The sequence below is a fragment of the Nycticebus coucang genome, chromosome 12, assembly GCF_027406575.1.
Source record: "Nycticebus coucang isolate mNycCou1 chromosome 12, mNycCou1.pri, whole genome shotgun sequence".
Taxonomy (NCBI): Eukaryota; Metazoa; Chordata; class Mammalia; order Primates; family Lorisidae; genus Nycticebus; species Nycticebus coucang.
This window is the reverse complement of record NC_069791.1, coordinates 105,260,785-105,332,873: the sequence shown is the minus strand read 5'-3', so window position 1 is coordinate 105,332,873 and position 72,089 is coordinate 105,260,785. Positions and strand designations below refer to the sequence as shown.

Sequence of the window (72,089 nt, the reverse complement as noted above, 5' to 3'; positions counted from 1 at the left end):
ACTCTCCCTACCCCATCCCCTCCCATTACCCTCCTCTCTCCTGTTTCTTTCTGAACTATCTTTCAGTTTTATCATTTGTATGAATGTGTAAGTATTGATATATTTGTTTCATAATAGTAGTGAGTACATTGGATACCTTTACCCCATTCTTGAGATACTTTACTAAGAAGAATATGTTCCAGCTCCATCCAGGTAAACATAAAAGATGTAAAATCTCCCTCTTTTTTATGGCTGCATAGTATTTCATGTTATACATATACCACAATTTGTTTATCCATTCATGGTTTGATGGACATTTAGGCTGCTTCCACAACTTGGCTATTTTTAACAAATGGAAAAACATACCATGCTCATGGATGGGAATAATCAACATTGTTAAAATGTCTGTATTACCCAAAACAATCCACAAATTTAATGCAATCCCTATCAAAGTACCAATGTCATACTTTAAAGATCTGGAAAAAAATAGTACTTTGTTTTAGATGGAATCAGAAAAAACCTCAAATAGCCAATACATTACTTAGAAATAAAAACAAATCAGGAGGCATCATGTTACCAGACTTCAGATTATACTATAAATCTATAGTGATCAAAAATGCATGGTACTGGCATAAAAATAGAGATGTATATATATGGAACAGAATAGAGAACCTAGAGATGAACCCAAGCAAATGTCATTTGGGCTTTGATAAGCCTAACAAAAACATACATGGGGGAAAAGATTATTTATTTAACAAATGGTGCTGGGATAACTGGCTAGCAACCTGTAGAAGACTGAAACTGGACCCTCACCTTTAACCACAAACAAAAATTCATTCTTACTGGCTAAAAGATTTAAACTTAAGACATGAAACTATAAAAATACTAGAAGAGAGTTCAAGGAAAACACTTGAGGATATTGACCTGAGAAAATATTTTATGAGGAGGACCCCACTGGCAATTGAAGCAACACCAAAAATATATTACTGGGATCTTAGCAAGCTAAAAAGCTTCTGCACAGCTAAGGGCACTGTAAATAAAGCAAACATACAACCTTCAGAATGGGAGAAGATTTTTTCAGGTTATGTTTCTGACAAAGTTCTGATAACTAGAATGCACAGAGAACTCAGACTCATCAATAAGAAAAGAACAAACAACCCCATTTTTTTGTGGGCAAGAGACTTGAACAGAAACTTCTCTGAAGATGACAGGCACGTGGCCTGCAAAAACATGAAAAAATGCTCATCATATTTAATTATCAGAGAAATGCAAATCAAAACCACTTTGAGATATACCTAACTCCAGTAAGATTAGCCCACATCAGAAAATCCCAAAACTACAGATGTTGGCATGGACGTGGAGAGAAACTTCTTCTCCTTCTGCACTGCTGGTGAGACTGCAAACTAATACAGCCTTTTGCAAAGAAGTATGGAGAATTCTCAAGGAACTGAAAGTAGGCCTACCATTTGATCCTGCAATACCATTATTAGGTATCTAAACAGATGAACAAAAATTATTTAACAACAAAAACATTTGCACCAGAATGTTTATTGCAGCCCAATTCACAATAGCCAAGTAGTAGAAATATACCTTTTAAAAAATAAATTTTTTTTTAGTATAAAACTCTAACTGAATTTTTCTTTTACTATTTAAAGATGTCACTCCATTGTCTTTTTTCTTGCATTGTTTCTGAAGAGAAATCTGTCATCACCCTTAACTTTGTTTCTCTATGTAACATTCCATTTTGTTCTGTCCATTTTCAGATTTTTCTCCTTGTCACTGATTTTGAGCAATTTGATTATAATATATTTCATACTTTTTTTTTTTTTTTTAGTACTTAGGGATTGTTGAAATGCTTGGATCTGTAAGTTTATAATTTTCATTAGATCTGTAAACTTTTTGGTCTTTATATTTTTAAATACGTTTGTTCCTTTCTTTTCTGTTGTCCTTCAATTGTACATATATTAGGCTGCTTGAAATTGTTCCATAGTTAAAATACTCTTCCATTTTTAACATCTTTTGTCTCTGTGTTTCATTTAAGAGTTTCTCCTGCTCTTTGAGTTCGCTACCTTTCTTTGGGAATTTCTCACCTTTTGTTAATCTTAGCTGGTGTGTATTTCATTACAGATACTGTAGTTCTCCTCTCTAGAAGTTCTGTTTGGGTCTTAAAAATATATTCCATGTTTATACTTAACTTTTTGAATATATAGACAATAATAAATGCTTCCCCAGTTGTAATAAATGCACACTAACTTATAAGTGTGCCTGTTGTAAGGTAGCTTGAATTGATTGATTTTTCTCCTCATGGGCCACCTTGTCATATTTTTCTTCTTTTTCTTCTTCTCCTTCTCCTCCTCCTCCTGCTCCTCCTCCTCTTTTTTTTTAAAAACAAGCCTGGGTATCATCAACAACTCTCCTGGGAACTTAGGGCTTCAACTCAGGAGACGTCCATTGAGCACCTCCTGGATTCTTCCTTCTGGTATTGTGATTTGAACCATCCCTTAAGGCTAATGTTGGGAAGTCCTAGGCTTACCTTATTTGCTTCCAATCTCTCAGGAATCACTTCCCTTTGTTGCCTGATGTCCAGCATCCTGAAAATCATTATTTAATATATGTTCTTGCTTTTGGTTGCTTCAGGTGAGTGAGAAAATCAAGTCTCTGTTACTCCATCTTGGCTGGAAGCAGAAATCCTCTAGATCCAAAATAGTTTTCTAAGGTCACACAGGTAATTCGTGTTGGAGCTTGTAATAAAATTTCAGTTTGCTATCACATATTTCAATATTTGTTCTACTATTATTCAAGATTGCTAATATGAATACTATGTGGTATTTTAAAATCAATTTTTAGAGAATATGACCTACTTTCCCTACAAGAATGTTTTGTCAAGAGGATGTATTCTATTCTCTTTTATAAATATGAAACACTGCAAATAGTAAAGGCTGAGCAAGGTATCATGTAGTACTTTTATCAATCTCTGGGATTTGAGAGCTCTCTAAAACACTTTAGAAAATAAGGCTGCATTGTTAGCAGCCATTTCATGTTCCACATTGCGTCATTCTTTTCATAATTGGGTTCTTAAAATATACGCTTGATGAATAATTAGCTTCATATCCCACTTTCAATTATATTTACTGTATAGCGTTTCCCAAGGGAACTATTAAAAACACACATACTCATTAGCTCCATCAAGTATTTTTACAAAATAAAATTGATATCTCTTTCCCCCAGGATTTTTTACTTATGGATGTGAGTCCTACCAGGTAGCATGGCAGAGGCAATAAAAGAGTTTGTGGAACAATCTCAAAGTCATAACATTTTTCCCTGGGTTAATGAATTTTCTTCTTAAACAGATACTGATTTTGTTGAGTTTGAGTTAAGATTTTTAAATTATCTTCTGCTGAAGGGTTAATTGCTCACTTTTAAATGCATCATCTCAGGATATTTCTGCAGGAGAGAATATATAGCTTTAATGATTATTTAAATTATTTTTTCCTAATAAGAGCCTTAGACTGCTAACTTGTAAAGTGATCCTCATCTAATGGTTCTTAAGTCTGGCTTCATATTAGAAGCACCTGAGAGTATTTTTAAAAAGCCTTCAATGCCAAGAGCCCCCACTCAGACCAATTAAATCAGTATCTCTGGGCATAGAGCCTGGGTATCTGCATATTTTAAAACTCCTCTGGCGATTTTAGTTTGCAGCCAGGATTGAAAACCACTGATGTAGTGAAAAAGCCCTCATTTTACAGATGAGAAGGTAGAAACTCAGAAGGGGTAAGTAATTGCCTAATGTTGTATGGAGAAAGAGCATCCCACACAACAAGTCACGGTCCTTGCCCTGCATACAAGGTGATATAATAGGTGCTTCAAAGATGTTTTCTTATTCAGACCTTATTACCTAATGATATGTATGTATATATTTTTTACTCCATGTTACAGTCAAGAGGCCTGGGGTTTACAAATGTTGAATAACTTACCCAAGGTCATATTGCCAGAAACTTGACATGAACCTGTTTTCTGACTCTTAGCATAGTGCATTTCTCATCAAACCTTTCTGTGTGTATTGTCACTGGAATTTGTTTACAAACCTTTTCACAGAGAGGCATCTTGGGATTCTACCTACTGTGCTTAGCTAGTATCACATCAATGTCTGCAACATCTCACAGAGCCTGATTGTAGCAGGTGCTTGATACTTTTGCTAAATTGACAAACAAGTACAGGTTACGTACATCAAAATTGTTGACTTTATTTATTCATTTGTTTAAATTTCAGATTAATATTAGGGTACAAACAATTAGGTTACAATGTTTGCCTTTGTTAGGTACAGTCCCTGTTATGGTTGTATCCTACACCCAGGAGGTATGCCATATACCCCGAAGTTGTGCTCAGTAGGTGGGAGCACACCCATCCCCCTCCCTCCTTCTCTTCCCTTTTCTCTCCCCCAAATTGTTGATTTTAAATAAAAGAAAACCTAAGTCCATCCAGCTTTAACAAACAACCAAAAAAGGAGCACACTAGCTTACATCATTTTAAACTCTGAGTATCCTAAATCTAAGTGTTCAAAAGCTATTACACCCTCCCCATAATTCCTTGTTTTGTTTTTCTTGTGTGTTTGCTATGGGTTTTGATTGATACTCATGGGCTGTGTTTGAGTCATGTGTCTTCTCCTAAACCAATTGTTGTGGGGAAGAGAATGAGGTAGTCTCATAGGCCAGGTTTGGATCACCTGACTGACTGCCTGTGGTGGGGTCAGGTCCCCAAGACCACATGGACCCAAGAGGGCCTGGGGAGGCTCCTTTCCAAGAAAGTAGGGTGGGACACTGTTAGCAGAAGCAAATAGATTCTGGAGAGGAAAAATAATGAGTGCCCAAGACACGGGACTAGAAGGGGTCTGAATAAGCATTGTCTATTGAGAGGACTGAATTTTCAGCCCAGGCAGCAGTAAGTTCTTATGTTCTCCTGGACTTACCTACTCAGGACTTTGGAAATCCACCTTTCCACCTTCAGAAATCCAGGGCCCACAGAAGAACTGTATGAGGCTAAGAATTCCACCTTCAGTAATCCCCATGCCAATTGCCCCCTCCTTTTTATGCTGAGACAGAGATAAGAAACTGAAAGGAGATTGTTTTCTCATGGGGTTTCAAACATTACAAGATCAAGGTTTGCTTAAGGTGAGCGTGGGTGTGTGCACATGTGTATGTGTGTGTTTGTGTAGGTCTCTGCATCCTTACAAAAGCAGAATTGCTTACGGCACCATTAAGTAAATGGAAATCAGTGAATCTTTTCTGTTTCCTACATGACTGGCTAGGAACATTGTTGTTGATTCATATGGATCTTAGGAAAAGGGGTGGAGGGGAGAGAGAAGGGGGTAGAGAGAGAGACAGATTGGGGTTGACTTCTGAGAACTCAGTAGGAACTTGGGAGTACTGACTGACACAATTACTCTGCCCATTTGATGAATAACAGCAACATCATCATTTATTGCTCCAGTGATGAATGTGCACAGCTGTTAGATGTTTTTTGAGGCACTGTATTAAGAGAAATGAGCAGTGTGGTGACAATGCTGTTTTGAGCTGAAGCACTTAGGTCAGCTGGCTGGAGCTGGAAGCATTTTCAGCTCAGGAAACAGAACACAGTAATTTAGGGAGACAGTGATGGAAAACAGGTGGGTAAGCATGCTCATGGAGTGTTCCAGAAGGTAAAAAAGAGGGCAAGGTGCTTAGATAATCAGAAGATTAGGCATATAAAAATGGTAGTGGGGTAGATGAGATTTATGTACAGAATGCTCAGCACAGTTAGTGACAATAGTATGAAAAATAGGATGAGAAATAACTCAGTATTTCTCAACTATACAACAACAGAATCAATTATGATTCATTCATTATATGTGCTGTTATGTATCCATCATTAATGATACTGGAGAATTGGCAATAAAGTGGGGGATGCTCTTGATCCAGGAAAAGCGAACAGGATACAAAACTAGTACATGATCTGAATGATATGCTTGGTTCCACTTTATAATCCCATCATTTTCTTCTTCCTTTTTCATGTATGTAATAAAAAATATTTTGTCAGTACACCTATATGGTGGAAATTTTGAAAAGCACAGAAAAGTATATATATATATGTATATGTATAAAAAGAAAAGACCTCCTGCCCCCAATTCCATTACCTTGTTGACAACTCCTGCCAATGTTAGGTGCATTTCCTTTTAGTTGTAATTTTCTTCCTTCCTTCCTTCCTTCCTTCCTTCCTTCCCTTCCTTCCTTCCCTTCCTTCCCTTCCTTCCTTTCCTTCCTTCCTTCCCTTCCTTCCTTCCCTTCCTTCCTTCCTTCCTTCCTTCCTTCCTTCCTTCCTTCCTTCCTTCCTTCCTTCCTTCCTTCCCTTCCTTCCTTCCCTTCCTTCCTTCCTTCCTTCCTTCCTTCCTTCCTTCCTTCCTTCCTTCCTTCCTTCCCTTCCTTCCTTCCCTTCCTTCCTTCCTTCCTTCCTTCCTTCCTTCCTTCCTTCCTTCCTTCCTTCCTTCCCTTCCTTCCTTCCCTTCCTTCCCATCCTTCCTTCCCTTCCTTCCTTCCTTCCTTCCCTTCCTTCCTTCCCTTCCTTCCTTCCCTTCCTTCCTTCCCTTCCTTCCCTTCCCTTCCCTCCCTTCCCTTCCCTTTCCTTCCTTCCTTCCTTCCTTCCCTTCCTTCCTTCCCTTCCCTTCCTTCCTTCCCTTCCTTCCTTCCTTCCTTCCTTCCTTCCTTCCTTCCTTCCTTCCTTCCCTTCCTTCCTTCCCTTCCTTCCTTCCCTTCCTTCCCATCCTTCCTTCCCTTCCTTCCTTCCTTCCTTCCCTTCCTTCCTTCCCTTCCTTCCTTCCCATCCTTCCTTCCCTTCCTTCCTTCCTTCCTTCCCTTCCTTCCTTCCTTCCTTCCTTCCTTCCTTCCTTCCTTCCTTCCTTCCCTTCCTTCCTTCCCTTCCCTTCCTTCCTTCCCTTCCTTCCTTCCTTCCCTTCCTTCCTTCCCTTCCCTTCCCTTCCCTTCCCTTCCTTCCTTCCCTTCCCTTCCTTCCTTCCCTTCCTTCTTCCTTCCTTCCTTCCCTTCCTTCTTCCTTCTGTTCTTTCTTTTTGAGACAGAGTCTGTCACCCTGCGGAGAGTGCTATGGCATCATCATAGTTCACAGCAACCTCAGTCTCTTGGGCTCAAGCAATCCTCCTGCCTCAGCCTTCCGAGTGGCTGGGACTACATACAGGTGCCCGCTTCAACGTCTGGCTAGTTTTTGTATTTTTAGTGCAGATGGGGGTCTCACTTTCACTTAGGCTTGTCTTGAACTCCTGAGTTCAGGTGCTCCATCCATCTTGGCCTTCCAGAGTATGAGGATCAGAGGCACAAGCCACCATGCCTGGCCTGTAATTTTTTCTTTCTGCATGTGTTACCCTTGATTTCCCATCCTCGAAATTTTTGGAAACACTCTCGCCTTTGCAGTTAACATAGCTTGAACCTCTGTTTCGTAGTCTGCAGGTGGTTAAGTGCCCTACAAAGGTATCTGTGGAGTTAGTAGATTTACCCTATCTACTCTCCATTCTTCCTCCTGAGATCTATCATCCTAATAGGCTCAGTGGCACCTTTCCCTTTTGTTCCCCGAAAAGGACATGGTCTGAAAAAGGTGTAAGATAAACTGCTGTTAGTGGCAAAAAGCGTTCAACATCACTCTTGGAATTCATCAACTGTTCCCCACCACTGGCAATTTCTGACTGTCATGCTTTTCTGTAAGTTCTAGCCTTTCATCATCCCAACTGCTGTCTTAATCAATTAACATACAATTTTGTGACTTCTGTTAGTATATTAAACAATTTAATTCTCTCTATTTTATCCCATCTTATGTATTAATTCTGTTTTATTCCATCTTATGTATTTAATTCTCTCTGTTTTATCCCAAGACTTACATAAAAACCCTTGAACTTCAAATTCACAAATTACTATATAGTTGCTCTCCTAAACCAAAGAGAAATTATTTCTCTAGCATATATTCTTAGGTTCTTTAGAACAACTAAGTTTTACTTTTTTGGAAATTGCATATGATTTTTTTTTTGTGTGTGTACCTGTATACACACACATATACACACGTCCACACAAAGTATATATCTACAAAGCACATACAGATAAGATATGTGACATAAGATGTAAGAGGTATGTGTGAACATACATGAATTTTAATGAAACAGTACTGTATATATTACTTTACAACTGATTTTTTTTTTTTTTTGAGACAGAGTCTCACTATGTTGCCCTCAGTAGAGTGGGCGTCACAGCTCACAGCAACCTCAAACTCTTGGGCTTAAGCGATTCTCTTGTCTCAGCCTCCCAAGTAATGGGGATTATAGGCGCCCACCACAAGGCGTGGCTTTTTTTTATTGCAGTTGTCACTGTTGTTTAGCTGACCCAGGTCAGGTTCGAACCCACCAGCCTGGGTGTGCGTGGCTGGCGCCTTACACACAGAGCTATGGGTGCTGCCCTGATTTTTACCTATTGTATTATATATACTCTAAGATGTCAGTAAATAAAAATACCACTTTTTAATATATCATTAATAAAGAAAAAAATCTTGCCTCCCCAAAAAATCTGTAGCATAAGCTGACTTCAGTGATATTATAATGTGAAAATGGGTGCATCCTGGAACAGAATATGCATCAATGAGTGATTGCAATAACAAAATAGAGATAAAAACAGATAAGCCCAGGGCAGCGCCTGTGGCTCAAAGGAGTAGGGCGCCAGACCCATATACTGGAGGTGGCGGGTTCAAACCCAGTCCCAGCCAAAAAACAAACAAACAGACCAAAAAAAAAAAAAAAAAACCCAACACCGCAAAACAAACAAACAACCCCCCCCACCCCACAAGGCTAAGTGGCTACAATATTAGGAAATGATTGCTCATGCATCCACAGTTTTTCTGGAAGGAGGGTTCTGATCCACGTGTGACATTTGGGGCCCAGTCCAAAGAGGCAATGGGCACTGTGGTGTGATCCTCCCATGGGGGATTTTAGGAGTCTGGCAGAGCAAGCCTAACAGGGCAAGTGTGACTTCACCCTCTGCTTGCATCATGTACTGCTACTGTCCCATTAGCCAAAAGCTAATCCTAGAGTCGAGATGTGGGCGAGGGCTGCGTCTTCCACACATTCCACTAGGTAGGGGATATATAACATGTGCCAGTAAGTATTAGAACACTGAGACCAATAATGCAATTGATAAAGTATTTCAAACTTCTCATGCTTTACATTTTATGGCTTTTGTAACCCATCTCATACACTTTTTGGGACAAAGTAGATCATAACACACCTAAAAGAGCAAGGGGAAAAAAAAGAAAGCAAGCACTCCAGAGTGTTAACAAGGTTGTCTCAGAGAGGTGGGATGACAGGTGGCTTTTATTTTCTTCTCTGCCCTTTTATTTTCTCTTCGTTTTCTAGGATGAGTAGGTATTATTTTATAAAGTCAGACAATAAACCTACACCCACATAATCCATTATTTCCTTAGAAAAAGTCTATAAGGGAAAGTAATTCAGGAGAGAAACGAACAGTTATTTCAGAGGAAGACATTAGTCTCGGGGGCAAGTGGGCTCAACATGTGTTATTCGGTTTATCAATGTTAGAGGGATGGGGGTAGATGCTTCAGAAAATGTTCTAATCCTGAGGAATAAGGCAATAGCACAGTTATTGCATCTGGTGGGCCAGTTTGGAGCAGGATTTGTGAAGCCAGATCTGCTCCTTAGGGCTAATGTCAAAGGATCAGAACAAGTGTGGCAAGAATTTGAACTCTATGGTCAGCCCGGGTACTGAGCGGGGATCCCTGACATCCTTCCTACCTCAGGTGAGAAATTGGTGCAGAAATGAAGGTGGACTGGACTCAGAAATAGAGCAAAGGGACTTTAGTTATCAAGTATCTGTTGGCAAGCAGGGTGCAGCCCAGCCCTGGAGCACCACCAGGACAGTGGTTCTTGAACTTCTTTGTGTGTCAGAATTACCTGGAGAAGTGTAAAAAGTATACAGGTGGCTGGGCCCTACCTGCAGAAATTCTGTTTTAATAGGTCTGAGATGGGACCTGAGAATTTCAAATGAGTGCCCAGGTGATGTTGACGCTGCTGGACTAGGGACCACATTTTGAGAACTACTTGCAGGGAGGCAGCCATTTTTGACTTGCTTTGCTATTTGTATAGCCTGGAGAGCTTTTAAATATCCTGATGCCTTGGCCATACCCCAGGCCAATTAAAGCAGAGTCTAGGGGTGGGACTCAGTCATCAGTATTTTTTTTTTTTTTAAATTTCCCTAGATAAATACAATGTGCAGCCAAGGTTGAAAACTGCTGTTCTAAAGAGGATTAATTTAATCTATTTAACTACTGAGTACATTGGCAGCAGGTACTAAATTAGCTCATCACCAACCACCATCGCTTTCTCTGTGGACCACAGCGTTGAAATCATGCCTGTGGAAATCTCCTGGAAGAGTGAAGTTTAAAACTTGGAACTCAACCACCTTCCTGGATCCCAAGGAAATTGGGATGCCTTTGTTGAAAAGTAAAATGCAATCAGTGTAACCTGGCTTATTGTACCCTCAATGAATCCCCAACAATAAAAAAAAAAAATAAATAAAAAAAGAAAAAAAGAAAGAAAAGTAAAGTTGTCAAAGATGCTGCTGTCTTGAACACAATGTGGTAGGTGCTTTGGGGGAGAAAGGACACTGGCAGCCTTCTAAGTCATCTCTGAGGTCTTTGAAGTTGCCATGGAAAGAGTCAGAGCTATAACATACGAGATACTTCTGGAGCTACAGAGTTTTTTCTTTTTTTTGAGACAGAGTCTCACTATGTCACCCTTGGTAGAGTGCTGTGGCATCATAGCTCATAGCAACCTCATACTCTTGGGCTTAAGCGATTCTCTTGCCTTAGCCTCTCAAATAGCTGGGACTACAGGCACCCGCCACAACACCCGGCTATTTTTTTGTTGCAGTTGTCGTTGTTGTTTAGCAGGCCTGGGCCGGGTTCGAACCCACCAGAATTGGTGTATGGGGCTGGCACTCTAACCATTGAGTTACATAGTTTAAAAGAGGTGAAATTTGCCTCAGAATGTGTCTCCCTTTCTCTCTCTCCCCCTTCCCCTTTCTATAAGATTTTCTTGCTTCTTTCCCAGAAATCCATCAAGTCCCATTTTCTAGAGTGTTTCTATTTTATTTATTTATTTAGAGACAGAGTATCACTCTGTTGCCCTGGGTAGAGTGCCCCGTGGTGTCCTAGCTCATAGCAACCTCAAACTCTTGGGTTCAAGTGATCCTCTTGTCTCAGTCTCCCGAGTAGGTAGGACTATACACCCCTGCCACAATGCATGGCTAATTTTTCTATCTTTTGTAGAGACGGGGTCTCACTCTTGCTTGGACTTGTCTTGAACTCCTGAACTCATGCAATCCACCTGGCTTGGCCTCCCAGAGTGCTAAGATTATAGGCATGAGCCAACACACCCAGCCTTCTAGAGCAGTGGTTCTCAACCTGTGAGTTGCAACCCACAGGAACTGTATTAAAGGGTCGCGGCATTACGAAGGTTGAGAACCACTGCTCTAGAGTGTTTTTTATCTGCAATGGGAGCCAGCTCTTTTCCAATATCAGTTTTTTAAAGCCTACCTCCTCTCATGGGAGAAGCTGTAATACACCCCTACACCTTGATAAAGTACACTTTGGAAATCAAAAGAACTTACAGCACAAGAAATGGTTCTGTAATGGTGATATTACAGGCTTGGAGGTAGAAGAACTGTCTTCAAAGGCTTTATTGTGAGCTGAATTGTATCCCTCCCCCACAAAGTCTTATGTTGAAGTCCTAACACCCTCAGAGTATGACTGTGTTTGGAGACAGACTCTTTAAAGAGGTAATTAAGGTAAAATAAGGTCACATGAGTGGTCCCTGATCCAATCAGACTGGTGTGTGTCCTTATTAGAAGAGATTAGGACAAAGGCCCACAGCAGGAAGACCTTGTAGAGACGGGGGTTGGGGGGAAATATCTACAAGCTAAGGAGCAAGGCCTCAGAAGAAACCAGCCCTGCCAACACCTTGACCTTGGACTTCTGGCCTCCGGAACTGTGAGAAAATAAATTTCTGTTGTTCAAGCCCTTCAGTCCACGGTACCTTGTATCACATCCCCGGAAAACTGATACAGATTTCAATAAATGACTTGTTGAGAAGAGATTCAAGTTATCCTTCAGAGGACAGAACCAGATGAGTAGACATTACAGGAAGGTGAATTAAGCTCAAAATAAATATAATTGAACATTCTTAACTGGCTGTTGCTAACATAGATAATATCCTCCCTATTTATTTGTTGCTTGTCCCCATTTTTGAGTAGAAGAGTTCGGCTTTGCAACTGGGAGGGTAAATATACAGGGTGGCCATAAAGTTCGTGCACAATTTAAATAGTTGCAACTATTAAAATTGCACATGACTTTTATGGCCACTCTACATATATTGTTTTTTCTGGTGGTGTTGGCCAAAGTAGTGGGAAAGGAGATTGGAGGGTGACAGAATGATGTTTGTTCTTTGTTCTGGGCTTGCTTTGAATCCCTCTGGAAAGAAGAGGTTAGACGCATTAGTTGAAAAACAATTAAGACTTCATATAATGTATTGTAAGTACTTTCTTGGCACACAGCCTTGTGCAAATAAACAATTCAGAATGTTAGATATCCGCTTGTTCTCTGTTCCCTTCTTTTTCTTCTTTCTGTGGGTCTTACCTATTGACAAAAGTTGCTCTTCCTCTGGAAACTTCCCAGCCCCATTCAAAAAGTCTTAAGGGCAAATCCCAATAAGGTCTGGTGTGGTTCGCACCCTCTGGCCACCACTTTTCGGATGGAGATGTGTACCTGACCCAAGTTGGGCCAAACACCATCTCTTCCCAGGGAATTTAGAATTGGACCTAAAAGATTTCAGTTTCCATCAAGCTGGTCTTGAGAACTTTAAGAGCTGAGGCATGTCTGTTTTTCCTTTTGTATGCTGCAGGTTTGCAGGGAGAGAATGACTAAATATTCCACAGAAGTATAGGTGCAAGGTGGAAAGATATTGGTTCCTGATGTATTTTTATCTGCCAGCTTCTTTCTATCCTTCCCTTGGATCTATGGCAGACCCCTGAGTCCTCAGAATACAATAAATTCCCATTTGACTTAAGTCCTTCTGTGATGACTATTTACTTGACAGAAAATTTTGCCATGATAGGTATAATGACTATCACTTATTCATCTTTTTTCCTGCACAAATGACATAGACCAGATTACCATTACTTGCAACCGAAAAGTACCGACTTAGAACTCTTCTGTACCTTTTTGACCAGGAGGACTGAGATGTTTTCCACTCATTTCCAGAAGTTCTGGCTTTTCTGTTTCACCCATTAAAGACTGAGTACAGCTTTGCAAAATAGCTACATAATCTCAGATGCCCTTAGTGTTGGAACTGGGGCATCTGGGGGTCTCTTTTTACACTGGGGATTCTGAGTGCCCTTAGGGCCATAGACTCAGTTTCCAATCCCAATTTAAACAGGACATCCCTCAATTTGGCCTAAGAGGCTAGTTAGGCTTTGATTCATCATTTATTCCAAGCTGTAAAGTTTAATACCCAACCTAAATCTGCTCCTAAACTTTGGTTCATCCTGGTGAATATCCTCATTAAAGCAACTTTTGAGCAACACGATGAATCAAAATATTCTGGTTTATTCTGGTGCTGGTTCTAACCTCTAAAATGTGGCTGTGTTGTCTTGGAATGAGAATGAGATGATGTGCACACAGAATTAGCGTGGTTCCTGGCAGATGGTAAGAGCTCGCTACATGTTATGAGGTGTTATTATCATTATCTTAACTCCTGTTGAGTAAGGCCAGAAGGCAGATATCCCAGGTTAGCAGGTTAGCCCCCATGGGTTATTTCTCCCCACTCTCCTGATGACAGGATGAAGCATGGAGAATTGATGGAGGTACCAAGTTGATGGATTTTGTCTGCCCCTTTCGAAAGCTGAGAATTAACTGGACCCACAAGTTGGAACCTGACATAGGCTTTAGATCTTCTTGCTGTGGGTAGTGGTCATATATTTAAACCTTCTGGCCAAGGAATCTTTCAAGGCCAATTGTACAGCTGCTCCCTGTTTAGCTGAATCAGCTAACATTCCCCAAGCAGTACAGACTGGCCAGGTTGTTAGGTATGTAAGAAAAGTGTGCTTGTATCTGTGCATGCCTCGATTTATTTATCTCTGTACGTATGTGTGTGTGTATCTTTACCTTTTTCTCTTTTCCTTTCTCATTTCAATTTGTTGGGATGGTGAATATTATCTGAGAGTGTCTGTGTCCACACATATACGCCTGTTTGTGTGAGACCCCTGTATATCCATGGCAATCACATCAAGTTTGTGAAAATAAAACCTTTATCCAACAAGGAAAAATATCCCCCTTTCTACTCCTCCTTTAAGCAACTCATTTGTATTGTACCCTCTGCTCGCTTTTTAAAGACCGAGGTAGTTACTTTGCTGGTAGGGAGATTTTGATAGTGACCTGCGTACTTTCCCTGAAGTTCTTTTAGAAGAATGTACCGAGTCTGCCCCTTCTAGGGTTTCCCTTACAGTCAGAGATAAAACACCTTGATCAAGCTTCCATAAAACACACATCACATCAATTAACAGATATCGCCAGGGGCAGGCTCCTTGTTCAACATCTGCTCGTTTATTGCTAGCAGCACCGGTAGAATACATTACAGGGCATGTGTTCGCGCGGGTTTCTGTTGGCTTCCACGAGTGTGCAGAGATTTCTGCTAGGCCAGCTCACTTTCTAATGAGCCACATTAACACCCTGGCCAGAATGGTGGGGTGGCACATTTCCCTCCCACGTTCTGGCAAAACCATAAAGGCTAGAGCTGTTACACGGGGAAAGTGGTCACTGACTTGTTTTCACAAAAGGCATCAAGAGCAAGAAACAATGATAATAAGCAACGGGAGCTCTATTTTTTGAGCATTTAATGTATGTACTTCACATGCCTCATCCCATTTAACACTAACCCAGTCCCATAGGGAGGCATCATTATTACTATTGGAGTCTTAAAGCTAAAGAAGTTGCAGTGTAGTGTAAGTATGTTGGTTGAAGTCACATACGTAGCAAACAGCCATAGTGAGTGGTGATAGTTCTTTGTTCCCACCTCAGCTTATTTTGGGAATGATTCTGACCAGATTCTGGTCTAAGGTCTGGGCACATGAAGCTGCCCAAATGAACTGCTAGACTCATCTTCTGGGCAATCATAATTGACTCTGAATGGACAGTGACCAACCATGTCCAACTAGAATCCATCTCTTACCCTGAGATTCAGATGCAAGGAGGAAGAAACAGGTTTTTTTTTCCTTCTGGGATTGCTAACCTGTGAGGCTAGTGGCTATTTTGCTCACCCAGGGGAGAAGTTTCTCTTTCTGCCTTAAGCATAAAATGAGACCAATAAACAAAGAGAATCTCAAACAACAAAAGTGAGAAACAGATAGAGAGAGAGCTCAGGTAGAGTTCAGTGCCTAGTTCCTCTTTCCAAGGACTTGGTTTATGCAGCTCTTCCCTCCACGAAAGAAACCACATTATCTTTCCCTGTCCTGAAGCCAATACATTTTCTTTGTGGCTTAAGTATGGATATTCTTCCATTCAAGAAGCAGAATCTAATTCTCCTTTCTTGGGTGTGAACTGGACTTAATGACTGACTCTGACAAGTTGAATACATTGAAAGCAAATGGTATTCAACTTTGGAGACTGGGTTATAAAGGCACTATTGTTTTCTATTGGCTCTTTCTCTGTCTTGGATTTCTCACTTTGGGAAAAGCCAGATGCCATGTAAGGACGCTCAGGAAGCTGGTGTGGAGGGGGCCTTATGCTATGTAACGGAGGCCCCCTGCCCACAGCCACACGAGAAGTCATCTTGTAAGTGGATCCTCTACCTTTCAGATGAATGCAGCCCCACGCTGACATCCTCATTGCTACCTGATGAGAGTCCCTGATCACGACCTACAGGAACTGTGAAATAATAAATGCTTGTTGCTCTATATTACCATATTTTGGGGGGTAATTTGGTATGCAGTTTTAGCTAACCAATACATTGGGTTTCCATTACTTAGAATCAACAAAACCCTGATGAGGTGAGAGGTGGGGACACCACTCACACTAAATGGATGCTCACTGATCATCTGGTCGACCATTTCCTTTTCTTCTGCCCCCAGCATCACAACCTGCTGTGGATAACTCAGCATTCTGTGTATTTCAGTTGTGAACCTTGGTTGGGACCAACTCCTGCATCAGAGGTGGGCTGTGATTGTTTTAAACAGGTTGATTCCCTCTCCTGGCTACAGTGATTGGTTTTAGGATGGACATTTTATTCCAAAAAAGTCCCTGAGATGCAAAGGGATGATAATTGTTTTTTTTATATTCTCTTAGGAGTTTTTTATAAACTGGTTTCAGACTATGTACAGCCTTGCAGGAAACAGGCAGGGAGGTGAGGAGGACCAAGGTGAGTCTAGGACCTTGGTGGGAGCATGCCTGGGGGAGGGGGCCCTCACATCCCTGGATGGGGCATGCCCATTGGAGTCCCTTGTCCAGAGGGGATCCCCACTGAGGGACCCATGGGAGGCCTCAGACCAGGAGGTGGGCCCATCATGCCTGGAGGGGGTGCCCTTTGGCCCACAGGTGGGGGAGGACTCCCATGGCCAGGTGGGTACTGGGTTGGGGCCCTTGCAATACTAGCTGTGGCAGCAGCCACAACAGCTGCCACAGTACCTCTTCCTTGTGGGGTTATCACCTGTTGGAATGGTCCACCAACCCCACACACTGGCCCAGCAAGTCCTACAGGAGCCTGGGGCATGGGAACCCAAGATGGGATTCCTCGGCCAGAGGCCCTGCCAATCCCTGTACCTCCAGCAGCTCCAGCAAGTGTCACTTGGGCAATACCAGTGTCTTTAGGAGGAGGTCCCTCTACTGTCATTGAGACCAGGTTTTCTCCTCCTAGCAGCACCTGGCCAAGGACTTGCTTCTCTTCCCTCCCTGCTTGTTTGGAGTTCCTAGGCTTGATTTTTCTGAACTCATCACAGTCACAAAGGATCATATTCATATGCTTTTCGAAAGTCTTCAAGGTGCTGATGAAGATCCAGCCATCTTGCAGGATGCACCTCATCCTGTAGTCAGGATGCTGAGCATCTCACTGCCATGGTCCACAGTCGTGGTGGTGGCTCTGATGGCTCTGATTTCCAACAGATTCTCTCTGAAGAGGTCTAGCCACCCACTAGCAGCAAGAGTCCCACTGCTGCTACCAAAGTGCCAAAGGAATGATTTTTAAACCACCTAGAGAAATTCTCCTCTCTTTTGACAGAGTACTTCAGGAAATTCTTGCTGTCTTTTCTAGGAAAGACAGGACAGTGAGGGCACTCACTCATTGGTTAGCCTGGGCCTCAGGGCACAAGCAAAATCTATGGGTTCCATAGGCCAGAGGCAGCAGGCTTGGGTCCTCCCACGTGGCCCTGTGGAGGGCCGAGCGGTGTCCTGATGCCATGCCCAGCAGTGTGCCAGGCCTCATGTGGACTGAGGTGTATTGAGCAGGAACAGGTTGTGATTGGTGGGTGTGGAGAAGTAGAGCTGCTCACTGGGCACATGGTTGTGGCATGAGCTGCTGGGCCCCAGCGTCCACTCAATGTCCAGCAGCTGCCCCATGAAGGTGAAGTTGGGCAAGATGTTGGACTTTTTCCTCTTGACGAAGTCATAGGTGTCATTGAGTGACAGGTTCATCTTCTGCATCAGCTAGGCCACAGTGACTGTCACTGAGGGGCTGATGCCTGCCAGGCAGTGCACCAGGACACCACACGTCCTGGAATGGGCCTCGTCAATGAAGCTGATGGCCTCAGGGAAGAACTGGGAGAGGCTCTGGCTCCAGAGGTCAGAGATGGGGATGTGCCTGTAGGTGAACTTGCCACCCTGCTCCAAGGCATTGGGTAAGTTGGGTGTGACATGGAGGAAGTACTTAATGCTGTACTTGCCAAGCACGTCCAGGTTGGTGGGGTCCTTGACACAGCTGAGGTAGAGGTAGGGCAGGATCTGGTCTGGGAAGTCTGGTTGGCTAGAGGGCACAGGGCTGCCATCCGATTCAGTGGCACTGCTAGGCAGCTCTGGGTCTGAGTCGGGGTCCCAGCAGTCAGAGCTGATGCCTAGGCACCCCAGGCCCAGCACAGAGGTGGGTGGTGAGCTCCTGGGTGAGGACGAGCTGTCCACGTTGATCTCCCAGGGCTCTGAGGACTCTGGAGCTTGTTGAAGGCACCTGGGAGGTGGTAGGCCTGGCAGCTGTCGCCATGCAGCTTCTGTAGCAGCAGACCGAGCACCAAGGCTGGAGCGCCGGTTCGGGCTGCCACTGGGCCGTGGACTCATCCTCCAGCAGCACAGTGGCCGCCTTGCAGCGCCTGGCTGAATGCTCCTTGTGGGCGTGGTTGGGGAGGATGGAGCGGATGTGCAGGTTGCCCTAGTGTGGACTGCGCAGCCTGAGGCCCCGGATGGCTAGATTCACGGTCGTTTTGTTGTGTGGTGACTCGATGAGCCCGTGAGGTTGGCAATGGAGCAGGGTGGATTCTTCCTGGCCTTGCCACTTCCTGGCTTTGTCTCCCAGCTGGAGCCGTGGCCTTGCCAGTTGATGAGATCTGTCCCTTGCGGCTTGGCAGGAAATGCCAGATGGTGCTGATGGTGTTCGTGGGAAGGGCCTGACTGGAAACAGCGGTGGATGCCGGCTGTGGTGGTCCACCAGTAGGCTAGGGAGGCAGCTGGTCTGAGGACCCGCCCCCTCCACAGCCCCCTCCCAGCCCCGGGCTCCTGCCCTTCTGCAATTGCCTTGGGCCCCTGTTCTGATGGCCCTCCAACAGAATTGCCCCAGAGTCAGAGGCCAGGCAACCCCACCCACCAGCCAGGGAACCCTCCCCACCTGCATCCTGCCCATTTCCCATCACTAGCCTGAGGTCCACCTGCCAAGGAGTAAGACTACCTCAGAGGGGGAAGCACAAGTTGATGGGGAAGGTGACGTGGCCTAGGGACAGGCCTCCTTTCTCAGCAGCAACAGAGGCCATAGAAACCCATGATGTTGGGTCCCAGGGAAAACGACCCGTTTTGCTGAGGGGTGTCTTTCACTTCCACCAAGAACAAGGCACGCTGCAGAGCAAAGTCCTTGCCTGTGCTTCCAGTGCATGGCCAGTCCATCGCAGGCGATGAGGGTGGCCCTGCATCCTGTTCTTCTTGGATTTGCTGCACACTGGGGCTACCGCCACCAACGCAGCCTGTGAAGTGGGCAGGATGGCAGTGGGGAGGGTTGCCTGTCTGGTGGCTATGGGGCAATTCTGTTCGAACGCCACCAGAAAAGGGGCCAAAGGCAATTGCAGGTGGGCAGGGGCTCAGGGCTGGGAGGGCGCTGTGGAGAGGGGTTACCAGGCAGGAACAGGGGGCTGGGAGGGGGCTGTGCAAGGGGGTTACCAGGCAGGAACAGTGGGCTGGGAGGGGGCTGTGCAGGGGGGTTACCAGGCAGGAACAGGGGGCTGGGAGGGGGCTGTGCAGGGGGGTTACCAGGCAGGAACAGGGGGCTGGGAGGAGACTGTGGAGGGGGGTTGCCAGGCAGGAACAGGGGGCTGGGAGGGAGCTGTGGAGGGGGGCTACCAGGCAGAACAGGCGGCTGGGAGGGGGCTGTGGAGGGGGGTTACCAGGCAGAACAGGCGGCTGGGAGGGGGCTGTGGAGGGGGGCTACCAGGCAGAACAGGCGGCTGGGAGGGGGCTGTGGAGGGGGGTTACCAGGCAGTAACAGGGGGCTGGGAGGGGGATGTGGAGAGGGGTTACCAGGCAGGAACAGGGGGCTGGGAGGGGGCTGTGGAGGGGGGTTACCAGGCAGGAACAGGGGGCTGGGAGGGGGATGTGGAGGGGGTTACCAGGCAGGAACAGGGGGATGGGACAGGGATGTGGAGGGGGGTTACCAGGCAGGAACAAGGGGCTGGGAGGGGGCTGTGGAGGGGGTTACCAGGCAGGAACAGGGGGATGGGACAGGGATGTGGAGGGGGGTTACCAGGCAGGAACAGGGGGCTGGGAGTGTGCTGTGGAGGGGGGTTACCAGGCAGGTACAGGGGGCTGGGAGGGGGCTGCGGAGGGGGGTTACTAGGCAGGAACAGGGGGCTGGGAGGGAGCTGTGCAGGGGGGTTACCAGGCAGGAACAGGGGGCTGGGAGGGGGATGTGGAGAGGGGCTACCAGGCAGGAACAAGGGGCTGGAGGGGGCTTTGGAGGGGGGTTACCAGGCTGGAACAGGGGGCTGGGAGGGAGCTGTGCAGGGGGGTTACCAGGCAGGAACAGGGGACTGGGAGGGGGCTGTGCAGGGGGGTTACCAGGCAGGAACAGGGGGCTGGGAGGGGGCTGTGGAAGGGGGCTCCAGGCAGGAACAGGGGGCTGGGAGGGGGATGTGGAGAGGGGTTACCAGGCAGGAACAGGGGGCTGGGAGGGGGATGTGGAGAGGGGCTACCAGGCAGGAACAGGGGGCTGGGAGGGGGATGTGGAGAGGGGCTACCAGGCAGGAACAAGGGGCTGGGAGGGGGATGTGGAGAGGGGTTACCAGGCAGGAACAGGGGGCTGGGAGGGGGCTGCGGAGGGGGATTACCAGGCAGGAACAGGGGGCTGGGAGGCGGATGTGGATAGGGGCTACCAGGCAGAACAGCGGGCTGGGAAGGGGCTGTGGAGGGGGGTTACCAGGCAGGAACAGGGGGCTGGGTGGGGGCTGCGGAGGGGGATTACCAGGCAGGAACAGGGGGCTGGGAGGTGGATGTGGATAGGCGCTACCAGGCAGAACAGCGGGCTGGGAAGGGGCTGTGGAGGGGGGTTACCAGGCAGGAACAGGGGGCTGGGAGGGGGATGTGGAGACGGGCTATGAGGCAGGAACAGGGGGCTGGGAGGGGGCTGTGGAGGGGGTTTACAATGCAGGAACAGGGGGCTGGGAGGGAGTTGTGGAGGGGGGTTACCAGGCACGAGCAGGGGGCTGGGAGGGGGATGTGGAGAGGGGTTACCAGGCAGGATCAGGGGGCTGGGAGGGGAATGTGGAGAGTTACCAGGCAGGAACAGGGGGCTGGGAAGGGGCTCTGGAGGGGGATTACCAGGCAGGAACAGGGGGCTGGGAGGGGGATGTGGAGGGGGGTTACCAGGCAGGAAGAGGGGGCTGGGAGGGGGATGTGGAGGGGGTTACCAGGCAGGAACAGGGGGCTGGGAGTGGGCTGTGGAGGGGGTTACCAGGCAGGTACAGGGGTTGGGAGGGGGCTGCGGAGGGGGGTTACCAGGCAGGAACAGGGGGCAGAGAGGGGGCTGTAGGTTTAGGCCACCAGGGAGGAACAGGGGGCTGTGAGGGGGCTGTGGAGGGGGGTTACCAGGCAAAACAGGGGCTTGGAGGGGGCTGTGGAGTGGTGCCATCAGGCAGGTACTGGGGGCTGGGGGGGCCTGTGGATTTAGGCCACCAGGCAGGTATAGGGGGCTGGGACGGGGCTGTGCAGGGGGGTTACCAGGCAGGAACAGGGGCTGGGAGGGGGCTGTGGAGGGGGGTTACCAGGCAGGAATAGGGGGACGGGACAGGGATGTGGAGGGGAGTTACCAGGCAGGAACAGGGGGCTGGGAGGGGGCTGTGGAGGGGGGTTACCAGGCAGGAACAGGAGGATGGGACAGGGATGTGGAGGGGAGTTACCAGGCAGGAACAGGGGTTGGGAGGGTGATGGGAGGGGGGTTACTAGGCAGGAACAGGGGGCTGGGAGGGGGCTGTGGAGGGGGGTTACCAGGCAGGAACAGGGGGATGGGACAGGGATGTGGATGGAGGTTACCAGGCAGGAACAGGGGCTTGGAGGGGGCTGTGGAGTGGCACCATCAGGCAGGTACAGGGGCTGGGAGGGGGCTGTGGGCTTAGGCCACCAGGCTGGGACAGGGGGCTGGGAGGGGGCTGTGCAGGGGGGTTACCATGCAGGAACAGGGGGCTGGGAGTGGGCTGTGGAGGGGGGTTCCCAGGCAGGTACAGGGGGCTTGGAGTGGGCTGTGGAGGGGGCTTACCAGGCAGGAACAGGAGGCTGGTAGGGGGCCGTGGATTTGACTACCAGACAGGAACAGGGGGCTGGGAGGGGGCTCTGCAGGGGGCTTACCAGGCAGGAACAGGGGGCTGGGAGGGGGCTGTGGATTTAGGCCACCAGGCAGGAACTGGGGGTTTGGAGGGGGCTGTTGAGTGGCGCCACCAGGCAGGAACAGGGGGCTCGGAGCGGGCTGTGGAGGGGGGTTACCAGGCAGGAACAGGGGGCTGGTAGGGGGCCGTGGATTTGGCCAGCAGACAGGAACAGGGGGCTGTGGAGGGGGGTTACCAGGCAGGAACAGGGGGCTGGGAGGGGGCTGTGGAGCGGGGTTACCAGGCAGGTACAGGGGGCTTGGAGGGGGCTGTGGAGGTGGGTTCACAGGCTGGAAAAGGGGGCTGGGAGGGTGCTTTGGAGGGGCGTTACCAGGGAGGAACAGGGGGCTTGGGCACGGTTGTGCAACTGTGAGTGTGGGCAGGGACTGGGGGCGAGGAAGGGGATATCAGTTGGCAGGGGCAGCAGAGACTGTGGACGAGAAGTGGTCGATGACCTAAATAGGTCGAGGGGACACCAGAGGCGAGGAGGTGGCAGGAATGGGGTCAGGGGAACAGGCTGGGAGTAGAGAGGGATGGGGGGGACAGCTGGGACGACTGAAGGGCAACAGGGGCAGGAGAAACATTGGTTTGCTGAAACAAAGGAGAGAAAACACCAGATGAAATGTTACATCTACACAAGCTATCGCAGAGAGATCAAGGCACGTTCACTATACATGGACGAGTGAAATGATAGTCGACGACAGCTCCGTTAGATGTCATTTCCACTACATGACATTCTGGAAAATGGAAAACTACAAAAATGGTGAAAATCTCCATAGTTGCCAGGTCTGTGGACCAACAACAGAGACAAAGCTGTAAGATAAGGGGACTTGGAGGGCAGGGGAGTGCACCACCTGAGGACCCAATGGGCAACAGGGCTGTGAGCGTGTCACACTCAACAGAAATGCCCAATGGAAAGAGTGAACCTGAATGGAAATGATTTTCTTTAGAGAATCAGGTGTCAAGTTCTGGATTAATTGTAACAAATGTATCCCAGTAAGTGAAGACATTATTGATAGTTGCAAATAGGACATGGGGGAGAGAGGAAAGATTGATAAGGGAACTCGGATCCAGTTTGATGTCAATCCCAAACTCTTCTAGACGAGATGATGCTTTTATTACAAACCATCATTTAACACCATGGCTCAGGCAGATATTTTCAGGGATGGGATGAGGACAGGGTCTCACTCTCCCTCCCTGGCTAGAAAGCTAGAGTGTGGGTGGTGTCATCAAAGCTCACTGCAGCCTCAAAGTCTTGGGCCCCGGTGATCCTCCTGCCTCAGCCTCCCAAAGGGCAAGGATGACATGTCTCACCCACCAAGCATGGCCCTGTGAGATATTTTGATGCCAGTGGTTAATAATCAGGTAGTATCTAGACACAAAGTTGAATTATTGGCTGCCGTCGAATGTGAAGCAATCTTGACTTGCAAATGTATATTGAATTATGTGGGGCAACAGGAAAATGAAAATATTGCTCCATGAAAAACACAGCTTACACTCTTCTTAGGTTTGTGTTATGTATGGGACACCAAGTAATCCCCAATCACTATTCTCAATAACCTTCATGGCCACAGTAAGTTTTTCAGGTGACCAACCTCATACATTACAAAGCTCTGCTCTGAGGAGGTTGCTGGGGGCATCACTGTCACCAAAGAACACGGTTAGTGCCTTCACAATAGGGACAACTGCAGGAATCTTCCTGACAGAAGTCTGGAGCGAACTAGCAAAATTTAATTGTGAGTTTGAACATCTGATCCCATTGTTTTCTACTTCCAAGCAGAGCCCTCTGATGAAAGCTGGGTTTCAGGGAGATTGTGGGGTTCAGGGAGCCTGTGTGGGCCATGCCTTCATGGAGATGAGACCACACAGAAAGGCAGCAGAGCAGACAGACAGAGAGCAGGGCGCTGGTGGTGCAGAGTGAGGGATGGGGTCCAAGCCCATTGACAGGCACCTACACCTGAGAAGGTCTGAGATCCCTCTGTCCTCATTTCTCTGCACTCTCATAGGACAATGGTAATAGGCCTATTTGTTGTTATGACGTGAGGAGGCTAAAATGACTCAATCCAGGTGAATCATGAGGAAGAGGATTGGTCCCTTAGTCGTCCTCCGTGTTTGCTAAATGGCACGGGGAACAAACTGGACACCAGGTAGGGTGCTCGCATCACGCCAGGGCAGTGGGGAATGGAGGGTGATTTCTCATCCCTTCTGTGGGTCTGATGCTCTGCAGCTGTCAGGGAACATCTGGCATTATGACCTGTGATCCCCACATCAGCCCGTGTGTGGGCAGAGGAGGTGCTGTACCTCCTGTTTTCTACTGAGTGGTTGTGACATTTAGGGAAGCTAAGTGGCTTTTAGCATCACATCATGAATGAGTAAGGGATCTGGCATGGGAAGTGTACATGGTCCATGGGAGGCACAGACCTCTGACAGCTGGGACCTCTCCGTCATATCCTGGACTCGTGATGCAAGTGCTCCTCTGACTCTCTTTCTCCAATATTCCTATCCATTGTTCAAGGGGAATCCAAGTCAATGCCCCGGAGGACATGGCTGGATAAGGAGTTTTCCCTGATCACGACACATCCTCTCTCCACTACTTTACACATCTGCCATCCCTAATGTCGCCCTAATCCCTCTAAAGGAAAACCTCTGAGGGTCCTGGCATCACATCTGGCCCAATACTGTCACACTGCGAGCTCAGGGGACCACACTGAATGACCAGTTTTTGCTGGTCCCCCAAGTGTACTCAGACTGTAGGACATGGCAAAAAGCTGCCTGGTGATGTTTTCACAAACAATAACCTTTCCTACCACTCATTAAACCTGAGTAAGGGGCTAGAGAGAATTCACTGGAAGCACGGCCATCTGGGCTGGTGCTTTGGTAGTTTATAGAAGGAAACCGGTAACCCCCTCCGCCTCCTTGACTACTTCTCTGACCAGCCTCAACAGAATTGAAGTCAGTGTGTGTTTTTTGTTTATCTAGTGACACCAGGGAGCACACACGGAGATTATTTGGTTCCTTAAATTTATGTATGAACAGAAATGACATACCATTAGTTTACTGAGCTCAGCACACATTTCAAGAAAAAGAAGAGAGACATGTATAAAACAGACTATAACTTGAAAACGCACAAAGTCATCTCCTGCCTTCTGAATTTCCTCCAAATTTTTAAAATGAATGGTTTTGGCAACTACTTTGTTAAGTTAAGATGACATTGACATAGATATTCCTGTATTTTCCAATTTAAGGACATCTGAATGAGCAATGTTTGAGAATCACAGGATATAAGAATAAAGAATCTATTCCTAAAAGGATAGGGCAACGTGTTTGACAGGAGAATCCAATATATACATTGGGGCATCAAACAAAAGCACAAACTCACTGTAACCACCCATGGGAAAATGCAGAGGATAATTTTCTAAGTCAAATATTGGAAGACGTACTGTAACTGGTCATTGTGAAGGAGCATAGTGTCGCATAGGTCAGTATGAACATACCTTTCAGACGGCTTTTGAGGTTTCCCATAGTGATATGGCAAGTGGCAGCAGGACGGGCTGAGATATATACTCTCTCGTCACCATGGGGATGGACATCACAGAGCTTCCCAGTGAAGGCACAATCCACCCTGTGAGGTCCAACTGCTGCTGTGTAGACATGTGGGCTTTTCACGTGTGCAAAGCTGTCATTGAAGTTGAAGTAGTTTATCCAAAAAACTCAACCCCTACCCCCCACACTGTATTCCCTTTTTTAAAAGAAGTCATAGGGAGGCAGAGCAAGATGGCAGCCGAGTAACAGCTTCCTTGCATCTGGGCACTGTGAGTCTGGGGATATAGGACTCCAGGCATCTCTGGCTGGTGGGATCTGCCTATCATCACCCCTGAGAGGATACGGGAGTCAGCTAGAGACTTCTGGACCCCAAGAGGAGGACTAAAACAGTGGAAAACCGGCAAGTGGTCGCGTGTGTTCAATCCGTCTAAACCTGCCTGCAACTGTAAGTTCAGTAGCAGCGAGACTGTAAACCAGAAAGACTTTATCTGTGAACTGTTTTGGTGTCTTTGGACTTGGCACTCAGCTGAACTGCCTTGGGGAGAGCCTGAGCGGGAGTGCAGAGAACTTTGGCCTTTGTCTAGGGCCCCAGTCTGAGCCGCTGAGCCAGACGGAGCTAATAGTGTTTGGCTCTGGGTCACAGGCAGACATTGTGAGCGATCTGCCCCGGCAAGCTCCGCCCTCAGGGTCGCAGAGCTGGAATTGGGTGGGAGCTGGTAACCCAGCGACCAAGTAGCCTAAGGGCGGGGTCTGAGCCGCCTTGCAGCCCTAACTAACCCTCAGGGGCAGAGGGAGACCAGTTTTGACACACAGGGTAAGTGGATAGCCACTTCAGCAGTGATTCCAGCGACAAGCACTTCCCTGAGAAAGCTTCTGCTCAGTAAGTGAACAAGTTCAAAGTGCTTTTTAAGTGGGCTGAAGAGAGATTTAGGGTGTCTACCTGCTGGGGTTTGAGAAACTAGCAGCCTCCAGTCATATCAGAACTGTGATTAACATCTCATACCCGAGAAGACCACGTGTTGCCCAGACATATTCAATAACATATACATACTGCTTTGTTTTTGGTTGTGTTTTTTTTTTTTTTTTTGGTTTGGTTGTTTTTTTTGTTTATTTTGATGTTGTGGATTGTTGTTTTGTTTTTTAAGTTCAACTTTTCCATACAGATCCTTTTTCTTTCTCAATTTTTCTAGTTTAATTATAATTTCCCATTGCTGCCTATTTCAATAATTAGAACTTCATTTTTGTTAGTGTTTCTACCGCTATTATTTGGTTTTTCCAGCCAATTTTATCCCGTAAAGTTTTCTGTTTGCTTGTTTTGGTTTGATTTATAGCATTTTTGTCTTTCCTCTCTACTTGGTGGAGGTGGGGTACTGTGTCTGATCAGGTTAGCAAAGAGCTGCTGACCTCAAGGGAACCACCCAACTGGGCACCCCCCGAAGGTGGTTTTTTTTTAAGGTTGTATCAAAGTACCCTACTGTACACCTATATTGCTCTGTTTCCCTCTTTCTGTGCCTCTCTTCTTTTTGTCAATATTCCTTTTACCCACCCCCTCTCCTTTCTCTATTTTTCTGTTTTTTTCCTTATCACTTGGTCCTCCTTTCTTTCATCCGTTTTTTGCTCTTAAACCTTCTCACCCTTCTGATCCTGTAACCCTTAGTCCACAGGCATGAGAACTTAAAGAGCAAGAGGAAGTGAAAGGAAAATTAGGGCAAGGAAACAGATAAAGAAATCACCCATGAGGAAGAATCAGCAGAAAACTCCAGGCAACATGAAGAACCAGTCCAGAACAACCCCGCCAAGGGACCATGAGGTAGCTACTGCAGAGGATTCCACCTATACAGAAATGTTAGGAATGACAGAAAGGGAATTTAGAATACACATGTTGAAAACAATGAAAGAAATGATGGAAACAATGAAGGAAATTGCTAATAAAGTGGAAAATAACCAAAAGGAAATCCAAAAACAGAATCAAATCAGAGATGAACGATATGAAGAATATAAAAAGGATATAGCAGAGCTGAAGGAAATGAAGCAGTCAATCAGGGAACTTAAAGATGCAATAGAAAGTATCAGCAACAGGTTAGACCATGGAGAAGAAAGAATTTCAGAGGTAGAAGACAAAGTTTTTGAGATAACTCAGATAGTAAAAGAGGCAGAAAAGAAGAGAGAGAAAGCAGAATTTTCACTGTCAGAATTATGGGGCTTTATGAAGCGTTCCAACATACGAGTTATAGGAATTCCAGAAGGGGAAGAAGAATACCTGAGAGGAATGGAAGCCATACTAGAGAATATTATAAAAGAAAATTTCCCAAATATCACCAAAGATTCTGACACCCTGCTTTCAGAGGGCTATCGGTCCCCAGGTCACCTCAACTCTAACCGAGCTTCTCCAAGACACATTGTGATGAACCTGTCCAAAGTCAAGACAAAAGAAAAGATTCTGCAAGCTGCCAGGAGTAAGCGCCAATTGACCTACAGGGGTAAATCCATCAGAGTGACCGCAGACTTCTCTAATGAAACTTTCCAAACTTTCCAAGGTCATCTACCTTTAATCTACTTAAACAGAACAATTTCCAGCCCAGAATTCTGTACCCTGCTAAGCTAAGCTTCAAAATTGACGGAGAAATCAAATCATTTCTGGATATACAAACATTGAGGAAATTCGCCACAACAAGACCAACTCTACTGGAAATACTTCAACCTGTTCTGCACACTGACCACCACAATGGATCAGCAGCAAAGTAAGAACTCAGAAATTAAAGGACAGAACCAAACCTCCACACTGATGCAAAAAATAAAACTAAGCAATGGACTCTCACAAAATAAGACGAATAGAATACTACCACACTTATCAATTATCTCAATAAATGTTAATGGCTTGAATTCCCCACTGAAGAGACATAGATTGGTTGACTGGATTAAAAAACACAAGCCATCCATTTGCTGTCTGCAAGAAACACACCTGGCTTCAAAACACAAATTAAAGTTCCGAGTCAAGGGTTGGAAGACAATTCTTCAGGCAAATGGAATTCAGAAGAAAAGAGGAGATGCAATCTTATTTTCAGATACATGTGGATTTAAAGCAACTGAAGTCAAAAAAGACAAAGATGGTCACTTTATATTGGTTAAGGGAAAAATACAACAAGAAGACATTTTAATTCTAATTATCTATGCACCCAATTTAAATGCTCCCAGATTCTTGAAACAGACCTTACTCAGTCTGAGCAATATGATATCTGATAATACCATAATAACAGGGGACCTTAACACTCCTCTTACAGAGCTGGATAGATCCTCTAAACAGAAATTAAACAAGGATATAAGAGACTTAAATGAGACCCTAGAACAACTGAGCTTGATAGATGCATATAGTACACTCCACCCCAAAGACAAAGAATATACATTCTTCTCATCATCCCATGGAACATTCTCCAAAATTGATCATATCCTGGGACACAAAACAAATATCAACAGAATCAAAAGAATTGAAATTTTACCTTGTATCTTCTCAGACCATAAGGCACTAAAGGTGGAATTCAACTCTAACAAAAATGCTTGACCCCACCCAAAGGCATGGAAATTAAACAATCTTCTGTTGAATAACAGATGGGTGCAGGAAGAAATAAAACAGGAAATCATTAACTTCCTTGAGCATAACAACAATGAAGACACAAGCTACCAAAACCTGTGGGATACTGCAAAAGCAGTTTTGAGAGGAAAATTCATCGCTTTAGATGCCTACATTCGAAAAACAGAAAGAGAGCACATCAACAATCTCACAAGAGATCTTATGGAATTGGAAAAAGCAGAACAATCTAAGCCTAAACTCAGTAGAGGAAAATAAATATCCAAAATCAAATCAGAGATCAATGACATTGAAAACAAAAGAATCATTCAGAAAATTAATGAAACAAGGAGTTGGTTTTTTGAAAATATAAATAAAATAGATAAACCATTGGCCAGACTAACGAGGAATAGAAAAGTAAAATCTCTAGTAACCTCAATCAGAAATGATAAAGGGGAAATAACAACTGATCCCACAGAGATACAAGAGATCATCTCTGAATACTACCAGAAACTCTATGCCCAGAAATTTGACAATGTGAAAGAAATGAATCAATATTTGGAATCACACACTCTCCCTAGACTCAGCCATGAAGAAATAGAGCTCCTGAACAGACAAATTTCAAGCACTGAGATCAAAGAAACAATAAAAAATCTTCCAACCAAAAAATACCCTGGTCCAGATGGCTTCACTCCAGAATTCTATCAAACCTTCAAGGAAGAGCTTATTCCTGTACTGCAGAAATTATTCCAAAAAATTGAGGAAGAAGGAATCTTCCCCAACACATTCTATGAAGCAAACATCACCCTGATACCAAAACCAGGAAAAGACCCAAACAAAAAGGAGAATTTCAGACCAATCTCACTCATGAACATAGACGCAAAAATTCTCAACAGAATCCTAGCCAATAGATTACAGCTTATCATCAAAAAAGTCATTCATCATGATCAAGTAGGCTTCATCCCAGGGATGCAAGGCTGGTTTAACATACGCAAGTCTATAAACGTTATCCACCATATTAACAGAGGCAAAAATAAAGATCACATGATCCTCTCAATAGATGTAGAAAAAGCATTTGATAAAATCCAGCATCCTTTTCTAATTAGAACACTGAAGAGTATAGGCATAGGTGGCACATTTCTAAAACTGATTGAAGCTATCTATGACAAACCCACAGCCAATATTTTACTGAATGGAGTAAAACTGAAAGCTTTTCCTCTTAGAACTGGAACCAGACAAGGTTGTCCTCTGTCACCTTTACTATTCAACGTAGTGCTGGAAGTTCTAGACAATACAATTAGGCAAGACAAGGAAATAAAGGGAATCCAAATGGGAGCAGAGGAGGTCAAACTCTCCCTCTTTGCTGACGACATGATCTTATACTTAGAGAACCCCAAAGACTCAACCACAAGACTCCTAGATGTCATCAAAAAATACAGTAATGTTTTAGGATATAAAATCAATGTCCACAAGTCAGTAGCCTTTGTGTACACCAATAACAGTCAAGATGAGAAGCTAATTAAGGACACAACTCCCTTCACCATAGTCTCAAAGAAAATGAAATACCTAGGAATACACCTAACGAAGGAGGTGAAGGACCTCTATAAAGAAAACTATGAAATCCTCAGAAAGGAAATAGCAGAGGATACTAACAAAAGGAAGAACATACCATGCTCATGGATGGGAAGAATCAACATTGTTAAAATGTCTATACTTCCCAAAGCAATCTACCTATTCAATGCCATTCCTATCAAACTACCAACATCGTACTTTCAAGATTTGGAAAAAATGATTCTGCGTTTTGTATGGAACCGGAAAAAACCCCATATAGCTAAGGCAGTTCTCTGTAACAAAAATGAAGCTGGGGGCATCAGCATACCAGATTTTAGTCTGTACTACAAAGCCATAGTGCTCAAGACAGCATGGTACTGGCACAAAAACGGAGACATAGACACTTGGAATCGAATTGAAAACCAAGAAATGAAAGTAACATTTTACAACCACCTAATCTTTGATAAACCAAACAAGAACATACCTTGTTGGAAAGACTCCCTATTCAATAAATGGTGTTGGGAGAACTGGATGTCTACATGTAAAAGACTGAAACTGGACCCACACCTTTCCCCACTCACAAAAATTGATTCAAGATGGATAAAGGACTTAAACTTAAGGCATGAAACAATAAAAATCCTCAAAGAAAGCATAGGCAAAACACTGGAAGATATTCGCCTGGGGAAAGACTTCATGAAGAAGACTGCCATGGCAATTGCAATAACAACAAAAATAAACAAATGGACTTCATTAAACTGAAATCTTCTGTACAGTTAAGGAGACAATAACCAAAGCAAAGAGACAACCTACACAATGGGAAAGGATATTTGCATATTTTCAATCAGACAAAAGGTTGATAACTAGGATCTATAGAGAACTCAAATTAATCCACATGAAAAAAGCCAGCAATCCCTTATATCAATGGGCAAGAGACATGAATAGAAGTTTCTCTAAAGAAGACAGACGAATGGCTAACAAACACATGAAAAAATGTTCATCATCTCTATATATTAGAGAAATGCAAATCAAAACAACCCTGAGATATCATCTAACCCCAGTGAGAATGGCCCACATCACAAAATCTCAAAACTGTAGATGCTGGCGTGGATGTGGAGAGAAGGGAACACTTTTACACTGCTGGTGGGACTGCAAACTAGTACAACCTTTCTGGAAGGAAGTATGGAGAAACCTCAAAGCACTCAAGCTAGACCTCCCATTTGATCCTGCAATCCCATTACTGGGCATCTTCCCAGAAGGAAAGAAATCCTTTTATCATAAGGACACTTGTACTAGACTGTTTATGGCAGCTCAATTTACAATCGCCAAAATGTGGAAACAGCCTAAATGCCCACCAACCCAGGAATGGATTAACAAGCCGTGGTATATGTATACCATGGAATACTATTCAGCCATTAAAAAAAATGGAGACTTTACATCCTTCGTATTAACCTGGATGGACGTGGAAGACATTATTCTTAGTAAAGCATCACAAGAATGGAGAAGCATGAATCCTATGTACTCAATTTTGATATGAGGACAATTAATGACAATTAAGGTTATGGGGGGTGAAACAGAAGGAGGGAAGGAGGGAGGTGGGTGGGGCCTTGGTGTGTGTCACACTTTATGGGGCCAAGATACGATTGCAAGAGGGACTTTACCTAACAATTGCAATCAGTGTAACCTGGTTTATTGTACCCTCAATGAATCCCTAACAATAAAAAAAAAAAAAATAAAAAAAAAATAAAAGAAGTCATAGGAGGGTCAATGGTGTACCCCATTAGGGTGACTAGTGAGGATTTCAAATGAAAAAGGAACAAAATGGACCTTTTTTCTTTCCTTTAATTATATATATGTTGCAAATAGCTTTCCAATTATAAAATATGTTAACAGTGGGTTTGTCACATGACTTCTCCGATTTTTACTTTCTCCATTTGTCAACAGAAGGGTGGCAAAAGGAAGCTAAAAGCATGTTACATGGGACCATAATATCCTCCCAATAGCATTCCTCTAAATGGAGATTGAATTCACAGCCTTAGGCTGGTGCCCTTGCCTCTGAGGGGTGGCAGCCACACTATTCCTGTTCCTTTACCCACCAGGCCCCCCACATATCTATTTACCCTCATAACATTCCATCCCCTTTAAAACACCAATATTTATCATCTTTATTTTCTGTACCTCATTTACTCCAGCTCCTAATTCTCTTTATAGAAAACCCTAATCTCCACATTCTCCCTGGCCCAGCATATAACCCCTCATCTCCTTTAGCCGCCCTCCACTCACATGACCCTCCTGCTTCTCAGAACTCATTCCTTGATTGCTGGCCTTCAGTCACAGTAACCTTGTACTCCTTTTCCAACATCTCACCTGTTTTATCAGTGGCACCTGTTTTATCCTAAGCCCACATTGCAAGGCAGGCTTTACCACCGTGTCTTCCACATTATCACCTCTACTCCTCTGCCTCCCAGCACCTCCTCACAACAGCCAGAACTCTGAGCCCTCACGAAAGCCTTACACCTCACACAAGGTGACTCCATTAACATACACATAGACTCTAAGTGTCCTTTCCACATAATCCATCACCACGCAGCCATACAGTTTAAAGTTGGTGAAATGGAAGCATTCATACTTTCCTGCCAGGAGTGCAAAATTCATTCACCTTTTCCAGGAAATTACTTGACAATATACATTAGCATCCTTCAATATTTTACTACTTTGCCCCATAATAATCCTGGTAGAAAGTATTTGAAGCTTTAAGTCGTTAGTTCATTGCTAACCGGAAAACTGGAAAGAAAGTTGAAGTAAACTACAGCATTTCATGAGGTTGATGAGTTTAGAGAAACATAGAAATGATACACCACCATTTCCAAAAGATAGGACCACAGAATATGTGCCTTCTGCTTCTGAAATGTCAACACAAAGCTACTCAGGAAAAGAAAGGCTGGGCCAGACACGAAACTAGCCCCAACCTCTCCTAAGTTTCTCTTTATGTATGTCTGTATTTTTCTTTGAGGTCATAGTAGTTCCAATCTTATTTATGTATTTATTTATTTACTTCAGGAGGCAAAATTTCACTCTGTGGCCCAGCCTTGAGTGCAGTGGCACACTCAGACCTCACTGTAACCTCAAACTTCTGGTCTCAAGTTATCCTCCCGCCTCAGCCTCTCAAGTAGCTGGGACTGGCTGGGTGCGGTGCCTCATGCCTGGAATCCTAGCACTCTGAGAGGCCGAAGTGGGTGAATTGCTTGAACTCACAAGTCCAAGACCAGCCTGAGCAAGAGTGAGACCCAATCTCTACAAAATAGTCGGGCATTGTGGTGGGCACTTGGAGTCCCAACTACTCGGGAAGCTGAGGCATGACAATCACTTTAGCCCAAGAGTTGGAGGCTGCTATGACCTATGACACCACGGCACTCTCCTGTGGGGGACAATGTCAGACTCTGTCTCAAAACAAACAAACAAATCAAAGTAGCTGGGCCTACATGCATGTACCCACCCAGACTTTTCACTGTCCGGAAGAGTCACTGGTGAAAATACAGTCACTTTCCCCCCACAAAAAATTACTCAGTGAACAGCCAGCTATTGACATACACTTTGAAAGGGAAATTTCTCCTTGAATTCACAGAGCTTGAGCTATAACTAAGGACACAGTAATATATGTGGATATGATGAAAATGTAGTTTGCTAAGTGTATCCTTAACTGAGACTTTTTCTAAGTAAATATCTATAACTACTGTATACTATCTAATCCTGAACAATATTGTCTTATTGGTTCTGGAAATACTTGACGATGCAGGAACAGTAGAAACGTCCGGGGATGTATTTCTAATCAAGAATGGAACCTCTGCTTGTAGTCAACAGGTCAGTTTTGTTTCTTTTTCATTTGAAATCCTCACTAGTGACTCTACTTGGGGGTACACCGTTGACCCTCCTATGACTTCTTTTAAGAAAGGGAATACAGTGTGGAGGATGGGGGTTGAGTTTTTCAGAGAAACTACTTCAACTTCAATGACAGCTTTGCACACGTGAAAGCCCACTTGCCTGCACAGCAGCAGTTGGACCTCACAGGGTGGATTGTGCCTTCACTGGGAAGCTCTGTGATGTCCATCCCCATGGTGACGGGAGAGTATATATCTCAGCCCCTCCTGCTGCCACTTGCCATATCACTATGGGAAACCTCAAAAGCCATCTGAAAGGTATGTTCATACTGACCTGTGCGACACTATGCTCCTTCACCATGACCAGTTAGAGTATTTCTTACAATATTTGACTTACAAAATTATCCTCTGCATTTTCCCATGGGTGGTTATAGTGAGTTTGTGGTTTTGTTTGATGCCCCAATGTATATATTGGATTCTCCTGTCAAACAGGTTCCCCTATCCTTTTAGGAATAGAATCTTTTTTCTTATATCCCGTGATTCTCAAACATTGCTCAGGTAGATGTCCTTAAATTGGAAAATATAAGAACATCTATGTCAATGTCGTCTTAACTTAACAAAGTAGTTGCCAAAACCATTCATTTTAAAAATTAGGAGGAAATCCAGAAGGCAGGAGATGACTTTGTGGGTTTTTACATGTTATAGTCTATTTTATACACATCTCTCTTCTTTTTCTTGAAATGTGTGCTGAGCTCAGTAAACTAATGGTATGTCATTTCTGTTCATACATAAATTTAAGGAACCAAATAATCTCCATGTGTGCTCCCTGGTGTCACTAGATAAACAAAAAACTCACATTGACTTCAATTCTGGTGAGGCTGGTCAGAGAAATAGTCAAGGAGGCAGACGGGGTTACCAGTTTCCTTCTATAAACTACCAAAGCACAGCCCAGATGGCCGCTCTTCCTGTGAATTCTCCCTAGCTGCTTACTCAGGTTTAACGAGTGGTAGGAAAGGTTATTGTTTGTGAAAACATCATGAGGCAGCTTTTCACAATGCTCTACAGTGAGCACACTTGGAGGACAAGCAGACACTAGTCATTCAGTGTGGTCACCTGAGGGGCAGCTCCCAGCATGACCGTACTGGGGGAGGAAGGCCACAGATGTGATGCCAAGACCCTCAGAGGATTTCCTTCAGAGGGAACAGGGCCACATTCGGGATGGAAGATGTGTAGAGGAGAGAGGATGTGTTGTGATCAGGGAAAACTCTTTATCCAGCCATGTCTTCCGGGGCATCGACTTGGATTCCCCTTGAACAATGGATAGGAATATTGGAGAAAGAGAGTCAGGGGAGCACTTGCATCACGAGTCCAGGATATGATGGAGAGGTCCCAGCCGTCAGAGGTCTGTGCCTCCCATGGACCCATGTACCCTTCCCATGCCAGATCCCTCACTCATTCATGATGTGATGCTAAAAGCCACTCAGCTTCCCTCAATGTCACAACCACTCAGTAGAGAACAGGAGGTACAGCACCTGCTCTGCCCACACACGGGCTGATGTGGGGATCACAGGCCATAATGCCAGACGTTCCCTGACAGCTGCAGAGCATCAGACCCACAGAAGGGATGAGGAATCACCCTCCATTCCCCACTGCCCTGGAGTGATGCGAGCACCCTACCTGGTGTCCAGTTTGTTCCCCGTGCCATTTAGCAAACACGGAAGATGACTAAGGGACCAATCCTCTTCCTCATGATTCACCTGGATTGAGTCATTTTAACCTCCTCATGTCATAACAACAAATAGGCCTATTACCATTGTCCTATGAGAGTGCAGAGAACTGAGGACAGAGGGATCTCAGACCTCCTCAGGTGTAGGTGCCTGTCAATGGGCTTGGACCCCGTCCCTCCTCACTCTGCACCACCAGCACCCTGCTCTCTGTCTGTCTGCTCTGCTGCCTTTCTGTGTGGTCTCATCTCCATGAAGGTACGGCCCGCACAGGCTCCCTGAACTCCATGATCTTTCTGAAACCCAGCTTTCATCTTATGGCTCTGCTTGGAAGTCAGGAAACAATGGGATCAGATGTTCGAACTCACAGTTGAATTTTACTACCCTGTTTCCCCGAAAATAAGACATCCTCCAAAAATAAGACCTACTTACAGGAAAGATAAGACGTCCCCTGAAAATAAGACCTAGCGCATCTTTGGGAGCACACCTTAAAATAAGACTGTCTTATTTTCAGGGAAACAGGGTAGTTCTCTCTAAACTTCTGACAGGAAGATTCCTGCAGTTGTCCCTATTGTGAAGGCACTAACAGCGTTCTCTGGTGACAGTGACGCCCCCTGCCACCCCCTCAGAGCAGAGCTTTGCAATGCATGAGGTTGGTCACCTGAAAAACTTACTGTGGCCATGAAGGTTATTCAGAACAGTGATTGGGGATTACTTGGTGTCCCACACATAACACAAACCTAAGAAGAGGGTAAGCTGTGTTTTTCATGGAGCAATATTTTAATTTTCCTGTTGCCACCACAGAATTCAATATACATTTGCAAGTCAAGGTAGGTTCACATTCGATGGCAGGCAATAATTCAAGTTCATTTCTAGATACTACCTGATTATTGACCACTGGCATCAAAATATCTCACAGGGCCATGCTTGGTGGGTGAGACATGTCATCCTTGCCCTTTGGGAGGCTGAGGCAGGAGGATCACTGGGGCCCAAGACTTTGAGGCTGCAGTGAGCTTTGATGACACCACCCACACTCTAGCTTTCTAGCCAGGGAGGGAGAGTGAGACCCTGTCCTCACCCCCATCCCTGAAAATATCTGCCTGAGCCATGGTGTTAAATGATGATTTGTAATAAAAGCATCATCTCGTCTAGAAGAGTTTGGGATTGACATCAAACTGGATCCGAGTTCCCTTATCAATCTTTCCTCTCTCCCCCATGTCCTATTTGCAACTATCAATAACGTCTTCACTTACTGGGATATATTTGTTACAATTAATCCAAAACTTGACACCTGATTCTCTAAAGAAAATCATTTCCATTCAGGTTCACTCTTTCCATTGGGCATTTCTGTTGAGTGTGACACGCTCACAGCCCTGTTGCCCATTGGGTCCTCAGGTGGTGCACTCCCCTGCCCTCCAAGTCCCCTTATCTTACCGCTTCGTCTCTATTGTTGGTCCACAGACCTGGCAACTATGGAGATTTTCACCATTTTTGTAGTTTTCCATTTTCCAGAATGTCATGTAGTGGAAATGACATCTAACGGAGCTGTCGTCGACTATCATTTCACTCGTCCATGTATAGTGAACGTGCCTTGATCTCTCTGCGATGGCTTGTGTAGATGTAACATTTCATCTGGTGTTTTCTCTCCTTTGTTTCAGCAAACCAATGTTTCTCCTGCCCCTGTTGCCCTTCAGTCGTCCCAGCTGTCCCCCCATCCCTCTCTACCCCCAGCCTGTTCCCCTGACCCCATTCCTGCCACCTCCTCACCTCTGGTGCCCCCTCGACCTATTTAGGTCATCGACCACTTCTCGTCCATGGTCGTGCCCGCCCCTGCCAGTTCATATCCCCTTCCTAGCCCCCCGTCCCTGCCCACCCTCACTGTTGCACGACCCCGCCCCAGCTCCCTGTTCCTGCCTGGTAACCCCCCTCCAAAGCCCCCTCCAGCCCCTTGTTCCTGCCTGGTAACCCCTCTCCACATCCCCCTCCCAGCCCCGTGTTCCTGCCTGGTAACCCCTCTCCACATCCCCCTCCCAGCCCCCTGTTCCTGCCTGGTAGCCCCCTTCCACAGCCCCCTCCCAGCCCCCTGTTCCTGCTTGGTAGCCCCCGTGCCCAGCCCCCTCCCAGCCCCCTGTTCCTGCCTGGTAACCCCCCTGCACAGCCCCCTCCCAGTCCCCTGTTCCCGCCTGGTAACCCCCCTGCACAGCTCCCTCCCAGCCCCCTGTTCCAGCCTGGTAACCCCCCTCCAAAGCCCCCTCCAGCCCCTTGTTCCTGCCTGGTAGCCCCTCTCCACATCCCCCTCCCAGCCCCCTGCCCCCTGTTCCTGCCTGGTAACCCCCCTCCAAAGCCCCCTCCAGCCCTTTGTTCCTGCCTGGTAGCCTCTCTCCACATACCCCTCCCAGTTCCCTGTTCCTGCCTGGTAACCCCTCTCCACATCCCCCTCCCAGCCCCGTTCCTGCCTGGTAGCCCCCTTCCACAGCCCCCTCCCAGCCCCCTGTTCCTGCCTGGTAACCCTCCTCTATAGCCCCCTCCCAGCCCCCTGTTCCTGCTTGGTAGCCCCCGTGCACAGCCCCCTCCCAGCCCCCTGTTCCTGCCTGGTAACCCCCCTGCACAGCCCCGTCCCAGCCCCCTGTTCCTGCCTGGTAACCCCCCTGCACAGCTCCCTCCCAGCCCCCTGTTCCAGCCTGGTAACCCCCCTCCAAAGCCCCCTCCAGCCCCTTGTTCCTGCCTGGTAACCCCTCTCCACATCCCCCTCCCAGCCCCGTGTTCCTGCCTGGTAACCCCTCTCCACATCCCCCTCCCAGCCCCCTGTTCCTGCCTGGTAGCCCACTTCCACAGCCCCCTCCCAGCCCCCTGTTCCTGCTTGGTAGCCCCCGTGCCCAGCCCCCTCCCAGCCCCCTGTTCCTGCCTGGTAACCCCCCTGCACAGCCCCCTCCCAGTCCCCTGTTCCTGCCTGGTAACCCCCCTGCACAGCTCCCTCCCAGCCCCCTATTCCAGCCTGGTAACCCCCCTCCAAAGCCCCCTCCAGCCCCTTGTTCCTGCCTGGTAGCCCCTCTCCACATCCCCCTCCCAGCCCCCTGTTCCTGCCTGGTAACCCCTCTCCACATCCCCCTCCCAGCCCCCTGTTCCTGCCCGGTAGCCCCCTTCCACAGCCCCCTCCCAGCCCCCTGTTCCTGCCTGGTAACCCTCCTCTATAGCCCCCTCCCAGCCCCCTGTTCCTGCTTGGTGGCCCCCCTGCACAGCCCCCTCCCAGCCCCCTGTTCCTGCCTGGTAACCTCCCAGCACAGCTCGCTCCCAGCCCCCTGTTCCAGCCTGGTAACCCCCCTCCAAAGCCCCCTCCAGCCCCTTGTTCCTGCCTGGTAGCCCCTCTCCACATCCCCCTCCCAGCCCCCTGCTCCTGCCTGGTAACCCCCCTCTATAGCCCCCTCCCAGCCCCCTGTTCCAGCCTGGTAACCCCCCTCCAAAGCCCCCTCCAGCCCTTTGTTCCTGCCTGGTAGCCTCTCTCCACATACCCCTCCCAGTTCCCTGTTCCTGCCTGGTAACCCCTCTCCACATCCCCCTCCCAGCCCCGTTCCTGCCTGGTAGCCCCCTTCCACAGCCCCCTCCCAGCCCCCTGTTCCTGCCTGGTAACCCTCCTCTATAGCCCCCTCCCAGCCCCCTGTTCCTGCTTGGTAGCCCCCGTGCACAGCCCCCTCCCAGCCCCCTGTTCCTGCCTGGTAACCCCCCTGCACAGCCCCGTCCCAGCCCCCTGTTCCTGCCTGGTAACCCCCCTGCACAGCTCCCTCCCAGCCCCCTGTTCCAGCCTGGTAACCCCCCTCCAAAGCCCCCTCCAGCCCCTTGTTCCTGCCTGGTAGCCCCTCTCCACATCCCCCTCCCAGCCCCCTGTTCCTGCCTGGTAACTCCTCTCCACATCCCCCTCCCAGCCCCCTGTTCCTGCCTGGTAACCCCCCTCTATAGCCCCCTCCCAGCCCCCTGTTCCTGCTTGGTGGCCCCCCTGCACAGACCCCTCCCAGCCCCCTGTTCCTGCCTGGTAACCCCCCTGCACAGCCCCCTCCCAGCCCCCTGTTCCTGCCTGGTAACCCTCCTGCACAGCTCCCTCCCAGCCCCCTGTTCCAGCCTGGTAACCCCCCTCCAAAGCCCCCTCCAGCCCCTTGTTCCTGCCTGGTAGCCCCTCTCCACATCCCCCTCCCAGCCCCCTGTTCCTGCCTGGTAACCCCTCTCCACATCCCCCTCCCAGCCCACTGTTCCTCCACAGCCCCCTCCCAGCCTCCTGTTCCTGCCTGGTAACCCCCCTCTATAGCCCCCTCCCAGCCCCCTGTTACTGCCTGGTAACCCCCCTCCACAGCTCCCTCCCAGCCCACTGTTCCTGCCTGGTAGTCCCCCTGCACAGCCCCCTCCCAGCCCCCTGTTCCTGCCTGGTAACCCCCCTGCACAGTCCCCTCCCAGCCCCCTGTTCCTGCCTGGTAACCCCCCTGCACAGCCCCCTCCCAGCCCCCTGTTCCTGCCTGGTAGCCCCTCTCCACAGCGCCCTCCCAGCCCTGAGCCCCTGCCCACCTGCAATTGCCTTTGGCCCCTTTTCTGGTGGCGTTCGAACAGAATTGCCCCATAGCCACCAGACAGGCAACCCTCCCCACTGCCATCCTGCCCACTTCGCAGGCTGCGTTGGTGGCGGTAGCCCCAGTGTGCAGCAAATCCAAGAAGAACAGGATGCGGCGCCACCCTCATCGCCTGCGATGGACTGGCCATGCACTGGAAGCACAGGCAAGGACTTTGCTCTGCAGCGTGCCTTGTTCTTGGTGGAAGTGAAAGACACCCCTCAGCAAAACGGGTCGTTTTCCCTGGGACCCAACATCATGGGTTTCCATGGCCTCTGTTGCTGCTGAGAAAGGAGGCCTGTCCCTAGCCCACGTCACCTTCCCCATCAACTTGTGCTTCCCCCTCTGAGGTAGTCTTACTCCTTGGCAGGTGGACCGCAGGCTAGTGATGGGAAATGGGCAGGATGCAGGTGGGGAGGGTTCCCTGGCTGGTGGGTGGGGTTGCCTGGCCTCTGACTCTGGGGCAATTCTGTTGGAGGGCCATCAGAACAGGGGCCCAAGGCTATTGCAGAAGGGCAGGAGCCCGGGGCTGGGAGGGGGCTGTGGAGGGGGCGGGTCCTCAGACCAGGTGCCTCCCTAGCCTACTGGTGGACCACCACAGCCGGCATCCACTGCTGTTTCCAGTCAGGCCCTTCCCACGAACACCATCAGCACCCCCTGGCATTTCCTGCCAAGCCTCAAGGGACAGATTTCATCAACTGGCAAGGCCACGCCTCCAGTTGGCAGACAGAGCCAGGTAGTGGCAAGGCCAGGAAGAATCCACCCTGCTCCACTGCCAACCTCACAGGCTCATCGAGTCACCACACAACAAAACGACCGTGAATCCAGCCATCCCGGTCCTCATGCTGCGCCATCCACACTAGGGCAACCTGCACATCCGCTCCATCCTCCCCAACCACGCCCACAAGGAGCGTTCAGCCAGGCGCTGCAAGGCGGCCACTGTGCTGCTGGAGGATGAGTCCATGGCCCAGTGGCAGCCCGAGCCAGCGCTCCAGCCTTGGTGCTCGGTCTGCTGCTACAGAAGCTGCATGATGACAGCTGCCAGGCCTACCACCTCCCAGGTGCCTTCAACAAGCTCCAGAGTCCTCAGAGCCCTGAGAGATCAACGTGGACAGCTCTTCCTCACTCAGTAACTCGCCCACCTCTGTGCTGGGCCTGGGGTGCCTAGGCATCAGCTCTGACTGCTGGGACCCCGACTCAGACCCAGAGCTGCCTAGCAGTGCCACTGAATCGGATGGCAGCCCTGTGCCCTCTAGCCAACCAGACTTCCCAGACCAGATCCTGCCCTACCTCTACCTCAGCTGTGTCAAGGACCCCACCAACCTGGACGTGCTTGGCAAGTACAGCATTAAGTACTTCCTCCATGTCACACCCAACTTACCCAATGCCTTGGAGCAGGGTGGCAAGTTCACCTACAGGCACATCCCCATCTCTGACCTCTGGAGCCAGAGCCTCTCCCAGTTCTTCCCTGAGGCCATCAGCTTCATTGACGAGGCCCATTCTAGGACGTGTGGTGTCCTGGTGCACTGCCTGGCAGGCATCAGCCGCTCAGTGACAGTCACTGTGGCCTAGCTGAGGCAGAAGATGAACCTGTCACTCAATGACACCTATGACTTCGTCAAGAGGAAAAAGTCCAACATCTCGCCCAACTTCACCTTCATGGGGCAGCTGCTGGACTTTGAGTGGATGCTGGGACCCAGCAGCTCATGCCACAACCATGTGCCCAGTGAGCAACTCTACTTCTCCACATCCACCAATCTCAACCTGTTTCCTCTCAATATGCTCCAGTACACATGAGGCCTGGCACACTGCTGGGCATGGCATCAGGACACTGCTCAGCCCTCCACAGGGCCATCTGGGGGCATCAGGCCACCGCTAAGCCTCCACAGGCTTGGAGGGGACCAAGCCTGCTGCCTCTGGCCTGAGGAACCCACAGATGTTGCCTGGGCCTAACCAATGAGTGAGTGCCCTCACTGTCCTGTGGGAGTAGGGCCCACAGGCAGGGCCTCCCTCTGCAAGGGTTGCTGGAGAGGACTCAGCTCTCAGACACGTGTGGCTCTGGGGGTCCAACAGGGCCTCACCCTTTCTTAGGACACTCCTTTCCAGCCCATTGGCTACTTTTGAAAGACATATCCATGGACTTGAGTTGACTTTTTACCTTTGGCAGATAAATCCAAGCTCCCTGGAGCACAAAGAGTGTTTCAGCTTTTCTTGATGTTTCTTTTGTTCACAAAATAGTGTTCTTTTCAGGCCACATGCAACAGTGGACTAACCAGTGGAATAAACCAGGATGTCATCCCTTTCCAGAGAGAGAAGTATTCTCAGGTTTGTTTTTTGTTCTCCAGAAAACAATTAGGTTTGTTTTTGTTTTTTATGGAAAAGATAAACACCGTGTTGATCTGGATCAAATGCGTCTTCCACACGTGTGAAGCCTCCGTTTCCTCGGTGGGCCCTTCTTGAAGGGGTGGCTTCCTGCTCTCCAAGTGTTGGGACCCCCAGTCCTGCCATCTTCCACCTTTGTCCCAGTCCAGCGTGGCACTGCACTTGGCAGTGAGGACTGCGGCAAGGTGTGATTGGTGGGCTGGACGTGTGGTCTTTGCAATTTCAGCTCTCCCATTCTCCCCTCTAGGGGTCCCTACAGACAACCCTGAGGCAAAAGATGGGGGGCCTGGGGCTCTGCCACCATCCTGCTAGTGATGCAGCAGGGCACTACCACGCAGTAGCATGAAGGCTCTGGGCTCAGGTCCTAGGAGGGCATAGGCCCTGGGCCCTTTGATATATTTACCCACTACTTCTGTCTCTGTGTGTAACTGGGAGTAGAGGACCAGTGGCAGGGGAGACCTTAGGTAGTGGGGCCAACCCTGCCTCTAAATTCTTCCCTGACTCTGGCTGTTGCTTTGGCCCAGCTGCCTCTCCCAGCCCCCTTGTCTCATTGAAGCCTGCCCTGCTCCCATTTTGTCCATGCTTTCTACTGCCAGGAGACTTGCACCCATTTCAACCCCAGGGAAGGGGTGGGGGTGGACAAGGATGGACAGGTGGAAGGGGTGTGCGGCTCTAGCCACCCCACCCTCCATATCCACAGAACAAAGCCATGGATTCCGTTATCCTCCTCCAGTTTTGTTCCTTCTCCAACCTCGGTTCTATCAGGTGTCAGGACTAGATGGGGCCCCAGGGAGGGGTAAACGGTCAGGCCAGAGTCCCTGATGGAGCAGCACTCAGCATGTGAGTGAGGCCCCAGAAACTCTGCCCCACTGCATCTTACCTCACAGGGGTGGCTTTCAGGGATCCTTTTGGGCAGCAGATTAAAATCTTGCCACAGTTGAGAAATTGACAAAAAAAGCTTCCATACCATAAATGGTTTTTTCCCTCTTTTTTTTTTTTGAGATAGAGTCTCACTTTGTTACCCTTGGTAGAGTGCCATGGAATCACAGCTCACAGTAACCTCCACCTCTTGGACTTAGGCAATTCTCCTGCCTCAGTCTTCCAAGTAGCTGGGACTACAGGTGCCCGCTACAACACCCAACTATTTTTTGTTGTTGTGGCAGTTTGACCGGGGCCAGGTTTGAACCCGCCACCCTCAGTATATAGGGCCATCACCCTACTCACTGAGCCACAGGTGCTGCCCCCTCTTTTATTTATTTATTTATTTTTTATTGTTGGGGATTCATTGAGGGTACAATAAGCCAGTTACACTGATTGCAATTGTTAGGTAAAGTCCCTCTTGCAATCATGTCTTGCCCCCATAAAGTGTGACACACACTAAGGCCCCACCCTCCTCCCTCCATCCCTCTTTCTGCTTCCCCCCCCATAAACTTAATTGTCATTAATTGTCCTCATATCAAGATTGAGTACATAGGATTCATGCTTCTCCATTCTTGTGATGCTTTACTAAGAATAATGTCTTCCATGTCCATCCAGGTTAATACGAAGGATGTAAAGTCTCCATTTTTTTTAATAGCTGAATAGTATTCCATGGTATACATATACCACAGCTTGTTAATCCATTCCTGGGTTGGTGGGAATTTAGGCTGTTTCCACATTTTGGCAATGGTAAATTGAGCTGCAATAAACAGTCTAGTACAAGTGTCCTTATGATAAAAGGATTTTTTTCCTTCTGGGTAGATGCCCAGTAATGGGATTGCAGGATCGAATGGAAGGTCTAGCTTGAGTGCTTTGAGGTTTCTCCATACTTCCTTCCAGAAAGGTTGTACTAGTTTGCGGTCCCACCAGCAGTGTAAAAGTGTTCCCTTCTCTCCACATCCACGCCAGCATCTGCAGTTTTGAGATTTTGTGATGTGGGCCATTCTCACTGGGGTTAGATGATATCTCAGGGTTGTTTTGATTTCCATTTCTCTAATATATAGAGATGATGAACATTTTTTCATGTGTTTGTTAGCCATTCGTCTGTCATCTTTAGAGAAAGTTCTATTCATGTCTCTTGCCCATTGATATAAGGGATTGTTGGCTTTTTTCATGTGGATTAATTTGAGTTCTCTATAGATCCTGGTTATCAAGCTTTTGTCTGATTGAAAATATGCAAATATCCTTTCCCATTGTGTAGGTTGTCTCTTTGCTTTGGTTATTGTGTCCTTAGCTGTACAGAAGCTTTTCAGTTTAATGAAGTCCCATTTGTTTATTTTTGTTGTTGTTGCAATTGCCATGGCAGTCTTCTTCATGAAGTCTTTCCCCAGGCCAATATCTTCCAGTGTTTTTCCTATGCTTTCTTTGAGGATTTTTATTGTTTCATGCCTTAAATTTAAGTCCTTTATCCATCTTGAATCAATTTTTGTGAGTGGGGAAAGGTGTGGGTCCAGTTTCAGTCTTTTACATGTAGACATCCAGTTCTCCTAACACCATTTATTGAATAGGGAGTCTTTCCCCCAAGGTAAGTTCTTGTTTGGTTTATCAAAGATTAGGTGGTTGTAAGATGTTAGTTTCATTTCTTGGTGTTCAATTCGGTTCCAAGTGTCTAGGTCTCTGTTTTTGTGCCAGTACCATGCTGTCTTGACCACTATGGCTTTGTAGTACAGACTAAAATCTGGTATGCTGATGCCCCCAGCTTTATTTTTGTTACTAAGAACTGCCTTAGCTATACGGGGTTTTTTCCGGTTCCATACAAAACGCAGAATCATTTTTTCCAAATCTTGAAAGTACGATGTAGGTACTTTGATAGGAATGACATTGAATAGGTTGATAGCTTTGGGAAGTATAGACATTTTAACAATGTTGATTCTTCCCATCCATGAGCATGGTATGTTCTTCCATTTGTTAATATCCTCTGCTATTTCCTTTCTGAGGATTTCATAGTTTTCTTTATAGAGGTCCTTCACCTCCTTCGTTAGGTATATTCCTAGGTATTTCATTTTCTTTGAAACTATGGTGAAGGGAGTTGTGTCCTTAATTAGCTTCTCATCTTGACTGTTATTGGTGTATACAAAGGCTACTGACATGTGGACATTGATTTTATATCCTGAAACATTACTGTATTTTTTGATGACTTCTAGGAGTCTTGTGGTTGAGTCTTTGGGGTTCTCTAAGTATAAGATCATGTCATCAGCAAAGAGGGAGAGTTTGACCTCCTCTGCTCCCATTTGGATTCCCTTTATTTCCTTGTCTTGCCTAATTGTATTGGCTAGAACTTCCAGCACTATGTTGAATAGTAAAGGTGACAGAGGACAACCTTGTCTGGTTCCAGTTCTAAGAGGAAAAGCTTTCAGTTTTACTCCATTCAGTAAAATATTGGCTGTGGGTTTGTCATAGATAGCTTCAATCAGTTTTAGAAATGTGCCACCTATGCCTATACTCTTCAGTGTTCTAATTAGAAAAGGATGCTGGATTTTATCAAATGCTTTTTCTGCATCTATTGAGAGGATCATGTGATCTTTATTTTTGCCTCTGTTAATATGGTGGATAACGTTTATGGACTTGCGTATGTTAAACCAGCCTTGCATCCCTGGGATGAAGCCTACTTGATCACGATGAATGACTTTTTTGATGGTAAGCTGTAATCTATTGGCTAGGAGTTTGTTGAGAATTTTTCCATCTATATTCATGAGTGAGATTGGTCTGAAATTCTCCTTTTTGTTTGGGTCTTTTCCTGGTTTTGGTATCAGGGTGATGTTTGCTTCATAGAATGTGTTGGGGAAGATTCCTTCTTCCTCAATTTTTTGGAATAATTTCTGCAGTACAAGAATAAGCTCTTCCTTGAAGGTTTGGTAGAGTTCTGGAGTGAAGCCATCTGGACCAGGGCATTTTTTAGTTGGAAGCTTTTTTATTGTTTCTTTGATCTCAGTGCTTGAAATTGGTCTGTTTAGGAGGTCTATTTCATCCTAGCTAAGTCTAGGGAGAGGGTGTGATTCCAAATATTGATCCATTTCCTTCACATTGTCAAATTTCTGGGCATAGAGTTTCTGGTAGTATTCAGAGATGATCTCTTGTATCTCTGTGGGATCAGTTGTTATTTCCCCTTTATCATTTCTGATTGAGGTTATTAGAGATTTTACTTTTCTATTTCTAGTTAGTCTGGCCAATGGTTTATCTATTTTATTTATTTTTTCAAAAAACCAACTCCTTGTTTCATTAATTTTCTGAATGATTCTTTTGTTTTCAATTTCATTGATCTCTGATTTGATTTTGGATATTTCTTTTCTTCTACTGAGTTTAGGCTTAGATTGTTCTTCTTTTTCCAATTCCATAAGATCTCTTGTGAGATTGTTGATGTGCTCTCTTTCTGTTTTTCGAATGTAGGCATCTAAAGCGATGAATTTTCCTCTCAAAACTGCTTTTGCAGTATCCCACAGCTTTTGGTAGCTTGTGTCTTCATTGTTGTTATGCTCAAGGTCACCCAGAGACGGGTTGCTCAGACAGGACAGAGGCGCTTTCCTCACTTGGTGCTCCTGTGGGTGCAGTGGGCACCGCAGCTGGGTTGGTGGCCAGGCTGCTGGTGGGGGAGGAGCTGCCCAGACCTCCCAACCCATGATACCCTTCACCCCGGCCAGCACCTTCTGCTGCTGGAGGCTCAGTTCACCAACTCAGAGGGTCATTGTGCACAGGCTCACAGGGGTGGGATGCAAGACTGTGTGATGAGTCTGCCCCCCAGCAGCCTCTGCCTACTTTTGCAGGGCAGGCCAGAGTTTGTTGGTCCCACGGTGGAGCAGCAGGTGGCCCCTACCTGGGCCTCCTCCCTGCAAGTGCAATGACTGTTGCCGGAGGTTGGGAGGTGGTGAGATGAGGTGGTGCATAAGCGATATGTGGGCATGTTTCAGGGAACATACCAGGATCCCCTTGTGAGGAAACTGAAGGAACTCTTTTTAAACCTGGCTCAACACTCTAGGATATCCCCAGGCCTTTTGCCTAAGTGACCCCAAAGCTCCAACCACAACCATGAACACAGACTGGCCCCGTCAGTGTTCACGGCTTGCATTCATGAGTCAGCCCTTATGTGCAAAATGATTCCAGCCCTCACATGGTCAGAAGGCCTAGATAAGGTGATGCCGCCTTATGCATATTAGGCTGCCTTATGTGCTCAGCAAGTATTGGCCGTGAGAAGTAGAGTTTCACACTTTCATGATTACTGAGGCTGTCCCAGAGCCAGGAACTACAGGGGATGGCCCAGGTGCTGAGCTCCTGAGTAGGCTCCACAGTGGGAAGGCCATGTGGGAGGTGGCTGGGATGGAGCGACAGGGGGCTTGGGAAAGCACGGTGTGTCAGTGGCTAACAAATGAGAGCCAAGTGGAGCTCACACTGGGAAAGGTGAGAAAACACAATTTGGCTGCCTGTGCCCTGGTAAGGGGGGAGCAGGTGGGAGGTGAAGAGAGCAACAAAACAGGCCCCCTTTTCTCCCATGGGGTCCAACCCACTTCTAGAGCTGAGATGACCAGTGCAGTGGTCATGAGCCACCTGTGACTGTCCAGCACTGAAAACATCACGAACAAGAGTGCAGATGTCCTGTAAGTTGGAAAATAGAAACCAAACTGGGATGACTTAGTCCTCAAACATGGAAAGGATTTTGTTGACCTTACTGAAGTGAGACACAAAGAGAAACTAAACGAATACATGAAATGGTGTTTTTTCATCTATTGGGATGAATAAAAATATGATTAAAGTTCATTTCACCTGTTTCTTAGACTTTTAAATATAATTTTGACTTTTTAAAGTGGGTCAAGTTTACTTTTTTTACAGTTTGAGGCTCCTAGTGACACGGAATTCCCAAATATCTCCACACATGGATGATCTCCAGTCCAGGGTGGCACTGTTGTAATAGTCAGTGACCCTATAAGGATGGTCTATTGTCACCCAAAGTTCAAAGTTGACATGAAGGTGCTGGTTTGTTGTTGTATGATCTAAGGCTTTTGACAACAATAGAATGACCCGTATCTACCACTGTACCCATTATACAGAATGGTTTCACCGCACCACAATCTGCCCTGCTATGCCAATCTTTCTTACTTTAAAAAAAATGTAGCCACTAGAAAATTTAAATTGACTAATGTGGCTCATATTTGTGACTTGTATTATTTTTCATTTGAACAGTGTTCACTCTGAGAAGATTTGATGTCTTAAAAAGACAAACAAACAAAATCCCCCCAAAAAAATGCTAAAAGAAAAATAAAAATGACCACATTTCTCTGGAATGACATGGTTAGTGCTTAAGAGCAGTGTCCGAAGTCCCAAAGGGAAAGTCAATTATTTGGACTCCATAAAACTATGAAACTCTAAGAAACAGAATGAAGGCATGAAGTCAGTGCTTGTGGAAGTGAATTTGGGAAAAATAAAATGCATGAAAATTGGTAGCTCATACCTGGAATCCTAGCACTCTGGAAGGCCAAGGTGGGTGGATTGCTTGAGCTCAGGAGTTTGAGATCAGCTTGAGCAAGATGGAGATCTTGTCTCTACTAAAAATAGACAAATAAAAAAATTAGCTTGGCATGGTGGAGCAACCTACAGACCCAACTACTTAGGAGGCTGAAGCAACAGGATGGCTGGAGCCAGGAGTTGAGGTTGCTGGGAGGTCTGATGCCACAGCACTCTAGACTGGGGCAACAGAGTGCCTGTCTCAAAAATAAATAAATAAATAAATAAATAAATAAATAATCAAATAGGTTAAAAGTTGATATATTCATGAAGAACTCATGCAAGTTGATAAGAAAAATAGGTATCAAGAAATAAATGGGCCAAGAATTAAAAAAAAACAATTTTTAGAAATATGCCCTGTGCAGTCATCAAGTGAATAAATGCTCAATCTCCAGGGTCATCAAAGAAATGTATATTCAAGCAATGCAATGTTTTTTCTCTGAGGAAGCAGCAAAAAACCCCCAAAAAACAAAATCAACACACACACACGCAGGTGTGTGCAGGAGCTCATCCACACATGATCTCTTTTTAAAAAATGGCAATAATCATAAAGACAGTTCACAGTTGGTGAAATAGAGGCATTCATACATTCCTGCCAGGAATGTAAAATTCATTCAGCTTTTCCAGGAAATTACTTGACAATATACATTAGCATCCTTCAGTATTTTACTACTTTGCCCAATAATAATCCTGGTAGAAAGTATTTGAAACTTTAAGTCATTACTTCATTGTTAACTGGAAAACTGGAAAGAAAGTTGACGTAAACTACAGCATTTTGTGGGGTTGATGAGTTTAGAGAAACAAGGAAAAGATACATCATTTCCAAAAGATAGGAGCACAGAATATGTGCCTTCTGCTTCTGAAATGTCAATGCAAAGCTACTCAGTAAAAGAAAGGCTGGACCAGACAAGAAACTAGACCCAACTTCTCCTAGTTTCTCTTTTGTATGTCTGTATTTTTCTTTGAGGCCATACTAGTTCCAACTTTATTTACGTATTTATTTACTTCAGGAGGCAAAATTTCACTCTGTGGCCCAGCCTTGAGTGCAGTGGCAAACTCAGACCTCACTGTAACCTCAAACTTCTGGTCTCAAGGTATCCTCCCGCCTCAGCCTCTCAAGTAGCTGGGACTGGCTGGGTGCGGTGGCTCATGCCTGGAATCTTAGTACTCTGAGAGGCTGAGGTTGGTGGATTGCTTGAGCTCACAAGTCCAAGACCAGCCTGAGCAAGAGTAAGACCCCATCTCTACAAAATAGTTGGGTGTTGAAGCGGGTGCCTGGAGTCCCAGCTACTTGAGAGCCTGAGGCAAGACAATCACTTTAGCCCAAGAGTTGGAGGTTTCTGTGACCTATAATACCACGGCACTCTCCTGTGGGTGACAATGCAAGAGTCTGTCTCAAAACAAACAAACAAACAAACCAAAGTACCTGGGATTACACGCATGTACCCTCCCAGACTTTTCATTCTCCAGAAGAGGCACTGGTGAAAATACAGTGACTTCCCACACCAAATAAAAAATAATCAGTGAACAGCCAGCTATTGATATACACTTTGAAAGGGAAATTGCTCCTTAAATTCACAGAGCTTGAGCTATAACTAAGGACACTGTAACATATGTAGATATGATGAAAGTGTACTTTAATAAGTATATTCTTAACTAAGACTTTTTCTAAGTAAACATCTGTAACTACAGTATTTTATCTAATGCTGAACAATATTGTCTCATTCATTACATGTAACAACCCATGGGTGTGGGCTTAGAAGTCAAAATTCTGGGGTTCAAATTCTGCCTCCATGATCTACCACAAGGACCAGGGGTGTATATTTAGTCGCTCTGTGCATCAATTCTCTCATATGCCATATGGTTCCTTGCAGCCGTTAAAGTCTCATAAAGATTCATCTCTGTAAAGTAGTTGACCAGGTTTCCTTGCTTCTACTAAGTGCTCATTGAATGCTGGTTGCTTTTTTATTGTTACTCTTATTTATATTGGGTATATCATTACCATAACAGTAAAAAAATTTGTATTAAGTCTAGAAATCAGAAATTCATATCAAGTGTAGAGTCCTTGGTTTGCCAAGACCCCTTCCCTCTGCTCCTGCCAGAGAAAGCATCCAGCATTCAGTGGGTTCATTGTGGGGCTCAGTGTGTCAATGCCATTGTAGCTGGTATCTCTGAATGTCAAATGCTGCTCCCGATCCAGGAGAATCAGCCAAAGGCACTGAGGATGAAAATTCAGAGGTGAAAGGTGTTGGGGAAGGGACCGTTGCTTTTCATTGTAAGATCTGTGTATAACTGGAGTTGTTTTGCAATGTGCCTCTACTTTAATTTTTTGTTTAAGAGAAAAAGTCTTGCTCTGTTGCCCAGGCTGGGGTGCTGGGGTGCGTGTGATCATAGCTTACTGCAGCCTTGAACTCCTGGATTCAACTGATCCTCCCGCTTCAGCCTACCAAAGTTCTTGGATTACAGGTGTGAGCTACTGCACCTGGCCTCTACTTTGATTTAAAATATACTTTTATTATATTATATAATGTAAATACTATATTATATAAAAGCAAAAATAAAAATGACATAAAGGATATCAACTTAAAGGAGCTGAAGGGGCACTGGTTGACTGCAGGACTGGACTTTCAAGTGTATCTTCCACCAAGCCGGAGCTGTTCCTTACCCTCTAGGATGCAGAGCCATCAGTGACCACACAGCAGGTCCACAAACCCAGCTTCCAGGAAGCAAATATTGTATGCCTAATTCTTCTCCTTTCCAAAATCTCAAAAGCATCACCCACCTCAGGCTCTGTAGCCTCCTGACTCCCCCTCTTCTTAATGGAAGTACCAAACCCATCCCTACTTGTCACCAGAGAACACATCCAGCCCCGATGAAGCCTTCCAGGCCCTATGCACACTCCCAATAGCACCCTTCTCCCTACAGTGTGCTGTCCACAGAGCCACTTTCTTCTCATGGAAAAAACATGGAGCCATGTGTCTTAGGACACAGCCAACCCCGTGTGTCCTAAGAGCATCTAGAGCCCCCAACTGATTCCCCATCCATTGCCAAATTCACCTGTTACAGATGTGAATTGTCATCATGATGTTAATTCTCTTCATCATCTCCATCACCATCCTCACTATCAGTCACTCTCTTTAAGAAGCCAAAAATTGGCCAGGCCTGTGGCTCACACCTGTAATCCTAGCACTCTGGGATGCCAAAGTGTGTGGATCACCTGAGCTCAGGAGTTCTTGAACAGCCTGAGCAAGAGAGAGACCCCCATCTCTACTGAACATTAAAAACTTAGCCAGGTGTTGTGGTGAATGCCTGTCCCGGCTACTCAGAAGGCTGTGGCAAGAGAATCTCTTGAGCCTGAGGGTTTGAGGTTGCTGTGAGCTAGGCTGAGGCCATGGCACTCTAGCCTGAGGGAACAGAGTGAGGCTCTGTCTCAAAAAAAAAAAAAAAAAAAAAGGAGAGGCGGAGCAAGATGGCAGCCGAGTAACAGCTTCCTTGCATCTGGGCACCGTGAGTCTGGGGAGATAGGACTCCAGGCATCTCTGGCTGGTGGGAACTGCCTATCATCACTCCTATGAAAATACAGGGAGTCAGCGAGAGACTTCTGGACCCCAAGAGGAGGACTAAAACAGTGGAAAGCCGGCAAGTGGTCGCGTGTGTTCAATCCATCTAAACCCGCCCACAACTGTAAGTTCAGTAGCAGCGAGACTGCAAACCAGAAAGGCCTTACCTGTGAACTGTTTTGATGTCCTTGGACTTGGCACTGAGTTGAACTGCCTTGGGGAAGGCCTGAGCGTGAGTGCGGAGAACTTTGGCTGTTGTCTAGGGCCCCAGTCTGAGCCGCTGAGCCAGACGGAGCTGATAGTGTTTGGCGGTGGGTCACACGGATCCATTGTCAGTGATCTGCCCCGGCAAGCTCTGCCCTCAGGGTCGCAGAGCTAGAAACGGGTGGGAGCTGGTAACCCAGCAACCAAGTAGCCTAAGGGTGGGGTCTGAGCCGCCTTGCAGCCCTAACCCTCAGGGGCAGAGTGAGATCGGTTTTGGCACACTGAGTAAGTGCATAGCCACTTCAGCAGCGATTCCAGCGAGAAAGCTGGGAAAGCTTCTGCTCAGCAAGTTTACAAGTTCAAAGTGCCTTTTAAGTAGGCTGAAGAGAGATTTAGGGTGTCTACCTGCTGGGGTTTGAGAAATCAGCAGCATCCAGTTGTATCAGAACTGTGACTAACATCTCATACCCCAGAAGACCACGTGTTGCCCAGACAATATTCAATAACATATACAAACTGCTTTGTTTTTGGTTGTGTATTTTTTTCTTCTTTTTTTTTTTTTGGTTTGGTTGTTTTTTTTGTTTGTTTATTTTGACGTTGCTGATGTTCTTTTGTTTTTTTAATTTCAATCTTTTCCACACAGATCCCTTTTTCTTTCTCAATTTTCCTAGTTTAATTATAATTTCCCATTGCTGCCTTTTTTAATAACTTCAACTTCATTTTTGCTAGTGTTTCTGCCCATATAATTTGGTTTTTCACCCAATTTTATCCCCGTAAAGTTTTCTGTTTGCTTCTTTTGGTTTGATTTATAGCATTTTTGTCTTTCCTCTCTACTTGGTGGAGGTGGGGTACTGTGTCTGATCAGGTTAGCAAAGAGCTGCTGACCTCAAGGGAACCACGCAACTGGGCACCCCCAGAAGGTGGGGTTTTTTAAGGTTGTGTCAAAGTACCCTACTGTACACCTATATTGCCCTGTCTCCCTCTTTCTGTGCCTCTCTTCTTTTTGTCAATATTCCTTATACCCACCCCCTCTCCTTTCTCTATCTTTCTTTTTTTCTTATCACTCGGTCCTCCTTTCTTTCATCCCCCTTTTTTTGCTCTTCAACCTTCTCACCCTTCTGGTCCTATAACCCTTAGTCCACAGGCATAAGAACTTAAAGAGCAAGAGGAAGTGAAAGGAAAATTAGGGCAAGGAAACAGATAAAAGAAATCACTCATGAGGAAGAATCAGCAGAAAACTCCAGGCAACATGAAGAACCAGTCTAGAACAACCCCACCAAGGGACCATGAGGTAGCTACTGCAGATGATTCCACCAGTATAGAAATGTTAGGAATGACAGAAAGGGAATTTAGAATACACATGTTGAAAACAATGAAAGAAATGATGGAAACAATGAAGGAAATTGCTAATAAAGTGGAAAATAACCAAAAGGAAATCCAAAAACAGAATCAAATAAGAGATGAACGATATGAAGAATATAAAAAGGATATAGCAGACCTGAAGGAACTGAAACAGTCAATTAGGGAACTTAAAGATACAATGGAAAGTATCAGCAACAGGTTAGACCATGCAGAAGAAAGAATTTCAGAGGTAGAAGACAAAGTTCTTGAGATAACTCAGACAGTAAAAGAGGCAGAAAAGAAGAGAGAGAAAGCAGAACGTTCACTGTCAGAATTATGGGACTTTATGAAGCGTTCCAACATACGAGTTATAGGAATTCCAGAAGGAGAAGAAGAATGCCCCAGAGGAATGGAAGCCATACTAGAGAATATTATAAAAGAAAATTTCCCAAACATCACCAAAGAGTCTGACACACTGCTTTCAGAGGGATATCGGACCCCAGGTCGCCTCAACTCTAACCGAGCTTCTCCAAGACACATTGTGATGAACCTGTCCAAAGTCAAGACAAAAGAAAAGATTCTGCAAGCTGCCAGGAGTAAGCGCCAGTTGACCTACAGGGGCAAATCCATCAGAGTGACCGCAGACTTCTCTAATGAAACTTTCCAAGCAAGAAGACAATGGTCATCTACCTTTAATCTACTTAAACAGAACAATTTTCAGCCCAGAATTCTGTACCCTGCTAAGCTAAGCTTCAGAATTGACGGAGAAATCAAATCATTTACAGATATACAAACATTGAGGAAATTCGCCACAACAAGACCAGCTCTACAGGAAATACTTCAACCTGTTCTGCACACTGACCACCACAATGGATCAGCAGCAAAGTAAGAACTCAGAAATCAAAGGACAAAACCTAACCTCCACACTGATGCAAAAGATAAATTTAAGCAATGGACTCTCACCAAATAAGACAAATAGAATACTACCACACTTATCAATTATCTCCATAAATGTTAATGGCTTGAATTCCCCACTGAAGAGACATAGATTGGCTGACTGGATTAAAAAACACAAGCCATCCATTTGCTGTCTGCAAGAAACACACCTGGCCTCAAAAGACAAATTAAAGCTCCGAGTCAAGGGTTGGAACACAATATTTCAGGCAAACGGAATTCAGAAGAAAAGAGGAGTTGCAATCTTATTTTCAGATACATGTGGATTTAAAGCAACTAAAGTCAAAAAAGACAAAGATGGTCACTTTATATTGGTCAAGGGAAAACTACAACAAGAAGACATTTCAATTCTAAATATTTATGCACCCAATTTAAATGCTCCCAGATTCCTGAAGCAGACCTTACTCAGTCTGAGCAATATGATATCTGATAATACCATCATAACAGGGGACTTTAACACACCTCTTACAGAGCTGGACAGATCCTCTAAACAGAAATTAAACAAAGATGTAAGAGATTTAAATGAGACCCTAGAACAACTATGCTTGATAGATGCATATAGAACACTCCACCCCAAAGATAAAGAATATACATTCTTCTCATCACCCCATGGAACATTCTCCAAAATTGATCATATCCTGGGACACAAAACAAATATCAACAGAATCAGAAGAATTGAAATTTTACCTTGTATCTTTTCAGACCATAAGGCACTAAAGGTGGAACTCAACTCTAACAAAAATGCTCAAGCCCACCCAAAGGCATGGAAATTAAACAATCTTCTGTTGAATAACAGATGGGTGAAGGAAGAAATAAAACAGGAAATCATTAACTTCCTTGAGCATAACAACAATGAAGACACAAGCTACCAAAACCTGTGGGATACTGCAAAAGCAGTTTTGAGAGGAAAATTCATCGCTTTAGATGCCTACATTCGAAAAACAGAAAGAGAGCACATCAACAATCTCACAAGAGATCTTATGGAATTGGAAAAAGAAGAACAATCTAAGCCTAAACTCAGTAGAAGAAAAGAAATATCCAAAATCAAATCAGAGATCAATGAAATTGAAAACAAAAGAATCATTCAGAAAATTAATGAAACAAGGAGTTGGTTTTTTGAAAAAATAAATAAAATAGATAAACCATTAGCCAGACTAACTAGAAATAGAAAAGTAAAATCTCTAATAACCTCAATCAGAAATGATAAAGGGGAAATAACAACTGATCCCACAGAGATACAAGAGATCATCTCTGAATACTACCAGAAACTCTATGCCCAGAAATTTGACAATGTGAAGGAAATGGATCAATATTTGGAATCACACCCTCTCCCTAGACTTAGCCAGGAAGAAATAGACCTCCTGAACAGACAAATTTCAAGCACTGAGATCAAAGAAACAATAAAAAAGCTTCCAACTAAAAAATGCCCTGGTCCAGATGGCTTCACTCCAGAATTCTATCAAACCTTCAAGGAAGAGCTTATTCCTGTACTGCAGAAATTATTCCAAAAAATTGAGGAAGAAGGAATCTTCCCCAACACATTCTATGAAGCAAACATCACCCTGATACCAAAACCAGGAAAAGACCCAAACAAAAAGGAGAATTTCAGACCAATCTCACTCATGAACATAGACGCAAAAATTCTCAACAAAATCCTAGCCAATAGATTATAGCTTATCATCAAAAAAGTCATTCATCATGATCAAGTAGGCTTCATCCCAGGGATGCAAGGCTGGTTTAACATACGCAAGTCTATAAACGTTATCCACCATATTAACAGAGGCAAAAATAAAGATCACATGATCCTCTCAATAGATGCAGAAAAAGCATTTGATAAAATCCAGCATCCTTTTCTAATTAGAACTCTGAAGAGTATAGGCATAGGTGGCACATTTCTAAAACTGATTGAAGCTATCTATGACAAACCCACAGCCAATATTTTACTGAATGGAGTAAAACTGAAAGCTTTTCCTCTTAGAACTGGAACCAGACAAGGTTGTCCTCTGTCACCTTTACTATTCAACGTAGTGCTGGAAGTTCTAGCCAATACAATTAGGCAAGACAAGGAAATAAAGGGAATCCAAATGGGAGCAGAGGAGGTCAAACTCTCCCTCTTTGCTGACGACATGATCTTATACTTAGAGAACCCCAAAGACTCAACCACAAGACTCCTAGAAGTCATCAAAAAATACAGTAATGTTTCAGGATATAAAATCAATGTCCACAAGTCAGTAGCCTTTGTATACACCAATAACAGTCAAGATGAGAAGCTAATTAAGGACACAACTCCCTTCACCATAGTTTCAAAGAAAATGAAATACCTAGGAATATACCTAACGAAGGAGGTGAAGGACCTCTATAAAGAAAACTATGAAATCCTCAGAAAGGAAATAGCAGAGGATATTAACAAATGGAAGAACATACCATGCTCATGGATGGGAAGAATCAACATTGTTAAAATGTCTATACTTCCCAAAGCTATCTACCTATTCAATGCCATTCCTATCAAAGTACCTACATCGTACTTTCAAGATTTGGAAAAAATGATTCTGCGTTTTGTATGGAACCGGAAAAAACCCCGTATAGCTAAGGCAGTTCTTAGTAACAAAAATAAAGGTGGGGGCGTCAGCATACCAGATTTTAGTCTGTACTACAAAGCCATAGTGCTCAAGACAGCATGGTACTGGCACAAAAACAGAGACATAGACACTTGGAATCGAATTGAAAACCAAGAAATGAAACTAACATCTTACAACCACCTAATCTTTGATAAACCAAACAAGAACTTACCTTGGGGGAAAGACTCCCTATTCAATAAATGGTGTTGGGAGAACTGGATGTCTACATGTAAAAGACTGAAACTGGACCCACACCTTTCCCCACTCACAAAAATTGATTCAAGATGGATAAAGGACTTAAATTTAAGGCATGAAACAATAAAAATCCTCAAAGAAAGCATAGGAAAAACACTGGAAGATATTGGCCTGGGGGAAGACTTCATGAAGAAGACTGCCATGGCAATTGCAACAACATCAAAAATAAACAAATGGGACTTCATTAAACTGAAAAGCTTCTGTACAGCTAAGGACACAATAACCAAAGCAAAGAGACAACCTACACAATGGGAAAGGATATTTGCATATTTTCAATCAGACAAAAGCTTGATAACCAGGATCTATAGAGAACTCAAATTAATCCACATGAAAAAAGCCAACAATCCCTTATATCAATGGGCAAGAGACATGAATAGAACTTTCTCTAAAGATGACAGACGAATGGCTAACAAACATATGAAAAAATGTTCATCATCTCTATATATTAGAGAAATGCAAATCAAAACAACCCTGAGATATCATCTAACCCCAGTGAGAATGGCCCACATCACAAAATCTCAAAACTGCAGATGCTGGCGTGGATGTGGAGAGAAGGGAACACTTTTACACTGCTGGTGGGACTGCAAACTAGTACAACCTTTCTGGAAGGAAGTATGGAGAAACCTCAAAGCACTCAACCTAGACCTTCCATTCGATCCTGCAATCCCATTACTGGGCATCTACCCAGAAGGAAAAAAATCCTTTTATCATAAGGACACTTGTACTAGACTGTTTATGGCAGCTCAATTTACCATTGCCAAAATGGGGAAACAGCCTAAATGCCCACCAACCCAGGAATGGATTAACAAGCTGTGGTATATGTATACCATGGAATACTATTCAGCTATTAAAAAAAATGGAGACTTTACATCCTTTGTATTAACCTGGATGGAAGTGGAAGACATTATTCTTAGTAAAGCATCACAAGAATGGAGAAGCATGAATCCTATGTACTCAATCTTGATATGAGGACAATTAATGACAATTAAGTTTATGGGGGGGGAAGCAGAAAGAGGGATGGAGGGAGGAGGGTGGGGCCTTAGTGTGTGTCACACTTTATGGGGGCAAGACATGATTGCAAGAGGGACTTTACCTAACAATTGCAATCAGTGTAACTGATTTATTGTACCCTCAATGAATCCCCAACAATAAAAAAAAAAAAAAAAATCTACAAATAAAAAAAAAAAAATAAAAATAAAAAAATAGAAAATCTCACCCCTACCCACAGATCCCTCTCAGTGAGTGCCAAGCAGCCTCTTATTTTCTTGCTACCATGAATTTGAATAGTTTTGTATTCTCCATTCCTAGCCATTGTCTTACTATGTTGAAAATGAAGAATATCTACAGTTTGCATTATCATAAAATAATTTCTTAAATTAAGCTCCTGATTTGCAGGCATTCTTTGAAACACAGTATTTTTCCTATCTCACTCACGTGTTTCTCCTGCACACTCAGTGGAGAACCTCCCACACTGTCTGCAGAGAAGTTCACTCTGCCCCAGGCTCTGTCCTGGCAGGGGAACCTGCTTGGGGGAATGTGCCTCCATCATGATCACCCTCTGTCATTCCTTCCTGAAATTTCATTGGCTTGTTCTTTCTCCTTTGTTCATCCAAATCACATAATAAAACTCTCCCCCCATGCAATCACTTTTCATCAGCACTGTTCCAATGGGCAACGTGATGAGGATTAATAGAAAAGGGGCTTCTCTACTATGCCATGAAGGAAATAAATAATTGACTTGCAACCAAGTCTTTACTTTGGAAATAGATTAACTTGTCCAACGTCCTGGAGGGGAAGTGAAAGGGAGGTATCTGTAATAATTGCCTCAGCAAAAAAACCCCTAAAGGCCCCTAACTCTCTCACCCTGAGTCCCTGCACATCTCAAACCCCCACCCCTGGGAAAATCCGGGAACAGGTTTCAGAATAGAATAAGGAAGTTCCCTGAGTTCCCAAAACTCCTAGCCACAGCTAAAACAATAATGAAAGCTTACTCAAGCTAAGTTTCCTACCAAGCCAAGTTTGTCCCCATGCCAACCAACACAATGTAACCCCCTGAGCCAATTACCACATTGTAACCTGCCTTGAGCTAACCACCACATTCTGCTTTTGTGCTCATTTGCTTGCTTTCCAACAAAGCACATAAAACTCAGCCTGCTCTTCATTTTGAGGCCGCCTGCCCTTTAGGGCAGGGGCCCCCTGTGCAGTTGTAATGAATCACCATCTGACTTATACCTGAGTGGGGTCCAAGTTTTTCTTACAGGTGGCAATAGGTACAACATTTCTGGAGGCACCAGCAAGATTGCCACCCCAGACCCCTGCCTAGGCCTGCTGCCACCCGACGTCTCCAGGGGAAGGCCTCAGAGAGACGTTCCTCCACCTCGGAGTTCTCGGACATGTGGAGCCAGGGCATAGGTTTCCAAAACTTCTAAAATTGGTGATAAAGCAGTAACACCCAGGTGAGTCTGTATGATCTCTAGAGATTTTGGGGGGGGGGGAACGGACCAGCTGGATGCAGCTTCACAGTCGGTTTCCCAGGTGGGGGGAGACATCGCCCCATCTCTGGTCTGTCTCAGGTCTCAGGTTTGTCTAATGTCTCATGTTTATCTAATGCCTCAGGTCCCAGGTCTGTCTAATGCAGGGTGAGTCCAGGTCTGTATCATGCAAGTGTGTATCATGCAGGGCTCACAAGGGTGAGCCCAGGTCTGTATCATGCAAGTTTGTCTCTCTTGGTTTCTTGGTTGACTCTCAAGGATGAGTCCTCGATGGGTCTTTGTCTTTCTTTCTCTTGGTGAACTCCCTCTTCCAGGTCAGTAAGATTGTGTGAAACCTGTCAGTCTTTTCGTGCCCAGTCTGTTAGTTTCTTCTTTGAGCTCACAGGGGTGAGTCCCTGGTCTGTCTTTGGTCTGCCTAGGTTTGGACTCACAGGGGTGAGTGTAGTCTGTCTCAAGTTTTTCCTTTTAGGACTCACAGAAGGTGAGTCTTCATTTTGTCTGGTTTTTCTCTCAGAGGGTGAGTCCCTGGTCTGTCAGGTTTTCTTCTTTGGGCTCACAGAAGGTGAGTCTTTAGTCTGTCTGGTTTCTCTTTAGACTCACAGGAGGTGAGTCCCTGGTAAAATCCAAGTTTATATCAGCACTGGTGTGCGTGAGTTGTTTGTCAAATTTGTGTTTGCTATTTCCAATGGTTTGTCAGAATTCCTTTCGAAGATTAGTCAATTGCAAGTTTGGGTGTCAACATCTCTGTTTCCTTGTCTGTCAACATGTCAATGTACAATTTGTTTTAACAGGCTATGGCTTGGTTGTGCCTAGGGCACAAAAGCCAATTTTCACCCAAGGGACAGCTGCAGACAGTTCCTCAAACCCTGGTGAAAGAGCGACTCTGTCTCCCTGCCTCACCCTGCCAACTAGCCTTTTTACCTTCTCTCTTATATCCCCTATGACTCCCACTGCCCTTGACGTCGCTTTCTGGGTAAGAGTTAAATATGGCCCTTTTGTACTTCCCCATTTTATTTTAACATTATAGTGTAAATAGCCCACTTGCAGTCTAGACCCTCTCCTTCTGGCAATTAAAGAGGTACTACAACGTTTGCTAAAACTATTCCTCTTTTTGGCTGCCAAAAAAACTGTAGTTATTATGTTATGAATCATCTTGAGATAAGGTGCTCGCACTCAGCAGAAAACCCAGGGTCAAACTGGGTTTGACCAGTTAAAACTTAAAACTTAAAAAAAAAAAAAAAAGAGAGAGAGAGTTAAAACAACAACTGCTTGGCATTACTCTAGTTGGCACGTATTCTGCTGATCCTCAGGTGGCCTCTGGGAGGGGGACAAGCTGTGGTCCCTCTGAGGGAAGTGCCCCCAGGAAAACATCCCAGGGTCCCCAGAGGACCTGGAGCCCTCAGGAGACCAGATGATGATCACTCCTAAATTCACCTGTGAATCCACTTCCAGAGGTAAGCCACTTTAACATCTAATATTGGCTAATGTCTGCAAACATTAATATAATTATTCACAGTATTTTTATAGTGCTTATTTTTTGTAAATTGTTAGAAAAATATGTAACTTTGTTAAATTCAATTGTTATAATTTGTGTAGAGCCTCTTAGGGAAAGCCAAAGAGGCATGAGAAACCTCAGCCCTAATGGTTAGTCGGGGCTCCCAGAAATGTGTGTTCACACCCATCACCAGAAACACCATTAAAATGAAAGGGAGAGTCCAATCAACCCCCGGGGTGTTAAATCACCCACAGGCCTGTTAAAAACTATATGAGAAAGTGTTCTGGTTCTAATTTTGAGAATATGAGAGGGTAAAAGTGACTGTGAACTTTCAGACATTGTTCATGTCAGGCCTGTGTCTGCCATGTCGTTTGTTCAGTGTTCATTAAAGGATTGATCTCAGCCTGAAACAATCTTGTATTAAACTGAAGAAAAAAAGAAAACAAGTATAAAAGAGTTTTTAAAAGATTCCCGAAAACTCAGCATTCTATGCCTTGAGACACCTGAGTTCTAATTCTTGCCAGCAATTAGAGGTTTCTTCCTCTATATTATTAGCATAAATGTCTGTTTTAATTCACTGTTCTCCTGCAACATTCTTGTTCCCTGATGCGAGTGCTCCCCAGCACCCTAACTGACACCATTCCCTAAGAGCCCTCCCATACACAGAGGGGAGGGCCCCAGCAGGGTGGCAGGAAGGTCCCACGGTGGACCTCTGTGACAGCAGTCCACCAATAGAGGAATGAACATGCAGGGGAAGAGCAGGCTCTGACAATGAACCTACTTTTGTTAAAATACAACTTAAGAAGAAGTTTGCATGTAATCCAGTTAACTGTGTGTGTCCTTTAACTTTCATTAGAAAGATAATATGTCTATGAGTATTACTAACTTAACTTCAAACAGAACAGAAATCAGTTACGTGGAACTAGGCTAGTTTGTAATGGCTATTTGTTTAAAATATTGTTGATTCTTTCTGTGTTCTGTTTTCCAAAAAATCAAGAAAATAATTTTCTGTCTTTTGAGCTACTTGTAGCTTTTCAAGTATGTACTTATGAGCAAAATCTAAAATATGCATTTCTTCCTCTCTCCGTAATTTCTCTAAAATTTAAAAGCCATCTGTAAGTATTCTTAATTCCTGACAATACAGTTATTTGCATAAGTTCAATAAGAATCTGTTTTGTTCTATAGAATAATGAAGACACTAGTTACCAAGGCTTTGTCTGGAATAACATTTCCAGAGATATCCAGACTGTTGACTTTATAAAGCCAAAATAGCCCTTCGGAAACTGGCCAGATACCCATCAGTAACATTTCCTGATCTGTGGTAAGTAATGAAAGTCGCTTGCTGATGGGTCCGGGAATCAAAATATGCTTAGGGATGCCAAGAGAAGAGGAATTTACCCAATACATACAGGTATCTAATGGCACAGATGAAACCTGGGCTCGTGAAAGGCTTTCAAGAAAGTCCAGCCTGAAATTCCTTATGAAAAGTTTCGGCAAAATCAATTTTAAAGGAAAAAAGAGCCTAGATAGCTAATAATTATTGTTACTGCACTCTATGCAAATAACCAAACCCAGTATATTTTGATTTTAGTAAAGAGAAAAATTAGAGAGAGAAAAATGGTTCAAAGAGGAAAAAAAGGGCTGTGACCCACCTGTATTAAATCCCAGCCTTGTCTGTAATGTCAACTCATAAAATGAGACATAACTGTTTTACTAATCTATTAAAAGGGGGCTAAGAGACTAGTCAAAAAGTGTAAAATTATATACAGTTGTTTTATTTAACTGTAACACTGTATACTACTGTGCCTAAGCCATATACTGTGCTGAGTCTGCTGCTGACAGAAGCCAAGTAGCCCACCTGCCTAGACTTAAAAGATGACATTTAGAGACAGTCGACATGCTCCGGCCACATAGCTGGCTGGTCAACGCACGGTTGAAGCCTGAGGAAACAACTTGAGAGACTTGTCTTAATTAGACTTTTGGACTTTAAGCAAAAGGAAGAAATATCACAGGGAAAAGTAAAAACTCATATGTATATAATTAACTCCTTAGACATGAGATCAATGACAAGTCTATTAAAAAGTGTGTAAAAGTGTATAGGTGTAGTATGACTAAAAAACTCTGAAAGTGAAGTTAGACTTCCCTTCACAGGGTCTAGAAAAGTGTTTGTTTGCCTCCTATAACTAAGTAACAGCTTGAGTAGAAAATCAAAGTTAACCTAGTTAAAAAATAAGTTAAAATTATATACATAAGAGTGCTTAAAAAATGTCTAAGCCTAGTAACAATAAACGAAGCTTTGCACCTGCCCCATTCACGGGATAAAACAAATGTGTAAGTGTACCCTTCTTCCCTGCTCCAACTTTGTCCCTTAGCTATTCTAAATGTTTAGAACTTCTTTGTTCATGACCTTGCTGAAGCTCAGAGAGTTTGTACCTAGAGATGAGGGTCTGATGTCTGAGCTCACCTGAGCCTAAAAATTGAGGATACCCTGCCCAATCCTGAATAAAAAAATTAACCCATTATCAGCCCCTTCCCACCATCACAAATGAATGAAGGATTCATTCACAAATGAATCAAGGATTTGATTCCCAATAAGACCAGTGGGGAATGTAATAACTGACTCAGCAAAAAGATCCCTAAAGGCCCCTAACTGTCTCAGTCTGAGTCCCCGCACATCTCAACCCACCCCCACCCCCCACTGGCAAAATCTGGGAGCAGGCTTCAGAATAGAATAAGGAAGTTCCCTGCATTCCCAAAACTCCTAGCCACAGGTAAAACAATAGTGAAAGCTTACTTAACCTAAGTTTCCCAAGCTACCAAGCCAAGTTTGTCCCCATGCCAACTGCCAGGATGTAACCCCCTGACCCAACTACCACACTGTAACCCTGCCCTGAGCTAAACGCCACATTCTGCTCTGTGCTCGCTTGCTTGCCTGCCAACACAGCACAAAAATGGTATAAAAATCAGCCTGCTCTTCATTTGGAGGCTGCCTGCTCTTTAGGGCAGGAGCCCCTTGTGCAGATGTGATAAATCACCATCTGATTTATATCTGAAGTGGTGTCTGAGTTTTTCTTACAGATGGCAATAGGCGCAGCAGTCTCCAACATCCTATTCAGGGTGGAGGTCGATTCATCTATTGTTTTCACAAAGGAATCCCATACCTGAAATTGTTTAAGGATTCTAGCAGGGTCAAGTTTCATAAAGTGTAGCCCACAAACTGCCTAAATCAGAAAATCTCCTGGCATGTCTAGGAGAGTCCCACACCCAAACGCAAGCCTGTTGAACCCAAATCTCTGACAGTCTATGCTTTGAATGCAAAGACAACAGTCCTCAAATTTTAGTGTGACCAGTTAAAGCGCTGAGAGGAGAAGAGAGAAGTTGTCTCTCATTTTATTTAATTTGCTGTATGAAATAAAAAAGAGGAAATGATTGGTAAAACTGGTCAGATACTTGGGTTACAGCACAACATGCTGACGTGAGGACGTTTCTCTACTCGCACATGAATCGCCTCTTCAGGTAGTGCACTGATTTTCTCTTTCCTATCTTCATTACACCCCAAATCCTGTGGCTCCAGAGTGAATTTTGACAGGACTTTTTCATTTAGTGGAAATTTATTTTACCTTCTCAAAAGCTCGACACCAGAACTCAAGAGTTCGTAGCTCTCAATTTTTAGACACACACACACTCATACCATATACCTATATATAAATAAAAACATTGGTTCTACAACATTCAAGTCATTGATACTATGGATTAATATTGATGTGAGAGCAATTAATTATGCATCTTTTTTTTTTTTGAGGAGAAGGTCTTGCCTTGGGCCTGATACACTTTTCCCCATTTTTTTTTTTTTATTGTTGGGGATTCATTGAGGGTACAATAAGCCAGGTTACACTGATTGCAATTGTTAGGTAAAGTCCCTCTTGCAATTAATTATGCATCTTAAAATACAAGGTATCTTGTATTTTAAAATATAAGGACCCATCTCAGAAGTAGTCAGTCCTAGGGAAAGAAACTGAAAACTTCCCAGAATAACTTGGAAGGAAAAAGTTTGCCTTTTTGCTATGATCGTGTGGATATTTTGTGGAATCTCCTCTAGATTCATGTAGGGGTGCTCATGGTTTAAGTTGGGAAGTCCTAGAGAACAGGCCCCACCTCAACAATTTCATCCATTTCACCTTGGTTTTTGAAATGCTTGGCAACTCCAGGTTTGCCTTGGCTTTCATCATTAACGAAAAGAGACTATGTAATAGCCTTTCCAGAGGTAGTATTAAAATAATACTATACTGTAATCCCAGGATCACAAGGCCAAGGCTGCAGGATCACTTGAGCTCAGGAGTTCAAGACCAGTCTGGGCAACATAGAGTTCCCATTTCTACAAAAAATTAAAAAAAAAAAATTAGCTGGATACGGTGGCATGTGCTTGTAGTCTCAGCTACTCAGGAAGCTGAGACAGGAGGATCACTTGAGCTCAGGAGTAGGAGGTCACAGTGAGCTATGGTTGTGCCACTGCACTCCAGCTTGGGTGACAGAACAAGATCCTGTTTCTTTAAAAAAAAATACATACATACATATATATATATTTCCTTATGATAATAAATTTCAGGGGCACCCTTACTTGCGTACTTGTTTGAGGAGTAAAAGGTTACAAACGTTTTTATGACTTTAGATACATATTGTCCTTTTGAGATATATATATATATATACTAGTTTTCTATCGCTATTACAACAAATCATCACAAATTTAATAGCTTAGAATAACACAAATGCATTTAAAGTAATGCCGAATATAAAATGTGGCACGATCTGTCTTCTTAAGGAGGCTTCTGGGCTTTCCTGTCAGCCTTGTCCTCCCCATCCCTGCCCCTCACTAGTACCTTGGCTCAGTTCAGCTGCCCTCACCTCACAAGAGCCACACTTGCCTTTACCCCCAGACCAACTGCTTCCTCATTTCCTAGAACATCTCCCACATCTCAGTGGCCTCCTCCTTTCTGGGCATCACTCCCTTCTCTGTCTGGTCCTCGTTTAACTTTTGTAATGAAAACCTATTATCCCACTTAGTTCCTGGCATTTTTTTTTTTTTTTAATTTTCCACCTAACACTGAAAACATGATCTGCCTTTTCCAAAGCAAGGCAGACAGATTTTAACCATGGCTGGCATGAATTAAGTTCTGCTAAACTCTGTGACACAAGGATTATAAATTAAAGGTCAATCCATTCCTTCACATGGTTGCTTGCTACTGGGGGGGGGGGAGAGAAAAACCTTGAGATGTACTAAATTCAGATGAATTAAAATCTTATGATGAGGCTACAGAAGAAAAACCAGTGTGTGAATAAAGATCTGTTTCCAAGAGTGTATTTAGACAGACCCTGAGCCTGACCCTAGTGATTCATATCCGACCCAGTCTCCTTAATCAGATATTTGTTCCTCATCCAGGCCCACACCCACCACTACCCCCAGCTTGTTGCTTAACCATGTCTGTGGCAGGCAGGCTCTGTGAGAGTTGGGGAGATTTTGCAAAGCTTCATCAAGAAGGGAGTTTCCATCTCCCTAAGGCGGCAGTACTCAGACTGACAAAAGGCTGATCCCCCAGGTCAACAGCCAAGAGTGAGGACAGCCCTGTTAGCACCAGAAAACACTAATAAAGGACCCAGCTCTGCCAAGATGAGAGACATTCTGCCACCCTGGGTTAAGCTGTTTGACTACAATATTGGCATAGACCTAGCCTGGGATTAGCCCAGGACGCATCAGTAACAGCTACTTCCATTTGCATCTCACGAAACACCAGCATGCATGTCTTCTCCTTTTGTCCATCCACAGTCCTGTTGGATAGGTGGAGTAGGATTGTTATTTGTATAACACTTTGTTTCTTTGTGCAAGACAGCATGTATACAGTGCTGCCGGGCTGAACCCATGCTACCCAGAAGGAAGCGTAGACACATGCAGACCAAAGAGCCAGGTCCAAGGCTGAGGTGATCGTGAGGACACCCATACACAAACTTGCCTCCAGCAAGTTTACACCCACGTCAAAACAAGGAGATGGACAAGATTGGTCAGACATCTGGGTTTCCCCAAACTTAGTGTTTAGCAGAGCATGATCTGAGGATCAGAGAGGGCAGTGACACTAGATGTGTAATGAATGACAGTCTTACAAACCCACAGTGTCCTCCTCCAAGGACAGTTACAGGTCAGAGTGCAGACCCAGAATCTCCAAGGTCCAGCTCCCTCTTACCACTGCTCCCAGGTCATTTTGATGCAAGGTGTCAGGGTGAACCCACATATACCTCTCTGGTCTTATCAGCACATAGAGCTTATTGCCAGAATCTACAATAAGTCAATCAACAAGAAAAGAGCAAACAGCCCCATTCATTACTCAGCAGGAGACATGAACAGAATCTTTTCCCAAGAGGATGGACAGATGGCCAACAGAATGAAAAAATACTCATCATCCCTCATCATCAGAGAAATACAAATCAAACCACTTTCACATATCACATAATCCCAGTGAACACAGCCCACATCCCAAGGCGGCAGAGGCTGGTGTGGGTGCAGAGAGAGGGCAACCCTGACACACTGTCTGTGGGACTGCAAACAAATACAGCCCCTTTGGAAAGAAGTGGGAGAATCCTCAAAGAACTCAGATTAAACTTCCATTTGATACCCAAATCCCATTACTAGGCATCTACCCAGAAGAAAAAATTCATTTTATCATAGGACATTTGCACTGAAATGCTTGTAGTAGCTCAATTCATAATTGCAAATACGTGGAAACAACCCAAGTGCCCAGCAATCCATAAATGGATTAATAAAGTATGGTGTATGTGTACTGTGGAATACTATTCAGCCTTAAAAAGGTGGGGACTTAGTATCTTTTGTATTTACCTGAATGTATTTGGAGGACATTGCCCTAATAAAGTTTCTCAAGAATGGAAAATCAGTCATCCCATGTACTCAGTACTATGTTGAAACTAGCAGATAAACAACTACACACTCACAGGAGTGAAAAACACAATTAAATCCAAGAAGTAGGGAGATCTCACCTAACAGGTGCAATGCAGGGGCAGTCTAGGGCACACTTCCTGCCTGGGTGAAGGACTCAACTACAACTTGGACTTAGCCTTACAAATGCGAATGGTTGTGTACCCTCATATTAATCTGAAATTTTAAAAACAGAAACCATAAAATCTGGTAATACCTCTCCTTTTTTCTTCTCCTTTAATTATACATATATTACAAACAGTTTTCCAATTATAAAATATGTTAACAACGGGTTTGTCACATGATTTCTCAGATTTTTATCTTCTTCATTTGTCAACAGAAGGGTGGCAAAAGAAAACTGAAAGCATGTTACATGGGACCATAATCCACTCCCAATAGCATTCCTCTAAATGGAGATTGAATTCACAGCCCTAGGCTGGTGCCCTTGCCTCTGAGGGGTGGCAGCCACATTATTCCTGTTCCTTTACCCGCCAGGCCCCCCACATATCTATTTACCCTCATAACATTCCACCCCTTTTAAAACACCAATATTTATCATCTTTACTTTCTTTTCTTTTTTTGGCCGGGGCTGGGTTTGAACCCACCACCTCCGGCATATGGGACCGGCGCCCTACTCCTTGAGCCACAGGCGCCACCCTATCATCTTTACTTTCTATACCTCATTTACTTCAGCTCCTAATTCTCTTTATAGAAAACCCTAACCTCCACGTTCTCCCTGGCCCAGCATATAACCCCTCATCTCCTTTAGCTGCCCTCCACTCACATGACCCTCATGCTTCTCAGAACTCATTCCTTGATTGCTGGCCTTCAGTCACAGTAACCTTACACTCCTTTTCCAACATCTCTCTGTTTCATTTACTTAACCCCCAAGACTCCTGGTTTATCAGTGGCAGTTCTAAGCTCACTGCTTACTCCATTGCCAAGGCAGGCTTTACCCTTGGGTCTTCTTCCCCCATTATCACCTCTACTCCTCTGCCTCCCAGCACCTCCTCACAACAGCCAGAACTCTGAGCCCTCACGAAAGCCTTACACCTCACACAAGGCGACTCCATTAACATACACATAGACTCTAAGTGTCCTTTCCACATAATCCATCACCACGCAGCCATACAGGTAGAAGTTGGTGAAATGGAGGCATTCATACTTTCCTGCCAGGAGTGTAAAATTCATTCGGCTTTTCCAGGAAATTACTTGACAATACACATTAGCATCCTTCAATATTTTACTACTTTGCCCAATAATAATCCTGGTAGAAAAAATTTGAAGCTTTAAGTCATTAGTTTATTGTTAACTAGAAAAATGGAAAGGAATCTAAAGTAAACTATAGCATTTCATGGGGTTGATGAGTTTAGAGAAACATGGGAATGATACACCAAAACTATATCCAAAAGACAGGACCTGGCTCTTTGTTCTGCGTGTGTCTATGCTTCCTTCTGGGTAGCGTGGGTCCAGTCCGGCAGCACTGTATACATGCTGTCTTGCACAAAGAAACAAAGTATTATAACAAATAACAATCCCACGCCACTTACCCAACAGGACTGTGGATGGACAAAACGAGATGACATGCATGCTGGTGTTTCTTGAGATGCAAATGGAAGTAGCTGTTACTGATGCGTCCCGGGCTAATCCCGGGCTAGGTCTATGCCATATTGCAGTCAAGCAGCTTAACCCAGGGTGGCAGAATGTCTCTCATCTTGGCGGAGCCAGGTCCTTCATTAGTGTTTTCTGATGCTAACAGGGCTGTCCTCACTCTTGGCTGTTGACCTTGGGGGTCAGCCCTTTGTCAGTCTGAGTACTGCTGCCTTAGGGAGACGGAAACTCACTTCTTGGTGAAGCTCTGCAGAATCTCCCCGAGTCACACAGAGCCTGCCTGCCACACAGCGTTGAGCAACAAGCTGGGGGTAGAGGTGGGCGTGGGGCTGGATGAGGAAAATAATATCTGATTAAGGAGACTGGGTCAGAGATGAATCGCTAGGGTCAGGCTCTGTCTAAATACACTCTTGGAAACAGGTCTTTATTCTCACACTGGTATTTCTTCTGTAGCCTTGTCATAAGTTTCCAATTCATCTGAATTTAGTACATCTGAAGGTTTTTTCACCCCCACAATAGCAACCATGTGAAGGAATGGATTAACCTTTAATTTATAATCCTCGTGTCACAGAGTTTAGCAGAGCTTAACCCACATCAACCGTGGTTCAAATCTGTGCGCCTTGCTTTGGAAAAGGCAGATGATGTTTTCAGTGTTAGCTGGAAAAATAAATAACTAAATAAATAAATGACAGGAACTAAGTGGGATAATAGGTT

At 45.2% G+C, this 72,089-nt stretch overlaps 1 protein-coding gene and 1 pseudogene across 1 annotated transcript; one reads left to right on the top strand and one right to left on the bottom strand.

Moving 5' to 3' along the window:
- Nucleotides 1-16,528: 16,528 nt before the first annotated feature.
- LOC128562064 (small nuclear ribonucleoprotein-associated protein B-like) lies at nt 16,529-17,402 on the bottom strand. Its single transcript, XM_053556661.1, has 2 exons — nt 17,399-17,402; nt 16,529-17,166 (listed from the first exon to the last, which is right to left on the bottom strand). The coding sequence occupies exons 1-2, from the start codon at nt 17,400-17,402 to the stop codon at nt 16,529-16,531; spliced, it is 642 nt and encodes a 213-aa protein (XP_053412636.1).
- An 8,337-nt stretch (nt 17,403-25,739) lies between these two features.
- On the top strand, nt 25,740-42,810 carry LOC128562062 (dual specificity protein phosphatase 7-like; annotated as a pseudogene).
- The last annotated feature ends 29,279 nt before the right edge of the window (nt 42,811-72,089 follow it).